Genomic DNA, 72,089 nt, shown 5'->3' with positions numbered 1-72,089 from the left:
CTTTCCTCCTTCACCTAACAGCTCTCTCATACCTTCCTCGCACTTGTCCATTGATATTCGTTACACCCAGTTCAGTCCCCCCCCCCCTCTCTTTCTCTCTCTCCATTCTTTTTTTTTTCCCCCTCCCAGATAGATCCCCGCCTTCCTATGTACCCATTTCCCTCACATCCCTCATCCCTCTCCTCCACACATCTTCCAGTTCTTACACATGCCCCATTACCTTCCCACCACCTCTCTGTCGCCCCCCTCTCCATCTCTTTCTACTACACAGTCCCATAATCCTGGTACACTGCCCCCCCACCACTCCCAGAACAAGATCCTGGGTATAATCATCTACCCTCTGACCCAACCTCTCCTTGGCTGTTACTTAGTTGCGTGACAAAATGGTTGAGATAAGAGAGGAGAGCAGTGGAGAAAAAGGAAAACAACAGGGGGGGGGGAGAGCAAAAAGTTGGAGGGAACAAGGAGAGATGAGAAACGAACGAAAGGAGTGTAAGGGAAGACGAAAGGTGGAGAGGAATGCCTACAGATATGAGAGAAAAGAGAAGTGTTTAGGGTGAGAAGAGAGGGGTGTGAGTGAGAGGAGAGGGGTGTGGGTGAAAGGAGCGTGAGGTGTGGGAGAGGAGAAGGGTGTGAGTGAAAGGAGAGGGGTGTTGGTGAGAGAAGAATGGCGTGGGGGAGAGGAGAGGGGTGGCGCTGGGTTAAAGGAGAGTTGGGTGTGAGAGATGAGAATGATGTATTGAAGTTGAGTGGTGAGAGGGAAAACGATGGGGTAAGTGTCTGATCATAAATACGATTAAGGATATTAGCGGCGAAAGTGGAACGACTAATTGGATTATTGGAGGGATGTTTGTACTGTACCAGTGGACTACTGATCTAAGCCTAATGCATCCCCTATACTCCCCACCCCTTCCTATGCCTCAAAGGGAGCTCACGTCTCAGGATAAATAAGAGCACAGTGTTAATGACGCAGGGATAAGACAAATTTCAAAAATTTAAAGGAGGCAATGAGAAGGAGGAACATTGGCAGAGAGTGAATCTCCCTCACAGTTATATATTACCAGTTTACACTGTACCTTTTTCATCATTTTTCTACCTCCTCTTTCGTCCTAGTGCCGCCTGTATTTAGAATCTCACTTTTACTGAAAACACATCACATGAAATACGGGGAAAATGTATCGAGATTAAAATAAGTTATAATAGTTTGGCACTGACAGGACTTTAAAACTGAACTTTACATACACGAGTATACTGCATATAAAAGAGTCTAACCATGAGTGTGGTTACAGCCACCAAGCATATAGACACTTAATCTTATTATATTATATTATGTTAAACAAACACACATGTGAGGAAGTATGTGTCAGGTGGAGAGGTCTGTTGGTCATTGTCACGAATTGGTGCGAGCGTGTTTATAAGTTCGTGACATTTTTGTTTCAGTGTGAAAACCGCGAATTCTAGTGGAACTCTCACTGAGTATCACTCAGTTCAACCGTCCTAGCCTTCACTCGATTGAGACAGTTTTCAGAACATTTTTCACTGTTTCATAAGTGATCATCCTTACACGCGACATTAGCGCCTTCGCTGAGTGATTAATTGTGGGCGTGTATCGTTCACTTTCTTTCCGTTGACCGTTGAAGCAAGTAGGGCCATCCCTCAACCCCTTTCATAATTCGAAGTCAGTCAGGATTGGGTCGTCGTGAGAGAAGGTTCGTGCCCAGCATGGAGCAGCGCCGCCACAGTGAGTCCCTGAAATCTCCACCTAGACGGTGAATCAGCGAAGAGGTTTAGCGTGTTTGCAGCGCCCGTCCTACATATCGGTGCCCAGTCATTTGTGCTTAGCCCCCTCTCCTGACCAGTATTTCATTCCGTTTTTCCTAGGTTTAAGTTTAGCTTTTGAGTGAGCGAGTGAGTGTATTCTCCTTGTTATTTTGAATTCATTTTGAGACTTATGTAACGTAAATTTATTTCATTGTAGTTAATAAATTTTACAGTTCTTTTCCTTTCAGCTTAATGTATAGTTAAACTCGTTTTTATTTCTCCACATTAAGCTTATTCTAGTTGCCGCTCCTAGTTTGCACAGACTCTTTACATTATTCATAACTAGTACTTAGGCCAGTCCTCTTGTATTAAGCTTAAATCTGTTGTGCCAGCCAGGAGTTAATGCACCGGCAAGAACCTGTTTATCACTATTAGTATTAGTTATTGATTGTCAGGGGTGGAGTCACTTTCTCGAGAGGCTAACAGTACTACAAACAGCACTCGTGAGTAATTAGTCTTTGCTGTGTACTGTTGAGAAAGTTTATAAGTTCTCATCCTTAGAGAATTGGCGAAGTAAGCCGGCATAAAGTACTGCTTGATTTCACAAGTCAATTTTTGTATCTGTTTTCAAGCAAAACATAACCTTTATTTAATTTTTAAATTCACAAAACCCCGTGACATCTGGCGACCTCATTCTAGGATATTAACTCCTAGCTCAAAAGTTATTAACGAGATAACACTCACTCACTCATACTTAGGTATTTATCATTAAAGTTTATAGGCACTTTCTTACTGGTGATTACTAATTCATTTCTATAAATTTTACGTAATAGTTTTCATAGTCAGTTGTTTTTTAAATTTTCTTTCTTTACCAATTTACCTAGATAAACCTGGTCACCAACCTGTGCCTATATTCTTTACTCTTGATTATTGGCATTTCTCTGCAAAATAGCAGTCAGTACTTAGTCTTTAGTTCACTCAGACTGAGTTAGTATCATGTCTACCAGCGTCTATGTACAGGGAGCTAAAGATATGGGGCTTAGCAACCTCGAAAAAGTCAAAGACTACGTCCTCTCTTGGTTTAGTTATGAGCAGCAATGTGAGAATGATGCTCATGAAGAGCATAGAATCCAACGCGAACACGAGTGAGAACAACGGGAATATGAGCAAAAACAATGCGAACTCATGTTAGAACAGCGCAAAAGAGAATGCAAACATGAGCGAGAACAGCGCGAGAAACGCGAGAGAGAACATCAACACGAGCAAAAATAACGCAAACTCGAGTTAGAACAACGTGAGAGAGAACGTCAACTCGAGGTAGAACAACGTGAGAGAGAAAATGAATATGAGCGAGAACAATGAGAGAGAGAGCGAGAACACGAACGTGCCGAGCGTGAGGCACTTGAAAAACATGAACTTGAGATGCTGAGGCTCAAGCAAGACTCCTTGGCCTCAGACACATTTGGTGCAACTAACCCAAGCTCCACGAGTGCTCTCCCTGCACATGTTCTGGCGACCCCACATATCAAGCTTCCTCCATACAAGGAAGGTGAGCTAATTGAGCCATTCATGGCTCGTTTTGAAGACACGGCTCAGCTGTACCAGCTGGATGAGGCAGCTAAGTGGCTTCAGTTTCTTAGCCAGTTTGAGGGCCCTGCCCTCAATATTCTCCACAGAATTCGTGGAGACAATCTCACGTATGAGATGATGAAGGCCGCACTCATCAAAGCATGCGGTCTCACAGTTGACGACGCCAGGAGTCAGTTTATGAGGGCGTGTTTACAAGAAAAAGAGACTGCCGTTCAGTTTCTTGATCAGCTTACTGCTTACTTAGATGAGTGGATGGAGAAAGATGAAAATCCTTCCACGCATGAGGGGATAATCGACCTTATGCTGTGCATGCAGGTAGAAAAGTCGTGGCCTGCTGAACTTATGGCTCAGCTTAAAATCTGCCAGGTAAGGGATGCCAGCCAAATGGTGAACAAGGCTGATGCATTCTTCACTGCTTACGGGTATCAAACTCGTAAGCAGCACACCCGGAACAGGAAAGCTGACAAATCTGGGAAACCGTCTCAGACTGAACCCCAGCAACAAGACCATTCCCAGAATAATGGCCAAGGTCGAAAACCGCAGAAGGACCAGAGGCAAAATACCCAGAAACCTGCGTGGAAGCGGTACAACAAATACCCTAACCAGTAGGAGTATCAGCCAGCAATCAAAGATCGGGACTATCCTTTTCTGCAACAGCTCAAGTGAATCGGAGGCAGGAGGTGAACGCAGCCTTCGTTCCTCAACAGCAGCATGGTGGTGTTGTCCCTAGCAGTACAGGTACTTCTCCACAGTTCACTAGTCCCACAGCGACAGTGAACACTCCGTCACAGATGGTCAATGATCCATCACCCCAGACAGTGAGTACGACCCCTCAGATATCTAATTCTCAGGGCACCATGTTTGCTGCATCATTTATTCAGTAGCCTCATCAATGACTGGCTGCTTCCTCCACAGGCCCTCCCACAGGTGACAGTGCCTTCCTTGTTCAGCCAGGGTTTGTGGGAGACAATCCTGTGAAGGTCCTGAGACACAACTGTTCCTCAGGTTGCTCTGTCAGGCAGAGTCTAGTTCGGCGTGAGGAGTACACAGGTCGACAGATCCAAGCTAACCTTATTGATGGATCAGTGAGATTGTTCCCTGAGGCACGTATCCAGGTGGCATCTCCATTTTACACTGGTACAACAGTCGCAGTTGTCATGCCAGAACCCTTATTTGACCTTATCATAGGCAATATTCCAGGTGCCAAGTATGGTTGCACCACAGATGATGCTACTCAGACTTCGGCTGCAGTAACACGAGCCATGGCTGAGGCTCGAAGTTGTGTCACCCTTGTGACCATTGCATCGCCGCAAGATCTGATGTGTAGCCAATTTGTTGTTCAAGAACAACATTCTGACCAGACACTTCCTGCCGTGCGGAAGAAACAAAAGGGTAGAGTGATTAAGTATTCACGGGGAGGTCAAGCCAAGTTCCTTCGTAAACAAGGATGGCTGTACCGTGAGTAACGAACACCCTAGGGTGAGGTTCGACTGCAGTTTTCCATTCCCGCTAAGTATCGCCAAGCAGTGTTAGAATGGGGTCATCATTCAGCCTCAGGAGGTCACATGGGCAAAAGGAAAACCCAGGGCCGTATCCGTGCTGACTTTTTCTGGCCAGGAATGGGACCGGAAATAGATAGTTTTGTGCGTTCCTGCAATGTGTGTCAACGTACCACTAAACAGGGGCATGTCCTTCCTGCGCCGTTTGAATCCACACCCATAATTTCAGAGTCAGTTGAGAGACAGGGCAGTGATAATGTGGATACAGACCTGATGTCTAGCCCATTGGCCCCACAGGACACATCATGTCCAGGGCCTGTACATACATATGTACCGTAGATTAAGTAGAAGTTCAAGACCCCCGTTAGGACAATCCGAGGCTGTGTATGAATTACCTTGTGGAACATCTCGAACTGTGGGCATCTCTGAGGATTCCTGGAGAATGCACATTATCCACAAGAGTGTTCACACCCATGGTGGGTGTTAAAATATGACCTGCCCGAGATTGCGTAGGGATTCTCAGCTTGCCGTTGTTAATTGTAAGTGTAGTGTTAGGTTAACCAGTAAACTGCTTGTTCTGAGAGATTTGAGCAATTCAAGAACTGGCACGTTTCCTGGTTAATAATGTAGGCTACCCAGTAAATTACAAGGGTCCTGAAAGATTTGAGCAATCCAAAGACTACGTTTCCTGGTTAATAATAAACATAAGTACTGATTGGTAGGCAGAGAGAGAGAGAAATACACTTTTGATATTCCACCTTGATTCCTTTCGCAGGTGCAGCTGGCGGGTGCAGCATTGTCGTGCAAATCAGCTGATTGTCCTGGATGCATGCTGCCGCCTCTTCTCTTCTGCCTCGTCGTCATTATTTGCTATTCTATTACATAATTTTACACGTAGGCACAGTTACACCACAACTGTCACACCTACACCGTGTATTACATACGTCACGCTACATAACAATTAGTTGTTGATTTAAATGTAACGAACTTTTCACTCAATTTGACCTGAGTACAGGATTTTTCACCATCGTCTCAGAGTTTTTTCCTCAAGCTTGCTTCTATTAATGTAAATACGAGGTTTTTATGCTCATGGGCGACTGTGATTTTCTCCTGTAGCAGGGTAGTACACACACCACAGTGTGAATCTTGTGTGACTGAGTTAGGATTTATATGTATGTATATCAAATTTTTTTTTTCTGAAGAAAAAAATTTGATTTTGATGGGGCGTGATGTCACGAATTGGTGCGAGCGTGTTTATAAGTTCGTGACATTTTTTTTCCAGTGTGAAAACCGCGAATTCTGGTGGAACTCTCACTGAGTATCACTCAGATCAACTGTCCTAGCTTTCACTTGATTGGGACGGTTTTCAGAACATTTTTCACTGTTTCATAAGTGACCATCCTTGCACGCGACATTAGCACCTTCGCTGAGTGATTTATTGTGGGCGTGTATCGCTCACTTTCTTTCCGTTGACCGTTGAAGTAAGTACGGCCATCCCTCACCCCTTTCATAATTCGAAGTCAGTCAGGATTGGATCATCGTGAAAGCAGGTTCGTGCCCAGCATGGAGCAGCGCCGCCACAGCGAGTTCCTGAAATCTCGACCAAGACAGTGAATCAGCGAAGAGGTTTAGCGTGTTTGCAGCATCCGTCCTACGTATCGACCTCAGTCATTCCTCTTAGCCCCCTCTACTGACCAGTATTTCTTTTCGTTTTTCCTAGGTTTAAGTATAGCTTTTCAGTGAGCGAGTGAGTGTATTCTCCTTGTTATTTTGAATTCATTTTGAGACATGTAACGTAAATTTATTTCATTATAATTAATAAATTTTACACTTCTTTACCTTTGAGCTTAACCCATCACGTCCCGAGGTTTTCCGCACCTCCGACATCCCCAAATCCCGAGGTATTTTCGAGAAAATTTTTTTTTGGCTAAAACCTCCACTTTTGGTGAGAAACATCAAAAATTCATGGTGAAATTGCTCACCTGAGGTTTAAAATACTTGATCCAGGTAGGAGTTCCTCCTTACCTGACTGGGTTTTCTAACAGGCTGGCACCAAAGAAAACGAGTTCTATGGGAGGGTAACTGTTTCACACAACTCATAAACGGTATTTATTTATTTACTTGGTACGTATTTATATGTAGTATGAGAGTATATTGGTTTTCAAGCAGTAATATTGGCATTATAAGCATTGTTTCACTCACTAACTAATCACCATACCTGACCTTCTTTTGCCACATTACCTGATCATTATTTCTGACTGTTTCTTCTTATAATGCTATGTAAAATTTGTCCTCCACATTGTCATCGATTGGGGAATCACTCTGGCCCTGAATGTCTTTACTGGCCAGGTCACTGGTAACAGGTGAATTGCCGAGACAATGGCATGAGGAGGGGAGGGGGGAGGTTATGCAGTGTAAGGCATTGTCCCTGCTTGGCATCTTGTAGAGGAATAGAGGAAGGTGTCCCGTGTATACGTACGAAAAATCACGCACGAAAATTGAAAATTGTGCAAATTAGGGACCTTGCAATTGCACGACGTACCAGTACGTCGCCAGGACTGGCAAATGCTAAATGTTGCAACGTACTCGTGTTTTATTTCTCCACATTAACCCGCCCCGTCCCGACCACTTTTTGACCACTGGTACCCCCCAATCCCGACCATTTTTCGACCCTTTTTTTTTTTTTGCTAAAACTTTCGCTTTTGGTGAGAAACATCGAAAATTCATAGAGAAATCGCTCACCTGAGGTTTAAAATACTCATTACAGGTAGGAGAGCCTCCTTACCTTACTGGGTTTTCTATCAGGGTGGCACCAAAGAAAACGAGTTCTATGGGAGGATAACTATTTCACACCACTCATAAACGGTATTTATTTATTTATTGTTACGAATTTATATGTAGTACAAGACCTTTTTTTGCCACATTACCTGATCATCATTTCTAACTGTTTCTTCCTCTAATGCTATGTAAAGTTTGTCCTCCACATTGTCATTGATTGGGGAATCACTCTGGCCCTGAATTTTGTACCGTGGCATGACATGGCTATACTGGCCAGGTCACTGATAACAGGTGAATTGCTGAGACAATGGCATGCAGGGGGGGGAGGAGATCATGCTGGGTAAGGCATTGTCTCTGCCTGGCATCTTGTTGAGGAAGGTGTCACGTGTATACGTACCAAAAATGACTCGCGAAAATTGAAAATTGTGGAAATTATGAACCTTGCAATTGCAGGACGTTGAAGTACGTCCCCGGGATTAGCTGTGACAAAACGTGAGGACGTGGAAGTACGTCCCCGGGACGCAGCGGGTTAAGCTTATTCTAGTTGCCGCTCCTAGTTTGCACAGACGCTTTACATTATTCATAACTGGTACTTAGGCCAGTCCTTTTGTATTAAACTTAAATCCATTGTGCCAGCCAGGAGTTAATGCACCAGCAGAACCTGTTTATTACTATTAGTATTAGTTATTGATTGTCAGGGGTGAAGCCACTTTCTCGAGAGGCTAACAGTACTACAAACAGCACTCATGAGTAATTAGTCTCTGCTGTGTACTGTTGAGAAAGTTTATAAGTTCTCATCCTTAGAGAATCGTCGAAGTAAGCCGGTATAAAGTAAAACGTACTGCTTGATTTCACAAGTCAATTTTTGTCTCTATTTTCAAGCAAAACATATAACCTTTATTTAATTTTTAAATTCACAAAACCCCGTGACAGTCGTAGATACGGAAGGTTTGTAAGCTTTGTTCTAAAATGCATATTCCCTCGTCCTTCGTCACATTTTTTGCGTAATCTCGTGGTTTCTGTTTCGTGTAATACTCAACTCTTTGTGATTGCTTAAAACTTAATACAAGTTTCTAGGTCCCGTATAATACGTTGCCCTTTGATCTAATTTCCACACAAATATGGGAACGTATTTGGTGGTGAGGGGCGATGGAATGGATGTCTCAGGTGTAGATGACCTGCCCATATCGTACATTTTTCCTATACTTTACCTTCTGTTCTTGAGAGTCGTCATTGCCATGTGTGTAAGATGGATCATAGTCAGGTACCGCTATAATCCCCATTTAATGCTCTCTCTCTCTCTCTCTCTCTCTCTCTCTTTTTGTAGGCTAGGGTTTTCCTTTATTTTTGCTCTATTTCCTTAATGGCCAATTTTCCCTTATTTCCAGTGTCATCATGGTGCATTTCACATTGCTTTCCTCGTTAATTAACTTCTTCAAACAAAGACATTGCTTTATTTGATCCTCGCGTTTTCCAGCCGTTCTTATTCTTCTTATATGATTTTTGGAACTGGAATGGTTAGTTGGAGTCTTCATTAACCCTTTCCTACGATATCAGTATGGAAATGTATTGTCCATAGAGGGATCATGTGTGCAGCAATCTCCAGCTTCCATATGGATAAAAACACTAACTGACTCCAACCAATTAGGGTGCCTTAACTTGTTAGACCACCAGGCGTCGCTACGTTATATGGTCACCGTCGGACGTAATAAATGGTTTCTTAGTTTATAGGAAATTATTTGGTATGTCACCCAGCGCAGAGTCAACGCCAGGCAGTAACATCCAGTGATTGGATGGTGGGCGCCCCCACCTAACACACGCCTATGCTCCCGGATGTGTGGTGTGAGAAGGTGGTATGGTGTGGTGTGAGAGGGTTGTATGGTGTGCTGTGAAATGGTGGTATTTTGTGGTGTAAGAAGGTGGTGATATGCTATGGAGTGCTGTGAGACGGTAGTGTGATGACAGAAGGTTGTATGGTGTGGTGTGATGTGAGAAGGTGGCATGGTGTGGTAATGCAAGTGATGTTAGCGGTATATGTGGTAGTGTTAGTGATGGTAGTGGTAGATTTAGTGTCAGTGATGATAGTGGTAGATGTGGGAGTGTTAGTGACGATAGTGGTAGATGTGGTAGTGTTAGTGATGATAGTGGTAGATGTGGTAGTGTTAGTGATGATAGTGGTAGATGTGGTAGTGTTAGTGATCATAGTGGTAGATGTGGTAGGTTAGTGATGATAGTGGTACATGTGATAGTGTTACTGATGATAAAGGTACTGCAGATGTAGTAGTGTTAGTGATGATCGTGGTAGATGTGGTAGTATTAGTGATGGTAGAGGTAGCTGTGGTAGTGTTGGTGATGATGCTGGCAGATGAGGTAGTGTTGCAGATGATAAAGAGAGATGTGGTAGTGTTAGTGATGATGGCGGTAGATGCTGATGTGTTAGTAATGATAGTGGTGGTATGGTTGTGTTGCTGATATAGGTGACGGTCGTGATAGCGATTACAGATATTTATATAAAAGATTGGAAACTTATCATCTGTAATGTTTACCGGTATCAATCGTTCATTTAATCCTTTTTGTGTTTAAAGAAAGTACATTATGAAACGTTTGAAATAAATACTACTCCAGCTTCTCATCATGGGAATGCTTGTTACGTTATTAAGTACTGATCACTTTTTTAATCGTCTACTATAGGCAGCAAAAGTCCTGATATCACTGTTTTTACATCCATGGACGCTGGAAATCAGCTCCTTGAATCCGAAGCAAACGTCACTGATAACAGGGATCGGTGGTCAAAAAACGATCGTCAATGCATTATTCCATTATTTTAACTAGGCTCAGAATTTCGTCTTTTTTGCAGGTTTTTCCCCATACCTCAGTGGCAGAGCAAAACACTACTTCGGCTGGTTCGTTACAGACACCATATTCCAATGAAATTATGGGAATTATACCCCAAGTTATATGGAACAAAGCACATTTGTTGCGGATTTTCAAAGTTCATGGAGAAGGAATCAGGAGAGGCGACAGGAATGTTTTTGCTTATGATACGTCCACTTGTTCTTGACAACGACGACGATAAATTGTAACTATTATATTCTTTCCACCGCCGGGCAATTTTATTCAGCTTGGAAGTGACCATTTGTCACGTTACGCATGATAGGTTTCCATTAACCGTCTCACGACGTTTGATATCTTAACTATTTTCTTCTCGCTATCGCCAGATAAGTTATTCAGATTTATGGTGCTTTAACGTAAGTTGGGGAGCTCACGGAGTGACAAGCCATATGGTTCATTGTATACTAGGAAACTGTTTATTCTGCCGAATGATAACCTTATTAACAAAAGGTACCTGGTGGTCTAGTGGATTAAGATAGTCCAACAATATCAGACCCCCAGGGGTTTACTTCTATGGAGTGGTTGGGGTTTATTGCTCAGATAATGCCATTCGGTCATCCTCGCCATAAATATCGGAACTGGGTAGCCTAATTCCGGGCCCATTCACTACTGAAAAGGACTGGATGGTGAATGCATGGAGGGATGGAGTGCTTTCTCGTCGTTTGGGTGAATACAGTTTCCATTAACCTGCAAACATTTAACAGAAATCTCGGCTATTTCTCTCTTGCTATCTCAGTACGATATTATTCAGCCAAGGAATGACTCCGCTTCTCATTACGGATAAAACTCGGGGTAGTACGCGTAACCTGAAATGGCGAAGTGGGATGCAGACCTTAAATTATTTTATAATTATTATTGAAATATCTGACGATGATGGACATTCTTTGGCCTTTCCATATGGTTGCTAACTGCATTCTGTTGTATGGGATGCAGGCTGACCATACGTTACAACCACTGGCCTTGCATAAATGACCGTCAAAATGTAGGGGTTTACATTCCATTTCCTGATTTGAGGTTTAAGCATACGGCCTTTAGTCCCCATTAACTGTTTTGTTCTGGCCACCACCTCCGGATTTTATTCAGCTTTGGAGCCTCCTCTCGTCAAAAGGTTAATTCATAGACGAAGTGAAGCTATTCCTAAGATTAATGTAATAACTGAGTGATAGAAAGGATAACCTACTTAAGATTTCTCATTTTATCGGAGTGTATGTATAATTCTTCAAGGTATACACACACTGTACAGTACACTGAACAGTCACATGTATGCATTAGACATATACAGTACTTCAACCAGCACATAGGTATGCATACAGCCATGAATAATGACCTCTCTCTCTCTCTCTCTCTCTCTCTCTCTCTCTCTTCTTAGTCTTGGTATCTTTCTTTTTCTCAGTTTTTCATATTTCTTCGTATTCATCTACTTGATCATTTCTCCCTGTTCGTTTACTACATCCCCACTCTCTTCTCTTGCACACACACACACACACACACACACACACACACACACACACACACACACACTATTAATATTAGTGTGTGTGTGTGTGTGTGTGTGTGTGTGTGTGTGTGTGTGTGTGTGTGCACGCGCGCTTAGCGAATAAGTGTGGTGTAGCTGCTTAAATGTACTGGCTGGTGCTGATAACTTCCTCTTGTCAAATCTGCAAAGTCAGGAAAGGAATACTGTGAAGACTGTTTTATGTGCACACATCCGAGAATTACTTAACTTAACGTGATGACATTGGTTAAACGGAAGCTCGCTTACCTCTCTCTCTTAATAAAATTTGGAGAGGAAGAGAGACCCCAGGAGTGAAGCACAGCTCTCTTCCAATGAAGTATCCTGTCATTGTAAAGAGTCTTTAAAAATAACCCTAATTCCTAATGGTAAATCTATGGGCTTACATCTCACATTTTGGTGGCAGCGAGGTCAACGACACACTTTCCTTACAGTCTGTCTGAAATTTAATACAGAATCTGTCTACCATCTACTATCAAGACTGCCTGATGTTTAATACAGAAGTTGTCTACCGTCTACCGTACTATGAAGTCTGTCAACCATAAACCACAGTAACTGTCTGCCATCTGTCACCAAGTCTGTCTGTCACTTAGCCTGTCTGCTACCAAGCCTGTCTGTCACCAGGACTGTCTCTCATCGCAACCACGACTCCGTTGATTATCAAACCCCAGCGACCCGGTGACCTGCAACTCTCCCTTTCTCACCCTCTGCCTCAGGCCAGCATTTATCGAGACTGCAAAGTCATGTCACTCAGCCAGTGAGACGTACGTGACTGACGGAAGTTGAGCCGAGGAATTGGCAACCTCATGGCAGAGGATAGGGTGGCACAGAGAAGATTCGTTTGTGGTCACCCCTACCTTGATTAAGGGATTGGCTATTCATAGAGAAATTGACAGGTAAACGTATGGACAGACGACAGCCTAACAAAGAAACAACTTAGTTAGTTAGTTAGTTAGTGAGAGAGAGAGAGAGAGAGAGAGAGAGAGAGAGAGAGAGAGAGAGAGAGAGAGAGAGGCGGGGGAAGGAGGGAGGAAACAGAAGACAGAGACTAAGACTTATCGTAGGGCCATAATTATTGAAACACATTTTAAGAATTTAAAAATGAGACATATACAGAGAAATAGACTGGAGATAGGATGGGTGAATGCCATAATATATATTTTAAAATGTAGTCAACAGTAATGCCTTCACAATAACATACAAAGAAAAATACAGTATCCTTTAACAAACCTGTTGCAGTCATAGAAAGATACTTCTGTGAATAAATAATGTTGGAAGCAATACTGAAGTGTCGTTAGTATTATACCCCATGTTTTTTACTGTTACTTTTTCTCTCCTCTTTCCCTAGTCTCCCATTTTTCAGTCTCTACTGTTTTTCTGTCTTTTTCCTTACTTTCCTCTTTCTTGTTCTCTTGTTTTCTGTTTTTGTCTTTTCTGCTGTCTGTTTTCTGTCTTTTTGTTTATCTCTGTTTCATTCTCTTCTCCCACTCCATAGCGTGCACAAGGACTGAGACAAGGCGTATCATTTCACCAGGGGTAAAGAAGGACACAGGAAGTTTCAAGAGAAAACCAGTATTATTTCCAGACGGATTAGGGCCACCCAAGGTATTATTTGTATTTGCTGGGAGCCTCAAGGTTTCATAGTCACCTGCTGTAGAATGGGAAAGTACACATACATTATCTTTCTCAGTGCTTTCATTCTTGCACTATTCATTCATTATCACCATTTGCTGTCTCTGTTTCTCCCTTTCTTTTAGTTCTCTGTGCCTTCTTTATCGATCTGTTCATTATCCCAGTTTGTTATATCCGGTGTTTCTCCCTGCCTTTTAGTTTTACCATCCACTCACTCTAATCTTCATCGTACCACCACAGCCTCCCAGTTGGCCTATTGTATATAAAACTCCATAACTCTGCCACTAATTTCCCCTGACTGCGATTACTCTGAATTTTAATTGTAAGTTACCTCTCCCACCGCATCCCTTCCCCCAGCGACCTCCTCACTCTTCTTTTCTTTACATATTATCATTCCTTCATCCACGATCTCCTACTCTTCCTTTAATCTCCTTACTCCCATCTCTAGCCTGTATGTTTCCTCGCCTCCCCTCCTTCTCCTCCTTCCCAGTCTCCCTATTCCTTCCTGTTCAGTCTTTGTTCTGCTTGGTCGTATCATGAGTGTCCTGCATGTAGTGCCCTGTATCTAGTGTGTCTTGTATCCAATGTGTCCTGCACCTAGTGTGTCCGGCATCAACTGTAGTGTGCTCTGCATGTATTGTGTCTTGCATCTCATGTGTCCTGGATCTAGTGTCGTGCATTTAGTGTGTCCTGCATCTAATGTGTCCGGCAACAAGTGTGTTCTGCAACAAGTGTGTCCTGCAACTAATGTGTCCTGCATCTAATTTGTCCTTCACCTACAGTGTTCTGGATCTAGTTTACACTGAATCTAGTGTGTCCCTCACCTAGTGTGTCCTGCATCTAGACTATCTTGCATCTTGTGTGTCCTACATCTAGTGTGCTCTGCGTCTTGCGTATCCTGCAGCTAGTGTGTCCTGCATTTAGTGTTTCCTGCATCTAATGTGCCCTACATGTAGTGTAGCCTGGATCTGGTGTGTCCTGCATCCAGTGTGTCTTGCATCTAGTGTGTCCTGCATCTTGTATGTCCTGCATCTTGTATGTCCTTCATCTGGTGCGTCCTTCTTCTAGTGTGTCCTTTATCTAATGTCCTTCATCTGATGTATCCTGCATCTAGAGAATCCTGTATCTAGTGTGCCTTGCATTTTGTGTCCTGCAGCTAGTGTGTCCTGCATCTAGTGTGCCCTGCATCTTGTGTCTCCTGCTTCTAGCGTGTCCCGCATTTGCAATTTCATTCTCCTATTTCAAAATTTAACATCTGTCGGCTTTACAATCAGTCAAGGTATTTAAAGATTCCTCAGTATGAAAAGAGTGAGAGTGGCCAGTCTCTGAAAGTGGAAGTAGTCGAAATGGGTCATCTGCAGACAAACTAGATGACAATGGTTAGTGTGTGTGTGTGTGTGTGTGTGTGTGTGTGTGTGTGTGTGTAATTCACCGGGTCGGTCAGACTAATTTGATGATCATGATCGTCAGCTTTTACCCTCCCGGAAGGGAGCTGAGAGCTCATATAGTCCGATCTAAGGGCAAGGCTGTGACCTTCACACATGCACACACCCGTCCCCTTGCTCTAGGGGGACAGTAACCACCCACTTCGTAAGTGAAACTTTTCGCAACCTGAGCGGGGCGCGAACTCCCGTCTACCAGATGGCAAGCGAGAACGCTACCACTGTGTGTGTGTGTGGAAAGGTTAACAAAAAAATAAATAAATAAATAAAACGCTCAAATGTAATTGTAAATGCCCTTAGCATCCTGACAACTTTTATTCCTGTCACCTTCTCTTAACACCCAGGACTTACTCCCTTAAGGGATGGCCACAAGTAAATCGTCTCAATGTCTTCCCGTCCTCAACCAATTGGTTGCCCTCCCTCCAACTCACCCCCCCTCCCTTTCTTTAAATCTCACATTTCCATCCATCCATCCCATCCTAGATCTACCCCTACCCCAACCACTTCCATCTCACTCATAAACACTCCTCTTGTCAGTCTCTCGTTCTCCATCCGTCCACATGATCATGTCACAAAAGACTTTGTAGGTCCTTGTATTGGAGTTTTGTAGATTAGTTATACATATATTAGACTTGTGGACGAGCGGTTGTTATACTTGAGTAGTTTTGTAGGTAGATCATCTTGGTTCCCATTTGTCATGCAATGACAGGAGAGGTAAAGGATAGTATGGTACTGTTTTTATTTGTCTTGGAAATATTAACAAAGTCTCTCACACACGAGTGAAATTAAGTAAAGTCCCTCTAGCTACCTCCCTGTCTCTCCTCTCTCTCTCTCTCTCTCTCTCTCTCTCTCTCTCTCCTCTCGCCCATGTTGCTAGGCTCCTTCTCCCTACTACCTGTCAGTTCTATGGCCTATCTCCTTCTGAGCTCTGCTTCCTAAATTCTGGTGTAGCAGAGGTCGTGTCACGTGTGTTACACTGTGGTTGGAGAGTTCTAGAAACCTGTGTGTGAGTATGAGTGTATGTGTATGTATGGTCACGAGGCGCTGTTGTGTGCCTATAAAGCATTCCTTGAGTTAAAAGTGTGTAAGGATGTTTAGCATTGCTCGATTCTCGCAGACACAATATCTTCTCATCATCTGACTTGCTGCTTCTCTCTGTCTGTCTCTCTATCTATCTATATATCTATTTATCTATTATGATTTGTATTGTAATATGCAGTCCTAACAATCAAACCATCTTAGTATTTCGCTTAACGCCTTCAATCACAACCACATCAACACCACAACGCTCCTTTTACTTTCTCAATTACTTGTCTGTCTCTCCGTGCAACTACAAATGCTCCTCTCAGATAACTTATTTCCAGTATTATTTCAGTAAAATAAAAGTTATCGGGCTGAAGAAGCTTGCCCCGGCCAGGTATAAAGAACAAGGAAAACAGCTATTTCATAGCCTATTACATTTATGGGTAGATAACCATCCTACACTTCTTGTGATAGCATATGATGGAAAACCTCGATTAAACACTCCGCAATTATAGCAGAATTCGAGTAGCAGTCCTACGCCTTAACCTCTCGGCATCTCGACCTTAAACTAGAATTTATTGCGTGTTTGCACCTTATTCTTAAGAGTATATAATCACTTGCACTAAAGGAAAATTACTGTATTTAATGGAAGGCAGTGAGCTGCAGAATATATTATTCCAGCTGAAAGTAAAATCCTGAAGCACAGTAGCCATTCACATATAATTCATCGATCTAAGAGAGGAAATTAAGATGGGAATGTATAATAACGAATACCAGTGTAAATCACTGCTGCCACCGAGGCATGTTTAATCTACCGGTTCCTGGAAAATAAATGTTAGACCAACCCCGCCGGTAAGGCATCAGGGAGATGGAGTGAGGGAGAGCACCAGGTAGGAAACAAATGGAGGTGCAGGAATGTAGTTTATCTGGCTTGTCGGAAAGGCTGGCAGTTTTCCCATCTTCATTTTTTATTCCACCCTGTAATGGTCACTGTTTCTTTGTTCGTTCGTTCAGCTTACAGTCACATAGCTCAATATATCTGATGATAAATGTTGCTGACTATGATTCGGCTGTTGTCCCTTGCCAACATCCAGGAACCTCTGAAGTGAACAAAATACAAATTACATTTTTAAATTTTTCTGGAATGTGCTAGTTTCTCCCGTGAATAATGATGTGTGGGTAGTATACACTTTTATTCTAAAGATCTATTGATTGACTCTGCTTGACTCACCACCGTCTGATGGGTGGCCTTGACAAAATGTTCTTCAGGCATTTATGCTCTTACTCAGTAACGACCCCTCTTTCCACAACACAACCTACCGTACGCAGTCTCGTACCTTATCACTCCCCGTTAAAGGAATACAAAGGAGAAAAAGGAAAGTAAACAGCAACAGACCTATTGCTTCTTTCGAGGCAGTTGGTTAAGGGTAGGATACTACTACCGAAACTATACCGTGTCTCTGAGTCAAGGACAGGAAGGCAATAAGACTCTTACTTGTTCTCTGTGTCCCTCTCATTCCCCTCTCAACCACCTCACTGTCATACACTCTTGTACACTCATATCCACTTCACATCCTTGGCGACGTATGGAATGGCTGATCAACTGGAAACAAATTATTTTAACTGTTCACTAGGAAGATGTCAAACTGTCCCACTCCCTATCGTCGCAGCTGTCTTCGTGCTCTCAAACTGGGTCCTTATCACAGAACCATTCTGCGGGCGATATTCATGTAGATAAAAAAGTATGTAATATCGTTTGTCTCATTGATGTCATTTCGGTGCATTCATCGAGCCTTGTGTATCAGTGTAGCCACAGCGCCCGACCACCCAGCCCAGTGCTGGTGCTTAGGGAGTGTGTCAGTGTAGCCACAGCGCTCGACCACCCACCTCAGTGCTGGTGCTGAGGAAGTGTGTCAGTGTAGCCAAAGCGTCCTGCCACACACTCCATCGCTGGTGCTGAGGGAGTGTATGCTGTAGGGGCGCCGTCTAGAACAATAGTACAAACAAGGACAGAGAGATTGGTGAATAAGCGGTGACGAATGATACGGGAGAGAAGAGGTGTGGCAGATGCAGAAGGAATATCTGAAGGCGAGGTGGTGGGGTTAGGAACAGGAAGAAGTAGAGGAGGACAAAACAAATGAGTGGTTGATCAGGCAAGATGGGAAAATTTACAAATTATGGAGGAAACATGGTGAGGGATGAGGATCAGAGCTTGAGGGAAGAAGAGGTGAGACAATCATGGGCATACCATAAGCTGGAGGGAAAGAATAGAAAACAATGGGAGTCGTGGCGTAAGAAAACTTAGAGAAAATTAACCTAGAAGAAAAAGGCAGATGACATGAGTCAGGGGATAGAAGGAAGAGTGATACACAGGAAGGTAGGGGTATAACTGACAAGTGGTAGAGGGAGAAGAGGATACCATAACACGCAGAAGATATTAAGAAGAATAAACAGTACTGGGACAATGAAAGATGAATGATGAAAGAGGTGGGAGGTTGAGGAAGTAGAGGGGGTAAAAAGGCTTAGGATAAGGACGTGCGTTTGAGTAAAGAAAAAAGAATGAGATAACGAGATAAAAAAAAAAGAGGAAAAAACAAGTTTCAAATGTAGAACACCAGATATGTACTGTACAAGAAATAAAAAGTTGAAATAGCATGAGGGAGAATGACAGAGAACAGACTCAAGGGCGATGTGGATTTTAGCGTAAAAATATACAAGAAAACCAAGATGAAAGAATGAAAGACCAAGGAAGTGTTGGATAAGATGAAGAAGTAAGGGAGGCGGGAACGGTAGATCAGGAGGAAGGAGTCGAACAAAGATCTAGATATGAAAAGACAGAACTAGAAACAGGTCAAAGAGGGTACCTGATAAAAAACGGGCTAGGATTCAGCACGAAAAAAATAATACGAGCAAATGTATGGATGAAGACAATTTGACTAGAGAGAGAGAGAGAGAGAGAGAGAGAGACTGTGAATTAACCGAAGGAGATATAGGAAAAGGATATTGGAAAGGAGTGAATATACTGTGATATTCAATAGGATGGGAACTCCTGGGATTGAGGAATACAAAATGAGGGAAGGGGTGAGAGAGGCAGAAGCTGGGCGGACGGATGAACCGATAACACAGAATGATGAGGGAGGGAAGGAGCTGAGAGGATGTGGGAAGAAACAGGTCAAGGAAAAAAACGAGATCACGCATTGCACTCACTGTATATTACAGTACACTGTTCTGATTGCATAGATTTTGCTTTATTACTTTTGTGGGAAGTGTGAGTAATGGAAACATAAACGTGTAAGTAGCAACAGTAGTCTGTCCAGAGGACGGAGGTTAAAAATACAATTGTCTGTTCAGGCTAAAAATTTGTTAGCAACTTCTCAGTATCATGAGGGCAGGATAGTGGAAAGAACGAGAAGTGTGTGTGTGTGTGTGTGTGTGTGTGTGTGTGTGTGTGTGTGTGTGTGTGTGTGTGTGTGTGTGTGTGTGTGTGTGTGTGTGTGTGTGCGGAGTTGACGAATTAAATTTCTTGATTCCTTTCACGTCTAGTATGATGCATCATTTAACAGTCGACAAACCTGGTCATGTAGTTAACCGGTCATGAACTGACCTTTACTCTCTTTACTGAGTGTCAGTAAAAAAAAAAAAAAATAAAGACCTTTAGAAAAAATCTGTGAACATTAACACAAGTATTCCTCCCAAGGATCATTTAGTGTACTTAAATGTTGGATGTGGATATGGGTTGAGTACACATGTATGACATATGACACACACACACACACACACACACACACACACACACACACACACACACACACACACACACACACACACACACACACACACACACACACATACACACACACACACGCACACACACACACACACACACACACACACACAAAGCAGGGCAGTAAGGGAGCTAGATGCAACAGGGCTCAAGCATCATCACTAAGGTCTTCTTTTTGTCTCATTATTATTCGAAAAAGGAAAAAAAGGTGGACCAAGGATTAGTACGAAGGATGGTGTCAGGAACTACATGCCTGAGGGTGAACTATGATGCAATGAATGACTGCATGCGTATCAGAAAACCATCTTGAACTTAATGATTGTCAGTTAAGTAAAATAACGTTAAGAAAATATTTTCCTGCAGAACCAATAGAAAATGTCAGCTTTAACAGACAACAGTAATTTTGTACATGCTGGAAGATGAAGTGGAACACGGTGGACTGGAAATTCATCTGTATAAGAGGAACAAATAAGTACACAATGGGTCACTGAGACGAGCTGGACTTTCAACGACTCAACTAAAAGGAAAGGAAAAGATGGGAATATTCCAGCACCAATTCTCACCTTCCCCTCACATCTAGTCTTTGATCATATTTCGCTTGAGGAAATCGTTATCACAGATGAAATGTGGGAAGAACAACAGAAGAGACCTGCAAGTAATTGAGAAGAAGAATGGAACTGAAGGAGGAGAAAAAACAGACCTCTGGTTAAGCTGAAGTATGATATTGAGGAACGTACAGTACATCCTTGTGCTTGTTGGTCTGAGGATGGCTTGGAATGGAACCAGTAGGTCAGACTGATATGCTGGGATGTAAGATTCATAACTGGGACAGGAAGGGATAATGGAACGGTGATCTAGTATATATACAGATCTGTAGATAAACAAAAAATATTATCAATAGAGGGACGGAATGAAAGATAAGGAATTAGGACAAGATTAAATGTAAGAGTCATTGCTGGAATGTGAAACAAACTCTTTCACTGACCAGAAGTAAGATGAACCAATCAGCAGTTAAAAAGCACTTAATACGCTCTCCTGAATTACTATATAATGAAAATTAACACAAAGACCTCCAAGAAAAGCAATTATTATCCACGAAATGCCCTATGAGAGATTATACTCTTCCTTTGTTCTGTCAGCAAGTGAAATCTCTCTCTCTCTCTCTCTCTCTCTCTCTCTCTCGCTCTCTCTCTCGCCACATCAGTTACGTGCGTCTCACCGCCTTCACCTCTTCCTCTTGACTGTTATTGCCTCTCACATTTTCGGACAGATGACCTCTACGGGGACGACCGAGGGTAAGTGAAAAAGAGCAGAACAAAACGAGCCAGTAATGTGTGTGTGTGTGTGTGTGTGTGTGTGTGTGTGTGTGTGTGTGTGAGAGAGAGAGAGAGAGAGAGAGAGACTTTATTTTTTTAGGACAACGGACTACATATTCAAACTTTTCAATATTTTTCACCGAACCCATCTACTCGTATCTTGATTCATGTTCCTCCTCTCTGATTGTTCCTATACTTCCTCCTTCCCTATGCTGATTACTTCCCCTTTCCCCTCCTGTCATTGCTCCCCTCCCCCTCCCCTCCACCCCCGCCACCGCCACCATACCTCCCCCATAGTCTTCTCCCCGTCCCCAGATCTTTATTTTACTGCACTTATAACATTTACCTCGCCTCCTTTCGGTAGCATTACCATCAGTCGCTCTCTCTCTCTCTCTCTCTCTCTCTCTCTCTCTCTCTCTCTCTGATACTATGCTCAGTACAAACTGAAGACATTTATCATCCAAATGACAAACTTTCATTTGACTTAATATATGAAATTCTTGTATCTTGCCACCTTCGTCCCCAGCACAGCCTTAAGTGCCTCATATCTTCACGTTAAATCCTTCACATCCTAAGCCTGGAGAGGAGGTTTTAAGTTCTATCTATTTAAGGAACACATTTTAATTTTAACCTCTATTTCACGTAGCTGGTCTTTAATATTTATTAAAACATAATATGCAAATAACACCTACAAATCAGGTAACCATACAACAAGACTCGTGCAGAGACAACCAGATAAGAGAAGAAACTTTACAGTCCTACAGAATTTATATATGTATTTGAGACGCCACAGCCACATACTGCCAGGTGAGGGGCATCCTGTAACGTATGCTGAGGTGCTCACACATGTATTACTGCTGGGCTATTGACGTAAATGCCGGTGGAATATTCGATGTATTACTGTTGTATGGGTATAAGCTTTACCCTGAATGAGCAACAATAGTGTATGATCAGCTTTTTAAACGACACGTAAAGTGCTCATTTCTCAACTCTGTTCTCAGTGTACCCGTATTAGGATGGACAAAGGAAAAATGTCTGTGTTTTTCCTCACTGATGGACCCATACCCCCCCCCCCACACACAAACCCATACGCGCGGGCGGGGTGGGGGGGTGGAGCAAGCAGGCTCTGGCAAACTAAGGGAAAAGACATTATGTAAATGGAGGGGCACGTTGGGGAAGACACCTTGGAGTTTCGGGTTGGAGTGAAAGCGTGAAAGGCGATCAACTCAGATTTCGCTGCTCTTGCGTCATCATTATCTAATACATATTCCAGTGATTCTTACTGTTTTATCCCTGATGTGCCACAACAGAGAAAATGGGTGTTAATGTTCATATGGTGCCATCTGATGCTACTGAATAAAATTACGATTTATTTTATGCAAGAATTTGTCAAAGGCTAGAAGCTCGAATATTGTTCCCTCCAATAAAAAACATAAACAAGAAAATACAAAGCTAAATTGTTAGAAATGTTTTTAGCAAGGTGCCAGAAGTAGTAGGAAGAATTCGAGTTAGAGAGCTTGGAGCATTTAATACAAATGAAATTATTTTTAGCAGAGCAAACAATACACGTGGCACGACTCAGGGCAGAAACATAAAAGAGATAAGATTCAGGGGTAGACTGACTCCGGTACCTTTTGACGGCCCTCTCCTTGTTGTGGACGGCATTAGAACAAGCGTGATTGAACTTTTTTTTTTTTTTTTTTTTGAGTTAGTCACAGGAAAGGAGAAAGGAATATATGCTTCCACGCCCGACAAGATAACCTCTGAAATGAACAAGGCACACTCAGATGGCTCTTGGCCACGGACGCAATAATCATTCCAGCGAAAATCAAATCAGTGCTGCCTGAGGGCTTCCCTATCAGCAGCACCAAAGTGCCAAAGGCACCGCCTCTTAGGAGGTCCACAGGCCTTAATGAAACGATTGGACAGGTTAAGGTGATAAAGTTGTGATCAGAGGAGTCCCATTGAGAGAGAGGATTAACAGAATAAGCAGAAGGATTATTTGTAAGGAATTGGTTCGATGTGTTGGAACGGGTAGGGTGTTGTACAAACTGCTCTAGGCCATCAGGGATAGAAAAGATGTAGGCTTGTTTACCAGGTGGATCAGTGAACGGAGTGTGTGGAGGAACCGTCTGAACCGGGTATTAATTAATGAACACGCAGATATATTAAAAACGGGACTTCAAAGATGTGTGTGTGTGTGTGTGTGTGTGTGTGTGTAATTCACCGGGTGGGTCAGGATCACTTGATGGTCGTGATCATCAGCTTTTACCCTCCCAGAAGGGAGCTGAGAGCTCATATAGTCCGATCTAAGGGCAAGGCTGTGACCTTCACACACCCACACACCCGTCCCCTCACTCAAGGGGGACAGTAACCACCCACTTCGTCAGTGAAACTTTTCGCAGCCTGAGCGAGGCGCGAACTCCCGTCCACCAGTTGGCAAGCGAGAGCGTTACCACTGCACCAGTGTGTGTGTGTGTGTGTGTGTGTGTGTGTGTGTGTAATTACCCAATACAGGGAACACGGTTGTTTTGATCAAAAATCAAATAATTTCAATCACGTTATTCAAATCGATTTTAATGAGGGTGTGAAAATCATGATTTAAATCAAAATGGATTTTTAAACAAATACAGTAAAAAGGAAGAAGATAGAGAATGTGATCGATGTGTATTGTACAGATGCATCAAGTCTGCATGTCCTGTACCCGTCTAGTACCGATCCTGTATCAAGTCATGCACTAGTGAACAACTGCCTTCTGTCACAAGGCAAATACAGTATTCAAAAGTTACACAGGAAGGAAGGATCTTTTGTTGACAATAACAATAAATGCAGTTATGTTTAATGTTGGCATATGAGCTCATCTCTTCTTTGAATACACAGTAACATGATTCAGCCTAATAATTATGATCCATATTTGACAGTATGAAAGACAGGTTGACAACTTTCACCAGTATCTGACACACAGTGCTGCAGCAGCCTTAGCTCGTATCTCTGACTGGGGTAAAAATAATATGGTTGTTTTTAATGCATCAAAGACTCAGTTCTTACACCTGTCAACCCGTCAAAATCTTCCACAGGTATAGCCACTAATGTTTAATAATATTCAGCTTAATCCTGCATCATCCTTGAACATGCTTGGGGTTTCATTTACTCGGGACTTATCTTGGAAAGATCATATTACATCTCTTGTAAAATCTCCTTCCAAGAGATTGGGTGTGCTAAGCCGACTCCGTTCTTTCTTTACCCCTGCACAATTGTTGACTCTATACAGGGGTTTTATCCGCCCCTGTGTGGAGTACAACTCTCATGTGTGGGGAGGCTCCCCACACACAGCTCTTCTCAATAGCGTGGAGTCAAAGGCTTTTCGTCTCATTAACTCTCCTCCTTTTACTGACTCCCTTCAACCTCTGTCGGTTCGCCGCACTGTTGCATCTTTATCTCTTTTCTATCGCTACTTTAATGGTCACTGCTCCTCTGAACTGTCTGCATGCATTCCTCCACCTCTACGACGGGCGCGTAGCACCCGTCTAGCAGCAAACTCTCATCCTTTTTCTGTCCAACTCTCTAATGCAAGAGTTTACCGTTACTCCCAGTCCTTCATTTATGCAACAGGAAAACTCTGGAACTGTCTCCCTCTGTCTGTATTTCCTGCTGCCTATGATCTCCAGTCTTTCAAACGCAGTGTGTCCAGGCATCTCGAAATGAATGGATCTTGAATTTGGCTCTCTCTTGTATTTTGTTTTTCTCTTGGAGGGAACTCTTATTGCGGGTTCATGGCCTTTGGTTCCTTCTTCCTCGCATAAAAAAAAAAAAAAAGTATGAAAGAGAGGTTGACAACTTTCACCAGTGTCTGACACATAGTGATGCAGCAGCATGAGTAACCTCCCCCATGCTGGCCTCTGGTGCATTTGCTTACTCCCACTTCCCATTCACATTATTATTTTGTAAGTCTGTATGTTTGTTTATTTGAACTTTGATGTGTAATCATGCCTAATGGGCGCACTGCAGCAAATGGGAGGAAAAGACCCAATATGGTACACTTTTGTTGGGATTCCCAAAATTTATACCAAAACATGGTTTACTTAAAATTGGCAAAGGTTCAGTACAAGAAAATGTCTTCATAAAAGTGAAAAAAAATATTTATATCATAAAAATCCGATTTAGATTTTAAAAAATTGATTTTTATTTCATTTTAATCAGGGATTGTTTCCAACCCTGACAGAGAGAGAGTTTGCTCGTAGTACCCCGTCAGCCATATATTGGTCATATTTACATGTGTACATGTAAATTTACATGTATACATTTATATTTACATGTATGCCTTGTGCATTTACAAAATCCTTAAGAACTGTTCCAGTCATCAATGACTACTTTTAATGCAACATAATATTATTTTTATTTTTTTCCACAACTTTCAGTGATGTGCTCTTGTTTTTCCACTGGCGGGAAGCATGTCTACTGTCTTTAAATTTATACTCCTTAGTGTACTTGAAGATATACATAAAATCTCCTCTATTTCTTCTTTCATGCAGTGCAGTTTGGGCGGTTTAAGAGTCTTTAGCAGTGCCTCGTATCCCATTTCCGCCAGACACGGCACCCATCGTATTATACATGTGTAACTGTTTTCTGTTTTGCTGACTGTTTAGTAAAGTGAGACTTCCACACAGCTACAGCATACTGGAGAGACAGTCTAAGTAACTGGGTGTTCAAGACTACACACAAGTACTTAAACTCTCTCACAAATTCAAGTCTCTTTCCATTAACCATAATATCACATTGGGAATCACATTCTATCTATCTATTGCCAGACACCTCAATCCCGTTCGGGGTGGCCACAAACAAATCGCCTCAACGTCGCCCTGTCCCCCACCACTTCACTGCCCCGCTCCCAACTCACACACCCCTCTCTCATATACCTCTCCATTCCATCCCTCCATCTCATCCTCGACCTCCCCTCCCTCTCCTCCCCTCCACCTCACTCACATACACTCTCTTCGTCAGTCTTTCACCCTTCATCCTCTCCACATGGCCAAACCACCTAAGTGAGTTACTTCTAACGCTTCCTATCACATCCACATCCACACCACAATGCTCCTTTATATCCTCATTTGTCAGCCTGTCTCTCCATGTGACTCCACAGGCTCCTCTTAAATAACTCATATCCACTGCTCTCACTCTTGACTTATGTCCTTCCAACAACGTCCAAGCTTCACTTCCATACGTTAGAGTTGGTATCACAATACTGTCATGTAGTAACTTTTTCACTTCCATGCTCACTTCCCTGTTTCTAATCACTGCTTTCAAGGAACCAGCAACCTTTCTTCCCTGCTGTACTCTTTCAAGCACTTCACCCTCCAAACCTCCATCTTTACTCATCACACTACCAGAGTACTTAAACGTACTCACATTTTCCAATTCCTCACCATCCAACCTCGCTGTACATTCACTGACTTCACCTCTCTCAAAGACCATCACTTTGCTCTTCCCTACATTCACCTTTAGATTCCGTTTCTTACGCACTCGCCCAAACTCATCTACCAAGCCTTGCAGATCCCCTTCTTCTTCACTCAACAACACAGTATCATCTGCAAACAACAGTACAGGGAGTTTCCAAACACTACCCTCTCTCACCAGGGCCACTCCAACATCCACTACCCTACCTTGTACCTCTTTTATTACCCCATCCATGTACAGATTGAACAACCATGGATGTCACAAAAATGACTTTGTAGTTACTTGTAGAGAAGTTATATATTAGACTTGTGGACGAGCGGTTGTTATACTTGAGTTGTTCGTAAGTAGATAATCTTGGTTCCCATTTGTCATGCAATGACAGGAGAGGTAAAGAATAGTATGGGACTATTTTTATTTGTCTTGGAAATATTAACAAAATCCCTCACACACGAGTGAAGTATAAGTAGAGTCCCGCTAGCTACCTCCCTGTCTCGCTCTCTCTCTCTCTCTTCCAAGTTGCTAAGACTTTCTCCCTACTACCTGCCGATTCTATGGCCTCTCTCCTTCTGCTTCTGCTTCCTAAATTCTGGTGTAGCAGGGGTCGTGTCACGTGTGTTACACTGTGGTTGGAAAGTTCTAGAAGCCTGTGTGTGAGTACGTGTGTATGTGTGTGTATGGTCACGAGGCGCTGTTGTGTGCCTATAAAGCATTCCTTGAGTTAAGAGTGTGTAAGCATGTTTAGCATTGCTCGATTCTCGCAGACACAATACCTTCTCATCATCTGACTTCCTGCTTCTATCTGTCTCTCTATCTATCTATTTATCTCTTTATCTATTATGATTTGTAATTATAATATGGACTCATAACATATAGACATGACACATCCCTGTTTCAACCCAACCTTCAAAGAGAAAAATTCACTTAGTTCACCATGCACACGCACTGCAACCTTAGCACTGTCATACATACTCTTCACAGCATTCAACAACTTCCCATCTACTCCATATATTCTTAATACTTTCCACAATCCTTGTCTGTCCACCCTGTCATATGCTTTCTCCAAATCTATGAAAGCCGCATACAACTTCTTTCCCTTCTTTAGAAACTTTTCCACTAAAGATCTAAGAATGAATATCTGATCTACACACCCTCTTCCCTTCCTAAAGCCTCCCTGTTCTTCTCCAACTAATTCCTACGTTATTTCCTTAACTCTGTCAATAAGTATCCTACCATACACTTTTCCTATTATACCAAGAAGACAAATGCCCCTGATTACCACACACTTCTTTTTCCCCTTTTCCTTTGTACAGGGGAATAATTATACCTGACTTCCAATCCTCCGGAACTCTACCTTAATCCCAGGCCAATCTGCACATCTTCCACATCCATTCTACTGCTATCTCTCCCCCATGCTTCAGCATTTCACCACACACTCCATCAATTCCTGGGGCTTTCCCCAATTTAACTTTTTTCATTGCTTCCACAACTTCTATCCTACTGATTTCTTCCTGTCTTTTCACCTCCTTCCTTCTCCCAGCCATTCCCCAGCAACTTATACTCGCATCACTTCCATCCTCTATGTTCAACATGTTCAACAGTTCCTTAAAGTATTCTCTCCATCTGCTCACTTTTTCTCCCTGCGCCACTAGTAATCTACCATTTTTATCTTTCACTCCCCTGCTAACTTCACTTCCACCCTGTCTTACTCTGTTCACCTCTTTCCAGAACATTTTCTTACAGTCCCTCCACTTTACACTCAAATTCCTTCCAAATTCCTCATCCACTCTCTTCTTACTCTCTCTTACTAATCTTTTCACCTCTCTCTTTCTTTCTACATATAACTCTCTCTTCCGCCTCTCAACTTCTTCCACGCCCCTATTTCTCATCCATTCATTGTATGCTTTCTTCTTTTGTGCCACAGCCTGTATCACCTCTTCATTCCACAACGCTATTCCTTACACCCCCCTCCGTCTTCTCTTCATCCCACACACCACATCACACGCTGCACATATTTCTTCTGTGAATATCCTGCACGCATATTCCACGTCCCCCATCTGCTCCAATTCATATTTGCCCAATCGTTCCTCCACTTCTCTCTTATATTTTGCCTTTTTCTCATCCTCTTGTAACCTTTCCACTTTCCTTGCAAATACTCCTTCTTCCCGTCCTTCCCTTCTTCTATTTCTCCATCTTATTTGGATCTTGATTCTGGCCACAACCAAGTAGTGGTCAGAAAGTCCACTCCCCCAACCTCTATAAGCTCTTGCATCCATTACACATCTTTGCATCCTTTCATCCACACACACATAATCAATCATTGCCTTCCTTTCATTCAGTTCGCCACCCACCCTTCTCATCACTCGCCATGTATACCTGTGGATCATTTTATGCCTGAAGAGGGTACACGATATCACCAACCCACTCCCAGCACAAATGTCCACTAACGTACTGCCATTCTCATCTATCTCAGCAAGCACACCCCACTCACCAACATTCTCTCCGAATAATTCACCATAATATCACACTGGAAATCACATTCTCTCCTAACAAGCATCACTTTACTCTTTTCTACATTTGCCTTCAAGGGACTGCGCTCACAGACGTCTACAAAATTCTGCACTAGCCTACCAAGCTCTTCTCTGGTACTTGAAAGCAGCACTGCGTGATCTGCATACATCAGGATTGAGATAATCCATCCTTCAGCATTCATTACCAACGCAATCCGGATCTCCATTTCTCATGTTTTACCTCTTTCATATATATATATATATATATATATATATATATATATATATATATATATATATATATATATATATATATATATATATATCACCATCAACCGTTTGAGTATCCACTGCAGGACCAGCATATCCCGACCGAAGTAGGGACCAGACAGCCAATGTATCTCTACCAAGTGGCTTAGGCTATCTGGTAGTGACCATATCAATCAATCAATCAGTCATTTCCTGTGGCACCCCACGGGATGCATAGGGTCTCAATGAACTCTCTCCACCAATATTTGTCTCTTGCCATCTCCTTCAGGTCCCACCAACACTCCTCTCCTGCTTCTTTTTTCATTGTCCTCAACCAGGTTTCCCTCGGCCTACCTCTACCTCTTCTTCCTCTAGCAATCCACTCTGGCACATCCTGTATTAAACAACCTTCTTTTCTGTATATGTATCCCAGCCACTTCCAGCGAGACAGTCTCACATATTCATTAACTGGTTCCACTCTCGTAATATCCCTTACTCTTTCATTTGTAACTCTGTCTTGCCACTTTACCCCAAGAATCCTTCTCAGTATTTTATTCTCAAATCCTAATACTTTCTGATCTGTTGCAATTGTACTGTACCATGACTCATGCCCGTAAATTAAAATGGGTCTAACCATGGACTTGGGATATATATATATATATATATATATATATATATATATATATATATATATATATATATATATATATATATATATATATATATATATATATATATATATATATAACTCCCATTGGATCCCAGAGCTGCTGGGCGAAGCATTGTGCTACGAGGGTACTAAGCGTACCGCCCTCTGCCTATCGGCTTATAGTCACGAAGCTCATAGGTTCCTACCTGGGGGTTCCCTACTTTATCAAGATTTGAAACTTTCCAGTTCTGTCAAATACTCTGGACGTTGGGCTCCAATGGGATATATATATATATATATATATATATATATATATATATATATATATATATATGGAGCCTCTGTGGTACAGTTGTAGAGTGTGCGTTTCATACACAGGTGAGCCAGGGTTCGCGCCCCGCCAGGGTAATATACTTTGGGAGTGTTCACCCGGCCACGTACTGCATTCACGGACACAAGGGGTACTGTGGTTGAACCAGTGTCGCTTACTGTAAAGTACTCTTGCACCCAGTCGGCTTGCACGGGCCGATTACACTTGGTTCACAGACTACACACACATCCAAAGCCACTCCAACACTACAATTACACTTACAAGCATTTCTCACCCTACATACCATCTCGACTAGACAGCCTAAGCCACTTGATAGAGATACATTGGCTGTATCGTCCCGACTTCGGTCGGGATAAGCCGGTCCTGCAGTGGATACTCAAACGGCTGATGATATATATATATATATTGTTACATAGCCTATGATTTCATCATCCTTTGTGTAATTTTAACGCACAGTATGCTGCATGTTTGATCACGAGCGTGTTCTGCCTCAGTTCCCCCCTTCTACCGTTATAGTAGAGTAAGTCGTCCTTTCTGTTGTTCAGAGCGGGATTGTCAACTCTTTGTCCCCATGGCTTCATTTGCGAGTCCTTCTTACAAGTTGTATCAAGCTCTGCCGGCCCCTATATAATGAGCTCAGTCTCTGCATCATTGCCACTTAGATCTACTCCTCATTTTGTTCACATCTCTGTCCTCCCCTGTACAGTTATTGTTGTGAGTGCTCCGGAAGTCTCCAACCATCTAGCAGCTGTGTAATTTGAGTATAACTGTTATTGCATTTTTTCCTTGTACTGTATAGCATCAGATTAATTTGTAGGCCTAGTGAAGTTTTTGTAATTCATGTAGAGATCTTTATGTCCATCATCATTAATAATATTTTGTATCTGTAATAATTTATCTTGCATTAACTGAGCATTACCCAGTGTATTTTCATTTTATCAGGACTGACTTAGATAAATTTACTCTTGCTAATTTCGTGTTAATAGAGGCTACTTGCAGTTAACCATATATTTAATTGTTTTTTGCCATTACATTATCCTTATGAGTCCTGAATGTTTTGTTGTTAGTTTGAGCATTAAACTTTAACTTGTAATTTTACCTAACTCTTTTGTTTTGAACCTGGAACTTTACGGGACAGTAGTGATTTTTAGTATTCTCATTTAAAGTGTACATTATCTTTCGCTGTTCCGTAACATAAATTTGGCGACCTCATATCAGGATATTCAGGATATTATCATAAGGATATTGCTTGATATTTTGTGACTGTTACTTATTCATGATGTCTACTATTACTACACTTGATGAAGCCAAAGATTTTTTGTCAAATGTGCAAACAGTGTGTGATGTAGAAAACAGAACAAAGAATGAACTTAAGCTTGTTGCTCAACAATTGGGAATTGCTGTTCGCTCTCATCATTCTAAAGATCAAATTGTTGACATGATTAATGAAAGCTTGTTTAATGTAACTCCTCCAAATGAGCAAACGCAGATTGAATTAGCTAAGTTACAGCTAGCCCTGCAGGAGGCTCGTGTGAAGGAAGCTGAATTTCAAGCACGTGCTAAGGAGGCTGATGTTAAGGAGCCTGAGTTTCACGCACAAGTTGAACTTGCTAGGATTCAGGCAAACCATGAGTATCGCATGAAACAAGGTGGAACTGGGTCATCTAGCTCTGATGATTTTGATGTGGCTAAAAATGTTAAACTTGTCCCTCCTTTTAATGAATCTGATTTAACCAAGTATTTTCAGTTGTTTGAGAGGGTAGCTACAGGTTTTAATTGGCCCCAAAAGTATTGGCCAGTACTCCTTCAAACTGTTCTCACCGGTAAAGCTCAAGTAACTTATGCATCTTTGCCTCAGGATCAATCTGATAATTATGATGTAGTTAAGAGCTTGATTCTTAAGACCTATGAGCTTGTTCCTGAAGCTTATAGAGTAAAATTTAGGACAACTTACAAGCAAGATAAGCAATCCCATGTTGAGTATGCAAAAATCAAAGAAGATCTGTTAGAGCAGTGGTTAAATTCTAAGAATGTGGATTCTGATTTTGGTAAATTTAAGCAGATGATTTTGCTGGAGGACTTCAAGAGGTGTATTAGTAAAGATGTAAGCCTATATCTTGATGAGAAAAGAATAGATAATTTGTCTGATGCTGCAGTTTTAGCTGATGAATATGTTCTCACTCACAAGAGATATTCTAGAGAAAAAGGGAAAGCTGAGAGTAAGTACGTTGCCTCTACTCAGAGTACAGGTAACAGGAAAGAGAATAAGGATGATGTTTCACAGGAAGTAAATACCAGCTTCACCTCTAGATTTCAGAAAAGTAAATGTACTTATTGTAGTAAGCTTGGTCATACTACGGAGAGATGTTTCAGGAGACAGCGTGATGTGAACAAAAAGGAGTCTTTAAATATTCAGTCAATTGGTCTAGTGTCCACTCTTGAGAGTTCCCAGAATTCTTTAACTGAGTTAACTGAACCTGCTTTGAGGGGTAACTTAAATTCTCATGATGGAGCTCCTCTTTTGAGCAGTAACGTGGGTGACACTCTCAAGAGTTAATGTGCTAATTTCCTGTCTGATGGTTTTGTCAGTCCTCTGGACAGTAATGACAGGAAATCAGTTCAAATATATCGTGATACAGGTGCTTGCCAATCCCTTATGCTGACCAGTGTTCTAGGCTCTAATGTTAATTCCTCTCATGAAACTGTAATCTTACAAGGTGTAGGGAATAATTACTTCTCTGTCCCTCTATGCAGAGTAAATTTAGAGTCTGGTTTTGTTAATGGTTCCGTTATGGTTGGGTTGGTTGAGACACTCCCAATGTCAGGTGTAACTTTCTTACTTGGAAATGATATTGGTGGAAGTCAAGTGTGTCCAGCTCCTCAGTTGTCTAGTGAGCCAGTGGCTGCGACTCAGGATTGTGATGTCCCTGATGTGTTTCCTGCATGTGCTGTCACTAGGGCTAAGTCTAAAGTTACTGGTGATTTAGAGGATAATGATGATGATGATGTTATCCTAGCTGACACTTTTCTTGCCAACTTGGACCACTCACCAGATGAGGCAGTACCCCGTAGTGTTGATAATTTGTCTCGTCAAGAGTTGGTTGAGTTGCAGGTTGCTGACCCTGAGTTGACAGGTCTAGCTAACTCTGCTTACAGTGAAGAAGAGTCAACCGGTGCTTCTACTTGTTATTATGTAAAGTCAGGAGTACTTATGAGGAAGTGGAGACCCCCAGCAGCATCAGCCGACTGTGAATGGGAGGTTGTACATCAAGTTGTTATCCCTCGTGTTTGTAGGCAGGATATCATTAGAGTGGCTCATGATTCCAGTTTGGCAGGACACCTTGGAGTGAGGAAGACTGTGGCACGCATTTTGAAACACTTCTACTGGCCAGGTGTATTCAGGGATGTTTCCTGGTATTGTAAGTCTTGTCACACCTGTCAAGTTGTGGGGAAGTGTAATCAGACCGAAAAGGTTGCACCTCTAGTTCCCATTCCTCCTTTTGAGGCGCCTTTCACCCGTGTGTTGGTGGATATTGTGGGCCCTCTTCCTAAGACTTCTTCAGGATTTTCTTATGTGTTGACCATGATTGATATGGCTACTCGTTATCCTGAAGCCATTCCACTTAGAAATATCTCAGCAAAGAACGTGGTTAAGGAAATGCTAGGGTTCTTCACAAAGTTTGGTCTGCCCAAGGAGGTACAGTCAGACCGGGGAAGTAATTTCATGTCGAATGTTTTCAAGCAGTCTTTGAAAGAGTTGGGCATCACCCAGATCACGTCTTCAGCTTACCATCCCCAGACCCAAGGAGCGTTGGAGAGATATCATCAAACACTCAAATCGATGCTCAAGAAATACTGTTTGGAACATCAGAAAGACTGGGATAAAGGTCTTCCATTCGTTGTGTTTGCCGCAAGAGAATCTCCAAATGAATCACTGGGCTTCTCACCTTTTGAACTACTGTTTGGCCATGAAGTAAGAGGACCCCTTAAGCTACTCAAGGAATGCTGGCTGTCGGAGGAAGATGACTTCAACCTGCTGGAGTATGTGATGAAGTTCAAAGAACGGCTGTCCACTGCTTTACAACTGGTGAGAGAGAATTTAGGAGCTGCTCAGGAGAAGATGAAGACTTGGTATGATAAGAAGTCCAGGTTACGCCACTTTCAGCCAGGAGATCAGGTTTTGATTCTGCTACCGGTTCATGGGCAACCTCTTCAAGCCAAGTTTAGTGGTCCTTATTTCGTGGAGAAGAAACTCAGTGATGTCAACTATGTCATCGCCACACTAGATCGTAGAAAGAACAAGCAACTTTGTCACATCAACATGCTAAAGTTATATCACAGGCGGGACGAAAATAATCCAGTCTGCACTGTAGCTGTTCCACCCAAGTCTGCAAGTGAAGCTCTCCCATGCAGTATGAGCCTGAGTGATAGTTTGGGGAAGAATCCTGATATCATGAATGATCTCCAGACTAAGCTTTCTCATCTACCTCCCGAGGAAAGGCAGGAGTTTTCGGCATTACTGCAGGAGTACCCGCAAGTGTTCCGTGCCACTCCAGGAAGAACTACTGTGTTGATGCATGATGTCGATGTTGGAGACGCAAAGCCAATTAAACTGCCTCCTTACCGTGTGAACCCAGTGAAAGTTCCTCTCATCCAGAAGGAGCTTGGCTACCTGTTGGACCACAAGATGATTGAGCCCTGCCAGAGCGAGTGGAGTTCTCCTGTCACTCTAGTCCCTAAGCCAGGTGGGTCACAGCGGCTTTGCATCGACTACAGACATGTTAATCAGATAACTAAAACAGACACTTACCCTCTCCCTCGTGTGGAAGATTGCATAGACAAGATCGGAAAGGCTAGGTACATAAGTAAGTTTGATTTGTTAAAGGGATACTGGCAAGTACCTATGACTGAACGTGCTAGGGAGATCTCATGTTTTGTAACACTTGGAAAGAAAATGTTATTGCAGATTGCTTATCTAGACTTTAGACAGATTGTTTTAGAGTAATAAGAAATTTCCTTTGTAAATTTCTTTTTCTTTGTGGGGAGGTGTTACATAGCCTATGATTTCATCATCCTTTGTGTAATTTTAACGCACAGTATGCTGCATGTTTGATCACGAGCGTGTTCTGCCTCAGTTCCTCCCTTCTACCGTTATAGTAGAATAAGTCGTCCTTTCTGTTGTTCAGAGCGGAATTGTCAACTCTTTGTCCACATGGCTTCATTTGCGCGTCCTTCTTACAAGTTGTATCAAGCTCTGCCGGCCCCTATATAATGAGCTCAGTCTCTGCATCATTGCCACTTAGATCTACTCCTCATTTTGTTCACATCTCTGTCCTCCCCTGTACAGTTATTGTTGTGAGTGCTCCGGAAGTCTCCAACCATCTAGCAGCTGTGTAATTTGAGTATAACTGTTATTGCATTTTTTCCTTGTACTGTATAGCATAAGATTAATTTGTAGGCCTAGTGAAGTTTTTGTAATTCATGTAGGGATCTTTATGTCCATCATCATTAATAATATTTTGTATCTGTAATAATTTATCTTGCGTTAACTGAGCATTACCCAGTGTATTTTCATTTTATCAGGGCTAACTTAGGTAAATTTACTCTTGCTAATTTCGTATTAATAGGGGCTATTTGCAGTTAACCATATATTTAATTGTTTTTTGCCATTACATTATCCTTATGAGTCCTGAATGTTTTGTTGTTAGTTTGAGCATTAAACTTTAACTTGTAATTTTACCTAACTCTTTTGTTTTGAACCTGGAACCTTACGGGACAGTAGTGATTTTTAGCATTCTCACTTAAAGTGTACATTATCTTTCTCTGTTCCGTAACAATATATATATATATATATATATATATATATATATATATATATATATATATATATATATATATATATATATATATATATATATGACAAACTGCAGCAAACAGGCAAACTGTGAAATCAGTTATTAAATTTACATTAGGTTACTTTATGTTCGGTTAGGATAAGCTGGGATAATCTAGGTTAAATGTAGGTTAGATTAGGCCGGGTCAGCATGGTTATTTTAGGTTTGGTTAATTTAGATAAACGCTTAACACAACTTAGCGTTCTTCTAAAGCCTAACCTAACCTAACCTAACCTAACCTTACTTAACCTAGATTATCCCTGCCTAACCTAAACAAAGTCCCCCCCCCTGTTGTCTGTTAGGTTATTCTTTGCCAAAAATTGCTAGACATTATACAAAATACCTGTGCATTCTATACAATACCCTACTTTCATACAGTGCCAGTCGTATGTATACTCAGGACCGAAAATTCAAAACTCCGTAAGTCTGTAGGCATTTCTGAGGAAAAATTGTTATACAGCATATTTTCAAAGTTCAAAGTCTCCCAAATATGGATCCACTGTATAACACTGAAATAGGGGCCTCAGTTTTTTGTATTTTTTTCATCAAAACAACATGGCCGCCACTGGATATCATAAACCTGATTGGAAGCGAAATAGTCCTTTACTCCATGTACAGTACACTGTGCAGAAAAACATCATAGCGTCAGTTCTAACAAATCTAATGTACTGTTGGCGAATACGGCCAAATTATCTGAAAAAAAAAAAAAAAAAAATATATATATATATATATATATATATATATATATTGTTACGGAACAGAGAAAGATAACGTACACTTTAAGTGAGAATACTAAGAGTCACTACTGTCCTGTAAAGTTCCAGGTTCAAAACAAAAGAGTTAGGTAAAATTACAAGTTAAAGTTTAATGCTCAAACTAACAACAAAACATTCAGGACTCATAAGGATAATGTAATGGCAAAAAACAGGTTAAATATATGGTTAACTCCAATAGCCTCTATTAACACGAAATTAGCAAGAGTAAATTTATCTAAGTCAGCCCTGATAAAATGAGATACCAGATAATACTCAGTGAATGCCAGATAAATTATTACAGATACAAACTATTATCAAAAATGGCTGATAGTAAAACTTTACATAAATTACAAAAAGAACTCACTAGGCCTACAAATCAACACCCTATGCTATACAGTACAAGGAAAAAAATGCAATAACAGTAATACTCAAATTACACACAGCTGCTAGATGTTTGGAGATTTCTTGAGCACTCACAATAATAATAACTGTACAGGGGAGGACAGAGATGTGAACAAAATGAGGAGCAGATCTAAGTGGCAATGATGCAGAGACTGAGCTCATTATATAGGGGCCAGCAGAGCCTGATACAACTTGTAAGAAGGACGCGCAAATGAAGCCATGGGGACAAAGAGCTGAAAATCCCGCAAAGTATAACAGAGAGAACGACTTACTCTACTATAAAGGTAGAAGGGGGGGACTGAGGCAGAACATGCTCGTGATCAAACATGCAGCAACTGTGCGTTAAAATTACACAAAGGATGATGAAATCATAGGCTATGTAACACCTCCCCACAAAGAAAAAAGAAATTTACAAAGGAAATTTCTTATTACTCTAAAACAATCTGTCTAAAGTCTAGATAAGCAATCTGCAATAACATTTTCTTTCCCCTTGACATGTTGTCTGTCTAAGGAAAACTCCTGAAGAAGTAGACTCCATCTTGTCAATCTCTGATTTTTATCTTTAAACTTACTAAGGAATTTCAGTGGGTTATGATCGGTATAAATGACTATGGGGTCAAAACCAGAACACAAATAAAATGAAAAATGCTGTAAACCCAAAATCAAGGCCAAAAGCTCTTTCTCAATAGTGGAGTAGTTCTTTTGAGGTGGAGTGAACTTCTTACTGTAGTAAGATACAGGGTGTTCGATACCCTGATCATCCTCTTGTAGCAAAACAGCGAATGGAAGACCTTTATCCCAGTCTTTCTGATGTTCCAAACAGTATTTCTTGAGCATCGATTTGAGTGTTTGATGATATCTCTCCAACGCTCCTTGGGTCTGGGAATGGTAAGCTGAAGACGTGATCTGGGTGATGCCCAACTCTTTCAGAGACTGCTTGAAAACATTCGACATGAAATTACTTCCCCGGTCTGACTGTACCTCCTTGGGCAGACCAAACTTTGTGAAGAACCCTAGCATTTCCTTAACCACGTTCTTTGCTGAGATGTTTCTAAGTGAAATGGCTTCAGGATAACGAGTAGCCATATCAATCATGGTCAACACATAAGAAAATCCTGAAGAAGTCTTAGGAAGGGGGCCCACAATATCCACCAACACACGGGTGAAAGGCGCCTCAAAAGGGGGAATGGGAACTAGAGGTGCAACCTTTTCAGTCTGATTACACTTTCCCACAACTTGACAGGTGTGACAAGACTTACAATACCAGGAAACATCCCTGAAGATACCTGGCCAGTAGAAGTGTTTCAAAATGCGTGCCACAGTCTTCCTCACTCCAAGGTGTCCTGCCAAACTGGAATCATGAGCCACTCGAATGATATCCTGCCTACAAACACGAGGGATAACAACTTGATGTACAACCTCCCATTCACAGTCGGCTGATGCTGTTGGGGGTCTCCACTTCCTCATAAGTACTCCTCACTTTACATAATAACAAGTAGAAGCACCGGCTGACTCTTCTTCACTGTAAGTAGAGTTAGCTAGACCTTTCAACTCAGGGTTAGCAACCTGCAACTCAACCAACTCTTGACGAGACAAATTATCAACACTACGGGGTACTGCCTCATCTGGTGAGTGGTCCAAATTAGCAAGAAAAGTGTCAGCTAAGATAACATCATCATCATCATTATCCTCTAAATCACCAGTAACTTTAGACTTAGCCCTAGTGACAGCACATGCAGGGAACACATCAGGGACATCACAATCCTGGGACGCAGCCACTGGCTCACTAGACAACTGAGGAGCTGGACACACTTGACTTCCACCAATATCATTTCCAAGTAAGAAAGTTACACCTGACATTGGGAGTGTCTCAACCAACCCAACCATAACGGAACCATTAACAAAACCAGACTCTAAATTCACTCTGCACAGAGGGACAGAGAAGTAATTATTCCCTACACCTTGTAAGATTACAGTTTCATCAGAGGAATTAACATTAGAGCCTAGAACACTGGTCAGAATAAGGGATTGGCAAGCACCTGTGTCACGATATATTTTAACTGATTTCCTGTCATTACTGTCCAGAGGACTGACAAAACCATCAGACAGGAAATTAGCACATGAACTCTTGAGAGTGTCACCCACGTTACTGCTCAAAAGAGGAGCTCCATCATGAGAATTTAAGTTACCCCTCAAAGCAGGTTCAGTTAACTCAGTTAAAGAATTCTGGGAACTCTCAAGAGTGGACACTAGACCAATTGACTGAATATTTAAAGACTCCTTTTTGTTCACATCACGCTGTCTCCTGAAACATCTCTCCGTAGTATGACCAAGCTTACTACAATAAGTACATTTACTTTTCTGAAATCTAGAGGTGAAGCTGGTATTTACTTCCTGTGAAACATCATCCTTATTCTCTTTCCTGTTACCTGTACTCTGAGTAGAGGCAACGTACTTACTCTCAGCTTTCCCTTTTTCTCTAGAATATCTCTTGTGAGTGAGAACATACTCATCAGCTAAAACTGCAGCATCAGACAAATTATCTATTCTTTTCTCATCAAGATATAGGCTTACATCTTTACTAATACACCTCTTGAAGTCCTCCAGCAAAATCATCTGCTTAAATTTACCAAAATCAGAATCCACATTCTTAGAATTTAACCACTGCTCTAACAGATCTTCTTTGATTTTTGCATACTCAACATGGGATTGCTTATCTTGCTTGTAAGTTGTCCTAAATTTTACTCTATAGGCTTCAGGAACAAGCTCATAGGCCTTAAGAATCAAGCTCTTAACTACATCATAATTATCACATTGATCCTGAGGCAAAGATGCATAAGTTACTTGAGCTTTACCAGTGAGAACAGTTTGAAGGAGTACTGGCCAATACTCCTTGGGTCAATTAAAACCTGTAGCTACCCTCTCAAACAACTGAAAATACTTAATTAAATCAGATTCATTAAAAGGAGGGACAAGTTTAACATTTTTAGCCACATCAAAATCATCAGAGCTAGATGATCCAGTTCCACCTTGTTTCATGCGATACTCATGGTCTGCCTGAATCCTAGCAAGTTCAATTTGTGCCTGAGCCTGTACCTGTGCCTCTTGAATACGAGCATTTGCCTCCTTAACATCAGCCTCCTTAGCACGTGCTTGAAATTCAGCTTCCTTCACACGAGCCTCCTGCAGGGCTAGCTGTAACTTAGCTAATTCAATCTGCGTTTGCTCATTTGGAGGAGTTACATTAAACAAGCTTTCATTAATCATGTCAACAATTTGATCTTTAGAATGATGAGAGCGAACAGCAATTCCCAATTGTTGAGCAACGAGCTTAAGTTCATTCTTTGTTCTGTTTTCTATATCACACACTGTTTGCACATTTGACAAAAAATCTTTGGCTTCATCAAGTGTAGTAATAGTAGACATCATGAATATATCACAGTCACAAAATATCAAACAATATCCTTATGATAATATCCTGAATATCCTGATGAGAGGTCGCCAAATTTATGTTACGGAACAGAGAAAGATAACGTACACTTTAAGTGAGAATGCTAAGAGTCACTACTGTCCCGTAAAGTTCCAGGTTCAAAACAAAAGAGTTAAGCAAAATTACAAGTTAAAGTTTAATGCTCAAACTAACAACAAAACATTCAGGACTCATAAGGATAATGTAATGGCAAAAAACAGGTTAAATATATGGTTAACTCCAATAGCCTCTATTAACACGAAATTAGCAAGAGTAAATTTATCTAAGTCAGCCCTAATAAAATGAGATACCAGATAATACTCAGTGAATGCCAGATAAATTATTACAGATACAAACTATTATCAAAAATGGCTGATAGTAAAACTTTACATAAATTACAAAAAGAACTCACTAGGCCTACAAATCAACACCCTATGCTATACAGTACAAGGAAAAAAATGCAATAACAGTAATACTCAAATTACACACAGCTGCTAGATGTTTGGAGATTTCTTGAGCACTCACAATAATAATAACTGTACAGGGGAGGACAGAGATGTGAACAAAATGAGGAGCAGATCTAAGTGGCAATGATGCAGAGACTGAGCTCATTATATAGGGGCTAGCAGAGCCTGATACAACTTGTAAGAAGGACGCGCAAATGAAGCCATGGGGACAAAGAGCTGAAAATCCCGCAAAGTATAACAGAGAGAACGACTTACTCTACTATAACGGTAGAAGGGGGGGACTGAGGCAGAACATGCTCGTGATCAAACATGCAGCAACTGTGCGTTAAAATTACACAAAGGATGATGAAATCATAGGCTATGTAACAATATATATATATATATATATATATATATATATGGCCAAAGTATCTGCAATATACAGTATATATATATATATATATATATATATATATATATATATATATATATATATATATATATATATATATATATGTGTGTGTGTGTGTGTGTGTGTGTGTGTGTGATAGAGACAGACAGACAGACAGTCAGACAGACAGACAGACAGATAGACTGACAGAGGCAGACAGAGAGACAAAGACAGAGAGTAATTTCTTAGGACAACAGACTACATAATCAAACTTTTCAGTATTTTTCACCCTACTCATCTACTCATAGCTTGATTCATGTTCCTCCTCTCTGTTCCTTCACTTCCTCCTCCCCTATGCTGATTACTTCCCCTTCTCCCTCCTGTCATTACTCCCCTCCCCCATCCCTCCACCCCCGCCACCGCCACCATAGATCCTCCACAGTCTTCTCCCCGTCCCCATATCTTTATTTTACTGCACACTTATAACATTTACCTCGCCTCCTTTCCGTAGCATTACCATCAGTCGCTCTCTCTCTCTCTCTTTCTCTGATACTATGCTTAGTACAAACTAAAGACATTTATAATCCAAACGACAGACTTTCATTTGAATTGGTTTATGAAATTCTTGAATCTTGCACCTTCGTCCCCAGCACAGCCTTAAGTGCCTCATATCTTCATGTTAAATCCTCACATCCTAAGCCTGGAGAGGATGTTATAAGTTCCATCAATCTATGCTCCTCATCTTAATTTTCACCTCTATTTCATGGAGCTGATCTTTAATATTTATCAAAAAATAATATGCAAATATCATCTACAAAGCAGGTAACCATACAACAAGATTCGTGCAGAGACAACCTGATAAGAGAAAAAAGTTTACGGTCCGTCAGAATTTATATATGTATTTGAGACGCCACAGCCACATACTGCCAGGTGAGGGGCATCCTGTAACTTACTGTATGCTGAGGTGCTCACCCAGGTATTACTGCTGCTATATTGGCGTCAATGCCTTGCGGCTGGTGGATTATTCGACGCTTTACTTTTGTACTTGTATAAGCTTTACCCTGAGTGAGCAACAACAGTGTATGATCAGCTTTTCAAATGACACGTAAAGTGCTCATTTCCTCAACACTGTTCTCAGTATTCCGGTATGAGCATGGACAAACGAAAAATGTCTTTTTTTTCTTACTTATGGAAACACACACACACACACACACACACACACACACACACACACACACACACACACACACACACACACACAGAACAGAGCGCGGGAGCAAGCAAACTGTGGGAAACTAAGGGAAGAGACATTATGTAAATGGAGAGGCACGTCTGGGAAGACACCTTGGAGTGTCGGGTTGGAGTGAAAGCGTGAAAGACGATCGACCCAGGTTTCGCTGCTGTTGCTTTATCAATGTGTCTAATATTTACTCCAGTGATTCCGTCATACCACTTCTCACCAGATTATCCCTGGCAGGAATAAACTGTAGCACCAGTCAAGCAGGGCAGTACTCCCAAGGTGGACGGAAAGCTGATGATAGGGAGAGCTGGGGCTCCCTTTTCATCAGCCCTCGGGACAAGTTCCTGACCATCCTCCTTTACTGAACTTTTTCAGTGTCTCATTAAAACAGAGAGTAGGCCAGCATGCTCTCCAGTACAAGTTTCTCTAACCGTCAACACCAAACTACATGCACAATGCACACTACACTTCCTTTTCAAAATTAAAAGTAAAATGGTGGCATCAGAAAATCAGGCCTCGGAGTCCCCAGGGGGGGGAACATAAATTCGCTCACCATCAGCCCGTCTCCCAGTAACGATTCAGAGAGATGCCTGGAGCCACTGTCTGACTCACTTCTTCATTTCTGCAACATTCGCGACCTTTCCTCTAACATTCTCTCTGTTGAACACCACCTCTCCTCCGAAAAACCTCACTTTCTTCTTTTGACAGAGACTCAGCTGTCTGAGGCAACCGACAGCAAACCCTTTCCTGTTTCCTCCTACATTCTCTATACTCATTTCAAAGCCAAATGTGGATGTTGTGTATATGTACGCAATTATTTTTCTTGCTCTCATGTTCCTGAACATGATTCTTCTGAATTCTCTACTCACGGGCTTCAGCTTTCCTGTCATTCTCTAACTCAATATATCTGTGCTGTTCCCTTATCCCCTAATAATTCTACTCTAAAAAATTCATCGACTATCTTACTTCTACGATGGAACACATTCTATCCATTTCTCCTTTCTCTGAAATCTCCATTCTTGGAGATTTCAATGTTCACCACCACCTTTGGCTCTCCTCTCCTTTCACGGATCCACCTGGTGAACAAGCCTACATCTTTTCTATCCTTAATGACCTAGAGGAGCTTCTACAGCACCCTACCGGTATCCCTGACCGTCTTGGAGAGAGCTCCAACATACTTGACCTTTTCCTTACAACTAATCCTTCCTCTTACACTGTTAATCTTTCCTCTCCGTTTGGCTTCTCCGATCATAACCTTATTACTTTATTCTGTCCTATTGCTCTGGTATGGCCTGTGAATCCTCCAAAGAAACGTCATCTGTGGCACCTTGGAGCCGCGGATTGGGAGGTCCTCAGGCAGTACCTCTTTGATTTTCCCTGGAATGATTATTGCTTCCATGCCCGGGAGCCATCTGTGTGTGCCTTGCACATTACGCAGGTTATTCTCTCGGGGATGGAAGCATATATTCCTTTCTCATATCCTTTGACTAATGCAAGGAAGCCTTGGTTTAATCACGCTTGTTCTAATGCTGTCCGCAACAAGGAGAGGGCCTATAAAAGGTATCAGAGCCAACCCACCCCTGAATCACATCTTGTTTATGTTTCTGCCCAGAATCGTGCTAAGTTTGTTCTTCGCTCTGCTAAATATATTTTCATCCATTCTAAATGATCTCAACTCTCCAACTGGAATTCTTCCCGCTCCTTCTGGCACCTTGCCAAAAACCATTCTAACAACTTTACCTCATCATCCTTCCCTCCTCTTTTCTACTCTGATGGCTCTGTAGCTATTTCTTCCACTGATAAAGCAGATCTCTTCGCTCAGACGTTCTCCTCAAATTCCACCTTAGACGATTCCAGTGCTGTTCCTCCATCACTTCCCACCTCTGACTTCCTCATGGCTGACATTAAAATTTCTTCAGTTGATGTATTTTCTGCCATCACTGGCCTCAGTACTGACAAGGCATATGGGCCTGATGGAGTCCCTCCTGTTGTTCTCAAGAACTGTGCTTCTGTGCTTACACCCTGCCTAAGCAAACTCTTTCGCCTTTGTCTATCAACTTGTACCTTTCCTTCTTGCTGGAAGTTTGTTCTCATTCAGCCAGTCCCAAAGAAGGGTGACCACTCCCAACCCTCCAACTATCGTCCAATTGCTTTAACGTCATGTATTTCAAAAGTTTTCGAGTAAATTCTCAACAGAAAAATTTTAAGGCATCTTTCCTATCACAACCTTCTTTCTGATCGTCAGTATGGATTCCGTCAGGGACGCTCCACTGGCGATCTTCTCACCTACTTTCAAACTCCTGGTCATCCTCCTTTCGGAACTTTGGCGAAAGCTTTGCCACTGCACTTGACATCTCAAAGGCTTTCGATCGAGTCTGATAAGTATCTTTAATTTCCAAACTGCCCACTTACTGTTTCTATCCTTCTATCTGTGCCTTCATCTCTAGCTTCCTTTCTGGTCATTCTATAGCTGCTGTTGTAGACGACCATCGTTCTTCTAGTTCTATCAACAGTGGTGTTCCTCAGGGCTCTGTCTTATCACCAACTCCCTTCCTTTTATTCATCAATGACCTTCTAAGCTGTATATCTAATCCTATCCACTCGTATGCTGATGATTCCACCCTTCACCTTTACATTCGGTTTCTGCAACGTCCCTCTCAGCAGTTACTTCAACAAACAAGGGATAAGGCTATGACACACTTAATGTTTGCCTTAGCTCGTATCTCTGACAGGGGTAAGAATAATCTTCTTGTTTTTAATGCATCAAAGACTCAGTTTTTACACCTGTCAACCCGTCAAAATCTTCCACAGGAGTACCATCAAAGGTTTAATAATATCCAGCTCAATCCTGCGTCATCCTGGAACATGCTTGGGGTTTCATTCACACAACTTATCTTGGAAAGATCATATTGCATCTCTTGTAAAACCTGCTTCCAAGAGATTAGGCTTGCTAAGCCGACTCCGTGCCTTCTTTACCCCTGCACAGTTGTTAACTTTATACACGGGTTTTATTCGCCCCTGTTTAGAGTACAAGTCTCATGTGTGGGGAGGCTCCCCAGATACAGGTCTTCTCAATTGGGTGGAGTCAAAGGCTATTCGTCTCATTAACTCTCCTCCTCCTACTGGCTCCAATCAACCTCTGTCTCTTCGCTGCACTGTTGCCTCTTTATCTCTTTTCTATCGCTGCTTCAATGGTCACTGCTCCTCTGAACTGTTTACTTGCATCCCTCCACCTCTACGACGTGCGCGTAGCACCCGTCTAGCAACAAACTCTCATCCCTTTTCTGTCCAACTCTCTAATGCAAGAGTCAACCTCCCAGTCCTTCATTTATGCAACAGGTCAACTCTGGAACTGTCTCCCTCCGTCTGTATTTCCTACTTCCTATGATCTCGAGTCTTTCAAACGCAGTGTGTCCAGGAATCTCAAAATGAATGGATCTTGAATTTGGCTCTGTATTTTTTTTTTTTTTTCTTGGAAGGAAAGTTCTGCAGGCCCAGTCTTTGGTTCCTTCTTCCTCGCACATACACACACACACACACACACACACACACATCTTTATGGCAAACTTGAAGTGGACAAAATACTTGTATGCAACATTCATAAACTATGGTGTCTTGGGAAGGGTTGCGGTAGGATTGGAATGATTTGTGCAGCACAGCTGTGATCAGGAGCTGTGATATATGGAGCAGATAGGTCGTTGCTTAGGTGAAGTGGGCGTTAGTAATAGTAGGACTGATTTTCAGCGATTTCATTTTCTTTTCTTTTTTCTTTCTTTCCTTTGTATTCATTCATTTTTTCTTCTTCTTCTTCGTCTTCTTCTTTGGAGGTATGCCAGTCTGTCAACTTTTTACCCTCGGCTCATATGGTGTGCAATGTTATACAGCAAAAGTTAACCTGTTTATTTAGGTACGGCATCCACAAACCGTCATAGGTTAGGCTGGAAGGTGTAAACGTAGTACTTTCATAATCAGTTGGTTATAACTTCGCCATAGGTCTCCTTTTTGTGTGATGTGATAGGAAACCTGCTTAGTGCTAAACAGAAAGTTGAGAGGAGAAACTAGAAGGCACAGAAGTGAAATATAATACTGGAAGAGGAAACAGAAATGACAGAGGTGATGTATAATGTTGGAGGAGAAAAGCAGTACATATAGTAGTATGACGTGAAGATGAAAGTGGAAGGACAGAAAAGACAGAAATCATGGAAACAGTAAAATATCTATCTATATACTGTACCCAGGCTGCTTTCTCCAAGGAAAGGGAGGTAGCCGAGACAGGACAACACACTACCAATTTACTCATCCACTTAGACACATTCATTCGCAAAATGAGTAAAATAAGAAAAAAAAATCCATTAAGGTACGACAGATGAGGAAAGTAAATAGATTACCCAAACAGATGAGTATCTGAAGGGGTTAAATACAACAACTAAGGAAATAAATGCATAGATGATGCAGGCGAGAAGACTGCAGACCCCAAGCTGAGAGATTTCATTGGTCTGACAATGAGGACAGAAAGCTCATATTAATCCAAAGACATAAGGAATGCATATGTAAATAGCGAAGTAGAATGCGCAGCCAAACAACCGACAGACTTACAGGATAAGTAGAAAGATGGAATTAGAACGGAAACACACAAAGAAAAAAAAAACGTTAATAATGTGAGGAAACAAATAAAAAGAATTAAGTGAAGGCAATGATAAAACTACAACGGAAATATAAAGGTTGTCGACAGACGTAGACGAAGTGTTAATTAGATATTGAGAGAGATTGTAGGTGTATCGTAAATATATTATCGTAGATAGCAGAAGCCACCAGTGTTGATAGTGCTGCCCTTGTAGCTATTCGTAGCTCAGGAAGTGGAGATTAACGTGGGCAACTGTTGATAAAATTGTCATAAAGACTTTGTAGTTACTTGTAGAGAAGTATATTTTAGACTTGTTGTCGAGCGGCTTTTATATCTTGTAGTAGTTTCCCCACCAGATGTCATGTAGTGACGGGAGAGGTAAAGAATAGTATGGGACTATTTTTATTTGTCTTGGAAATATTAAACAGGTATAATAGTATAAGTCCTGGGTAGCTACCTCCCTGTCTCGCTATCTCTCTCTCTCTTCCTGTTCTAAGGCTAATCTCCGTCTCGACCTCTCTCTAGGGTCGCTTGTCTCCTTCTAAACTCTCTTTCCTAAAATCTGGTGTAGCAGAGGTGTGTCACGTATGTTCCTCATGGTTACCAGATCTTTCTCACGAGAGGACTGCTGACAGCTAACTGCATCATCTCCTTGCTGGCCGCTGTCGTCAGCTTTCCTCAGTGTTAAGAGTGTGTAAGCATGTTTAGCACTTTTTTTTTTTTTTTTTTTTTTATGCGAGGAAGAAGGAACCAAAGGCCATGAGCCCGCAGTAACAGTTCCCTCCAAGAGAAAAACAAAATACAATAGAGAGCCAAATTCAAGATCCGATCATTTTGAGACGCCTGGACACACTGCGTTTGAAAGACTGGAGATCATAGGCAGGAGGAAATACAGACAGAGGGAGACAGTTCCAGAGCTGACCTGTTGCATGAATGAAAGACTGGGAGTAACGGTTAACTCTTGCATTAGAGAGTTGGACAGAAAAGGGATGAGAGTTTGCTGCCAGACGGGTGCTACGCGCCCGTCGTAGAGGTGGAGGAATGCAAGCAGACAGTTCAGAGGAGCAGTGACCATTAAAGTAGCGATAGAAAAGAGATAAAGATGCAACAGTGCGGCGAAGAGACAGAGGTTGAAGGGAGTCAGTAAGAGGAGGAGAGTTAATGAGACGAAAAGCCTTTGACTCCACCCTATTGAGAAGAGCTGTATGTGGGGAGCCTCCCCACACATGAGAGTTGTACTCCACACAGGGGCGGATAAAACCCCTGTATAGAGTCAACAATTGTGCAGGGGTAAAGAAAGAGCGGAGTCGGCTTAGCACACCCGATCTCTTGGAAGCAGATTTTACAAGAGATGCAATATGATCTTTCCAAGATAAGTCCCGAGTAAATGAAACCCCAAGCATGTTCAAGGATGATGCAGGATTAATCTGAATATTATTAAACATTAGTGGGTATACCTGTGGAAGATTTTGTCGGGTTGATAGGTGTAAGAACTGAGTCTTAGAAGCATTAAAGACAACCATATTATTTTTACCCCAGTCAGAGATATGAGCCAAGTCAGACATTAGGTGTGCCATAGCCTCATCCCTTGTTTCTTGAAGTAACTGTTGAGATGGGCGTTGCGGGAACCGAATGGAAAGGTGAAGGGTGGAGTCACAACACCTTCTCATCATTTGACTTCCTGCTTCTATCTGTCTCTCTATCTATCTATTTATCTATCTATCTATTATGATTTGCAATTATAATATGGAGACCTACCACAAAATTGTGAGGCGTTGGATGCTCTTTATGAGTCGTGCTCTGTCTCACTTTTCCCTCTAGCTTTCCCTCTTGCCTCGTAAATGGAGGTGATGTATAGACAATTTGGGGTTAAGTGGGTTTTATTGAGACAGTGACAGAGTGACGAGACCCACCGCTTTCTGATGCCTTCCTACTCTTTTCTCCTGGCTAAGCTCTCCCATCTCCTTCTCTGAATACCTTTCCAATTTCCCAGCCTATATATACCGACCTGTGTGTGCGTGTGTGTGTGTGTGTGTGTGTGTGTGTGTGTGTGTGTGTGTGTGTGTGTGTGTGTGTGTGTGTGTGTGTGGTATCTTTCCATGGGTAGTTTCCATGACGTCAGATAACTGGCTCTAGTTGGTTATACTGCAGTATCATGAAATTCTTGTATTATCTGAGCTAAAAGGAGATCGTTTTGACATTTGTGGCTCGAGTATACATGCGACTTTCCTTGTACACCAGACATGACTTCTTGTGCAAGCATTTACCCATTGTGCTAGGATATATCAATGCCTATATATTAATGCCTAAATGATGAAATTATTGCCATCCAGTAGCGTTAGAAAGCATAAGGGTCTATGAAGAAGGGGATACAGAAACTGAAACAGATATAAATGTTACAAAGGTTGTAGACAGAAGACACACAAAAAATGAAGGATGAAACAGAACACATAATATGTGAACAATGCTGTAAATGATAGCAGAGAAGACAATAGCTATACATAGAATCAGAAGGCAACCTGGATGAAACATCAACTTAAGAAAGGAAAACAAAACAGAAGCAAAGGGTGAAGTACAAAGATTAAAAATCAAATAAAAATGTCAACAGGATACAACGGAAAAGATTAAAAGTGAAACAGAAATAAGAGGTTAAAGAGAAAGTCAGAAATAACAAGACATCATCAGCGATGCATGACGAAGATAAGGTCCATTAAAGAACGATAAATACAGAAAAGAAACTGGAAGGTAGAGTACAAAAAAGAAACTCCAAAAAACAGAGGAAAACAGAAATTAATGGGAGCAGTGCATAATAGAGTGGGGATTACAATTAGCAAAAAAGTTAATTCATTGACAGTACATGTGTCAGACAGGCACCAAGATTGGCAATAACTTTAAGAAGCTGCGTAGTTGTGATCAGATTGTGGAAAATTATGTTGCTACTGACATGTGCTTACAATGTTGCAGGACAGAACGAAGAGAAAGTTTAGTAGCAAAGCTATTAGTAGAATAAAGAGAGCAATGGATAATATGGTTTAGTACATACGGGATGAAAGTTTGGTAGAGAGAAAGAGAGAGAGAGAGCAATGGATAATATGTTTTAGTTTATACGGGATGAAAGTTTGGGGGGGGGGAGAGAGAGAGAGAGAGAGAGAGAGAGAGTCTGATAATATGTCTGTTACTTTTAGTGCCATCATCAGACCTTACTAAAGAGTGTCTTAGAAGTGTGTGTGTTGCCCTGACTCCACTCAACACACAGCATACAGTTTGGTCATCACCGCTTGAGCCAAATGAAGTACCATCACCCTAATTTTGCACTCTTGATATGAAACGCTATTTTTTCAGCTTAGAAAAGACTTTTGAAACTTAAGGTGTTATATAAAACCTTGAGTAACTCCTTCATTACCAAACAAGTTATCTAACTTGAGTAAATTCATCTGGCAGTTGTAAGAAAGAAAAAAAATCAGTGGCCTGAGAAGAACAAACACCTCGCTCGCTGCCTCGCATGTGAACGAGGCCCCTTATTTCGTGAATGGACGAGAAAACTGGGAATTTCTGTGCCGACCAGGGCGATAATGTAGAGGGAAGTGTCAGGTGAGGAGAGTTGGTGGGTTAATTACCGCTGCTTTTACTTCTCCTCACCTAAAACTATTGCAAATGGATTTTCATTTTTAAGCATATCGACCACCATACCTCACCCCCCCCCAACAAACATGACTCATCCATTCCACTCACACTCACCCCGATCATATTCACATCAATCCATACCCATTGGTGCTTCTCACTCCCACACAGAGGTATTCTCATCTTACCTGTCAACAACTCATTTCAATCTCACCCACAACTACTACATACCACTCCCCTCATTTTGCCCCAAGCCTCCTCTTTGATGATTACTCCTCATGTACACGTACACACCCCTCCCATGCCGAATACACACACACACACACACACACACACACACACACACACACACACACACACACACACGCACAGGACTCCTTACACAGAAAAGGTTTTACTTTACCGAAAAAGTCACCACTGATACGATCCCACATAAATGAAACCAAGTGGTGTATCATGTGTATTTTAGGTACACTACAACTACACGTGCTGGCTGTAAGGAAAGACAAATATCGTAAGGAAGAGGTGATGAGGGGCAATGGAATCACATTACAGGTGAGAGGGGAATGGGATATCAAAGAGAGAGAGAGAAGGTGAGGGTGGAAGGATAATTAGTTGAGAAGCTGCCAGAGGAAAACTGAGTACGAAGGATGCTTGTGCCATCTCCGATATTATTTCTGCTGATTCTGAGTGGATGATTTCCAGAACACTTTTAGCTCTTAGTAAATTAGTCTCCAGTTATGAGATGTGGAGTGCTCTTGGGAGTTTCTGTTGTCTGCATATGACGGAAAAAAATTTACAGTATAAGGTATTATTAGAACAAAATCTGCATTGTCAGTATCTAGTGGTAATAAATCCAGCTGAACTGAGGGAAGTCATGTTAAAGGACTGTATATACCTGTACAGTACTAATACCTTATCTTTTCCCTTTTTTTTCTAGGTTGCTCCTTTGCATATTTCAGAATCGTTCAACAAATACCACTCGTTAGCAATGGAGTAAAATAATAAGTTTTTTAAGGTAGTGTATGCATATTGCCACAAGTGGAAAGGGATGGAATGAAATGGAGAGGAAAATGTATAAAGAATGGTTTGAAACGTGAAACAGGCTTGCATTCCTCACTTGTATTATATTTTGAAATGCGAAATAGGCTTTTGTTCCTCACTTGTATTTTCCATAGACTTACAAAATTCATAACTTTGAGTTCCACCACCACTCCACTATAATGTGTAACGGCTAAAGTAACTGTGCCAGGTGCCGGGTGCATGAGTCCTTGCATGAGTCCACTTTGCATTACGACACCGCTTAATATTAGATGTATTTATTTCTAGTAAAAGAGAGACTGGGCGAGGAAAAGAAAAAAAAAAAAAAAACATAAGTCCGTGGTTCGTGGGCATTATATGGAGCAGGTCAGAGGAAGACAGCTTCCAAATGCTTATTGGCGTGGTCGCACGCGCGCGGGCGCAGGGCTATTCTTTATATCTTCAATTAAGCATAATCTCTGAAAATTCTGGGCGGTAAAGAAAATTATGTGAGCAGAAATGTATAAATCAGGAAGAACAAACAGGCTATGACTGTAAATATGCTTATTGTTTACGGTGATGGTGATGATGACGGAGATGATTCAACTGAAGGTTAGTAAAACCGTGGAAGTAATAGAGATGTTTGGTAGTGGCTGTCGGTGCACGCCTGACTTGAGCTATACGGTCCAGTTCAAGCCTTGCTAATGGAAACAAAGATTTGAGTAGAAATACAAACCACAATAACAATGACAACAACAACCATAGTAACTGATAACATCAATGCAAATACGTCCAAAAATACACCTAATAAAAGTAATAATAATCACAGGAAAAGTTAGGGAACGGGAAAAATAAAATGCCATCCCTGCCTGTCCACCTAGAGTGAATGACCGATATGGAAATGTTAACACTCATGACTTAGCTCAAATGCTGGTCAGTTTCATTATAATTTTTAAGCTCTTTTGATTTTAGAATTATTTAGTGCAACGTTGATTAACATCCCTTTGACACGTGTGTGTGTGTGTGTGTGTGTGTGTGTGTGGGTGGGTGGTGGTGACATATGGTGGTGCTGTGTGGTGATGCTGTTTGGTGGTGTAGGTTTGGTGGTGCAGGCGTGCTGATGCAAACGTAGTCGTGCATGTGTGGTGGTGTTGTGTAGTGATGCAGGTGTGGTGGTGCTGTGAGGTGGTGTAGGTGTGGCCGTGTTATGTGGTGTTGTAGGTGTGGCTATGCTGTGTGGTGGTGTTGTGTGGTTATGCAGGTATGATGATGCTGTGTGATGGTGCTGTGTGGTTGTGTAGGTATGGTGGTGCTGTGTGGTAGTGTTGTGTGGTTGTGCAGGTATGATGATGCTGTGTGGTTGTGTAGGTATGGTGATGCTGTGTGGTGGTGTTATGTGCTTGTGCAGGTATGGTGATGCTGTGTGGTGATACTGTGTGGTGGTGCTGTGTGGCTGTGTAGTATGGTGATGCTGTGTGGTGGTGCTGTGTGGCTGTGTAGTATGGTGATGTTGTGTGATGGTGCTGTGTGGCTGTGTAGTATGGTGATGCTGTGTGGTGGTGCTGTGTTGCTGTGTAGTATGGTGATGCTGTGTGGTGGTGCTGGTGATGCTGTTTTGTGGTGCTGTGTGGCCGTGTAGGTATGGTAATGCTGTATGGTGGTGCTGTATGATTGTGTAGGTATTGTGATGCTGTGTGGTGGTGCTGTGTGATTGTGCAGGTATGGTGATGCTGTGTGGTGGTGCTGTGTGATTCTGTAGGTTCTGTAATGCTGTGTGGTGGGGCTGATGATGCAGTGTGATGATGCATGGTACAGTTATGAGATACTTAGTGGATAATACCACATACCTGTCTTTGCAGCTCACTGACAAAATTTCAACTAAAGACTGAGCGAGTGGGCCCCTGAGTCGATCGTAATGTAGAAGAGACAGACATTGGGTATGTGAATTATTAAGGTGAAAAAGATGCTTACGTGTCACCTGTGGTTGTCTCCCCTCCTTGCCATTTTGTCGTCCACTCGGTCCTACGTTTCTGTTACCCCAGTTTGCATCACTCTTTTGTCAATTGAAGGAGTTCGTTTTAATTTGTTAGCTTCACTCATATCAATCCCCGCTGATTTATTCTCAATCCATTCCTGCATATTTTGGTCTTCGCTTCCTAATGTTTCACTCAACTAACCAATGTTACCCTAGACGTTTTATTCATTGCTTGGATCCCTATCACCTTAGCTATCATTCATACCCCATTTCCTTTCAACATTTCCCCGTTTCTGTTGGTTCTTGATTCGCATTAACTCCTAGGTAGTCTGTCACTCTTGTTTACATGTATTACCGGAGGTTGCCTCACTCTTGACTGTAATTCTATAGTCCTGTTTCCAAATGTTATTGCAATATTTTCCCCAGTTGCATCTTTTTCTCGATATTTTGCGTGTTTGTCACACTGCTACTGCACATTCAGTATTCTTTGGCTGTTTTTCCCTCTGCATACATTGACCTTTCGGCTTGCATATTAGCCTAACTCCCCTCCCTGTCTTTTTCGCATGTAACTTACTGTTTTCAGTTGCTTCCTGTTTCATTGTTCATCCGTTACAGTGTGTCTACATTCTTTGTCCTTGCATGAAATTCCCTGACATACAGTTGCAAGTCTGTCAGATCTACGTTTAATTTTCCAATTTGCTTTTGTACCTTTGTTGCCCACCCTCACCTCTATGACTTGTTGAAGAAACAACGAACATCTTTTATTTATCTTTTATTTCAAGAGGGAAAAAAGTTCCATACTAGGATGTACTTGACGTCTATAAACATTCAACATGTTAACAAATTCTGCCGCCTGGATCCCTTCTGTATCTGTTGTTAGCTTCCAGTGTCCATATACCATAAGTGTCTTGAAATATCGGGTTCTGGAAGCCTCCAGCACCTGGAAAACTCTCTATATTTGGAAACCCACAAATACTGACGATACCAAATCCTTCAGTGCCTGAAAAATCCGAGCTGGAGACATCCTGACATTTAGATAAGCGCGATTTCCATCAGGCAATATCATATCACGCTGCTTAAGGGAAAAAAAAATCAACTGCAGCTATAAATATGGCTCAGCTAAGGATTACCTAAGAGCTTTAGTCAATCAGCCAGCAACACACACACACACACACACACACACACACACACACACACACACACACACACACACACACACACACACACACACACACCTTTCTCTCTCTCTCTCTCTGACACATTGCTATATACCACACACACACACACACACACACACACACACACCTCTCTCTCTCTCTCTCTCTCTCTCTCTGACACATTGCTATATACCACACACACACACACACACACACCTCTCTCTCTCTCTCTCTCTCTCTCTGACACATTGTTACCAGACACCTCCAGATAGGTCACTGTGCCGGCTGATTGGAACGTGGTGTTAGATGAACAGCCGGGTTGGAGGAAGAACCGAGTTAGAGAGAGAGAGAGAGAGAGAGAGAGAGAGAGAGAGAGAGAGAGAGAGAAAATTAATGTTTTTATCCGGTTATATCAAGGTTTAGTGTAAAGGATGATCGTCAGCCTGTTAAGTAAATCTCTCGTTTTTTTAGAACATGTTAAAGTTCAAGGTCAATGGCCGAATTTAAAGTCTGACTTTAAAAAATAGACTTATACACTTTTTATCCAAATTAGACCAAACTTGGGTAAAGGGTGAGGGAAAAGCAAGAATAAAGATATTCAATTTTAAGAGAAATCTGGCATAGTTCAGGGACACAGGGCAAGATCAAATTTCGACCCGTGTGCCTGTGTGTGAGCAAAACAAAACAATTTTCATTCGATTAGAGTCACACTTGGTGGTTGGGTTAAGGATCCTCTATGGAGTTGACCAATATAATGTTTAGAATTTGAGATCAAAGCCCAAGGTCGGATAAGAAGGTCAATTTAAACAATTTTTATCTGGTTTCGACCAAATGTTGTGAAACGATTGAGGCTAATGCATGATTTTAAGGTTGCGGATTTGAGAACACCCACTTAATGATAAAAGTCACAGGGAAAGGCCACCTTAAACATTTTTTTATTTATTTATTTAAATTAAGCCAAACTTGGTGGAATGGCTTAGGTTCAGGGAAGAAAGAGGGGGGGGGACATTTCTTGAGAAAAATAAATCAAACATTACTGTCAAGTCTACTCGTCTGTCAGAGTGTGAACAAAATAACTGAAATGGAGTTTAGATGAGGCTTAATGGAAGTGTTGCGCATCAGCCACCAAATACGAGTAGACTTGTTTTGAAGATCAGAAAGTCAAAGATCAGCGTCACATGACAATGTCTACTTAACGGTTTTTATCCGATTTAGAATATACCTTGTGGAAGTGCTGATTTCAAAAAGGGGGATATAGCCATTATATTCTGAGAACAGTCAGTCAAAGGTGAAGGCCACAGGGAAAGGTCACTGATCAGGCCAGAGCCAACTCAAACAGTTTTGTTTTGATTTGAACAAAACTTCGTGGAATGTTGAGGATTACCCTTGAATTAGGCTAAGTAACTCAATTTTGAGTGAAACCGACCAAAGATGAAGGTCAGAAGACAAAAATATTCAGCATTTAGATGGTGAGCACGGACATTGCACTCTGTTTGTGTTCCGCCTTGTTTTGTTTTATATTTACCACTTAATCTTTTCCAGGTGATCTAGCTATCAAGAACTGATAAATGAGATGAGAAAAAAGAGGAAGGAAAAACAAAAGGAAGTACTGTAGTTTTCATTATTATACATGCTCTTCTTTATAGCACACGTTCATACTTTTCTGGCTTAGTAAGTTTTTCGGGGACAATGAAAAAACTAGCAACTCTTGCATTAATTTTTTTTTTATCGAACACTTAGTGCAATCACAGTTAATCGTTCTTTCCCACGAACCCAACAATACACGCAGCATATGGCGCCACACTTTCACTTGACCCCAACTTCCGATAAAGCCCATTGTTCATACTGATTACATGATAAAGCAGTCTCATTTAAGCCAGCTGTGATGGTGTTATCAGGATTGTCTTTTTGGCATTAATGGAAGGTCAGTTGAGTTATCAAATGTGAATGTTTTTGAAATGTCGTCCACTAATCTATTACTGAACTATCAGTCTCCCTCCTAATATTTATTACCGATTACAGTGAGAGAGTAATCATAACAATATGAAATGGAAGCATTAAGTTTAGGTGAGGAAGTGTGGTCAGGGACTGGAATCGTCGTAGTAAAGGAAATGTATTCGAAGCAAGATGGAATGCAACAAGAGGGATATCGCTCAGAGATTGCACCATTAATTCCTCGTCCTGCAGTTTCAACTTTGCCCCATGACCTTAGCCTGTATACATTTTTTTTTTTCACAGAACTGAAGGACTTCATCATTATCAAACCCTCCGCCCTTCTACTAAAGGTGGTATAAATTGTACTAAAACTGAGCCGCCCTTGCCCTTTTCTTCAAGACTGAGCTCCTCCATCTGTTCTCTGCCTTCAGCAGTTCCACCGGTTTTGATCGAAATCGGACAAAAACTGAGTTATACTGTTCTCTCTCTCTCTCTCTCTCTCTCTCTCTCTCTCTCTCTCTCTCTCTCTCTCTCACACACACACACACACACACACACACACACACACATACAAAGTCTCAGTGTTACAGTACATGAGTGTAGTGGTGTGCTGGCAAGTGCTGGGATGATTCTTAAGACCTCTAAATGAAACAACACCAATTACACAACGGTTTGCATTCTTTGATCAGTTCACAGATGTATTGAATCTCTAACAACTGTCATTTTATATTAGTCATCTATGATCCACCTCCTCATTTCTCATTCGTGTTCATTCTAGACTCATACACCCGGCTTACGGAGTAATTGTGCGGCTGCTGGTGTGATACAGGACTCGTCTTAATTAATCCCAGGACAGACGAGGCACTCTGCCACCACCACCACCGCCGGTGCACAACTTCTCCAGTCCAATCCACACTGCAAATCATAATTCTGCATTTAATATGGAGTGTTATGGCGGAGTCTTTATTGGTATCTTTATTAGGTTACGTCTCTGACGACGAGTAACAGTACTGGTGTCAACACTTGATTCATTATGGTAAGACTAGTGTCATGAGGTGAATGCAACGCCGGGATTAGAACAGGTACAATAATGTATTAAATAGATGCGGGGTAATATAGGGACTCCATAAAGTTAGAGAACCAAATGAGACTCGGCTAGAGTGAAACTTCTTATGTGTGAAAATTCTTATGGTGTGACTGACTGACTTGGCTGCTCATTGAGATGCTTTCTCATATAAAAATCATATTTTCATAATAATTTTGCTTGGTGCTTGTGTAAGTAAAAATATATATGATATAGACTCACTGAAACAGAGAATCAGGAAGGCAGAGACTGCTACAGAAACAAAGGTAAACACAGAGTATAGATGCAGTGACAGAGGTCGTAGAGGTTATCATTCAGTAGTGTCTCGGCTGGCAGCCTCACTCACACGCTATTAACCTTGAGGGACCTCTCATGAATACATATCAGGATCTGGGTTGCGTGTTCACTGTGTGGAAATGTCTCTCTCTCTCTCTCTCTCTCTCTCTCTCTCTCTCTTTCTAAATATGGATCCAGTTGGTAAAATTATGCCCGTGGGAGAAAATGGGTCATATTGGGGAGTAGATGGTTCCCCCTAGGGAGAAAGTAGATCCACTGGTGAAATAGATCTATAAAGAAAATAGGTCCAGTTAGAGAAAATAGATCCATAGGAAATTAGGTTCAAGGTAAAACTGGTTCATTAGGGAAACAGAGCATGTGGGAAAAGAGGACCAAGGGAAAAACAAGTCTACAGGGAGCAACGGTCCCGGGAAAAATAGGTTCTATGGGAATATCAAATCAGTGACAGAATAGGTCTACAGGGAAAAGACGCCCATGAGAAAATTGGTCAACAGAGAGAACATCCAAAAGGGCAGAGTAGATCCATGGGGGAAAATAGGCTCATGAGAAAAATACTTCAATGAAGGAAAATTGGTTCATATGGCAACAGGTCCCTGGGGAAAATAGGAAAGTGAGCATTGACCCCTAGAGGGTATAGTTGGACACTGGTTGATGTGCTACAGTATTACCTTTCACAGGTAGTTTTTCCTCTCCTCATTCTTTTGTTCTTTCACTTACCTTATATCCTATTTATTTACATTTTATTTCACCAACGCTCCCAGAAGACAGTTGTGGTTGTTAATAAATAGTCATCAGATATGTTTCCTTCATATTCTACTGCCATATTTATTTGACCTCTACATTATAGTGTGGCGACCTACTGTGTTCTTGAGATGGTGAAGTGCATCGTTATGATACTCAAATAACATAACTGCGAACCAATGCAATGGACAGTAATTACTGTCGTGCGCCCACTGTACTAGGAGAGAGAGTCCATATTTCTTTTGAAACCCTCCTTAATCCCGTAAGGGGTGGCCAAACAAATCACTTTCGCATCGCCGTCCTCTGCCATGTGGCTGCCATATTTACAACTTATGCCTCCCTCCCATGAGTTGCATTATGTGAGCAAAAAACCCCAGCCACTCTGGAGACATAAACTGTTATTTTTATCACCTACCAAGAAAATGTTTCCTTCTTTTGACTCAAAGTCTTCCTCAGGAGTATCCTTTACTATTCAATATACAGCTCAGTCCTTCATTATATCCCAATATACTTAGTGTTTCTCTGTCTGTCTGTCTGTCTGTCTCTCAGGACGTATTATAGAGGCATCACATTACCTCATCTGCATTATCCATTTTAAGATTTTGGGTATGCTAAGTTGACGCCATGCCTTCTTTACCCCTCAGCAGCTTCAGGTTTCTAGAAGGGACTCCTTCTCCCCTGTGTGAAGTTAAGCCGTAATGTGGACGGGGAGGGGAGTGGAAGGGAGGCTTCCCACAAACAACAACAGGGAGCAGAGATTCTTCATCTCATCACCTCCCCTCGTCTTACTCCCTTCAGTCTGTGTCTGTTTCACTGTTGCATTTTTCTCTTTCCATCATATTATTACAGTAGCTGCTTGCTTGCATCGTCCTACAACACGGCTGGCGTGTAACCCCCATCTGCCACTGGACTCTCGCCTTAACTGCCCAGCTCTCTAATGCCGAGGTAATTGATGCTCGCAGCCTTTGACCTATAACACTGTTTCATTTTGAAAATAAATGATTGTAAATAGCATCTTCCTTTGTTCCAATCCAAAGCTGTAAATTGTGTAAGCATTATGCATCAGTCCACAAGAGGGGAGACCCAGGACCGGATTAACCCTGCTGTGGCCTGGTAGGCAACGCAGAAGGTTGGCCTGCAACATATAGATCTCTTTCCGTTATTTCCAGTGAAATTTTGGCATGACCTATAATGGTCTTTTTTGATGGCCTGATGGATGATGGCACTTATTTGGACTCCCAAAGCGTATATTTATTCCGGGAAGTCTGGATGGCCTGTGACGAGCCGGCCGTGGCCTGGTAGGCAGTTGCCCACTATGCCTATACAGTACCTGATAATCTAACCCTGGGGAGACCGGGGCATGTCGGCTACGGGGGCAAGTTGACACAGTCGAAATAATTCAGATATTAAAAGCTAGATGTCGATGATATTCACACCATCTGATCACCACGTGCTTCCTCAATTACCAACAGGCTGGCGTATTGAAAGGCTGCTCGAACGGTGATTTATGGGAAAAAGTTTAATTTTATTGCCAGTAAGTACATTTTCTTTCTCTTAAATATTTTGCTGTTTCATATATTAGGTTATAAAGGACTAAATATCCATTTAACAATATTTTGACAAAGGATTTAAGAATCATTTATCACTGTAACAGAAAGGTTTCTTGTTATATCCTTAACAAACTTTTTTTATGAAGTGTTATGACTTGGACAAGTTGGCACAATAGAACTGGCACATGTAGGCACAGTGCCAACATGCCCCGCTTTGTGTTACAAAAAAAAAAAACAAAAAAAAAAAAAACATTATTTTGCTTTTAAAAAAATTTCATTGGAGTACATACTTTAAATTTCTAGTTTTCAGACATGCATAGAATATACAAACAGAAATCTGAGAGCTTCAACCTCCCACCCCCTGATGTGATGCTGAGGGCTGTCAAAATTGTGAAGTGTGAACACAAGTCAGTTCGAGGAGTTGCAAGGGATTGAGGCATTCCGTTTCGAACACGACACGATACTGCAAGAAGATAACTGATGAGAGGCTAAAATGTGAAGATAGTGCTACTCTTACAGTAGGCTATGTTGCACGCAGACAAGTCCTATCAGAAGAACAGGAAAAGGGGCTCTCTACATATCTTAAACATGCACCAGATATATATTATGGATTAACTGTGAAAGAAGTGAGAAAGTTAGCTTACCAGTATCCTTAAAGTGCAAATAATAATGTTCCTCCTTCTTGGAAAGAAAATGAGATGGCGGGTCCTGACTGGTTTTCTGTTTGTTCCTGAAGAAATAAAGACCTGTCCATAAGATCTCCAGAAGCCACAGGTCAAGAGCAACAAGTTTCAACAAGACAAATGTAGCTATGTTTTTTGATAACCTGCAGTTATCTGTATTCAGTTGGCTTGCATGGTGTATGAATGCGTGTCTGATTCATTTAATTGTGCATGCCGTTGACAGTACTCCCTGTACTTGTTTTATAAACAATTCGTCAGACCATACTTTCATGGAAAAAAACATGATATAATAATTGCGATAGGAAAATAGTCAATGTGTGGAGAATTTCTACTGTGATCATTGGATATCTGGTAGTGCTCATTTTCATTCATATTTTTCCTTCAGTGAGCCACCGTCCACTTGGTGGATATGACTGTAAGTCAACGTATTTCACTCCCCCCCCCCACTATATATATATATATATATATATATATATATATATATATATATATATATCACAACCATAGTGTATACTTTTATTAAGTATATTCCTTTGGTTTGGTGCAGAGACAAAGCAGGAAGGCGTCAGTGCTTACCTGGATCAGACAGATCTGGATTTCTTCCAAATATGTGAGTCACAAAGGAAACCATCGATCTTCTCCTTGATATTGTCCAGGAACAGTATAAACCTGTATTCCATGGAGAGACTCCACTTGCTGCAGCAAAAAAGTCTTCAACTATATTTGTGGTACTTAGGTAACACAGTCACATACTGAGAAATTGCAGAACTGTTTGGGCTGACAGAGTGTGCTATGCATAATTGTGTTCAAATTGTTTTAAAAATTCATTGCAGTCCTGGACACAGATACATTAAGTGGCCAACTGGGGTTGCCTTAAAGAAAGATGAGGGAAAAGTCAAAGATTCTGCAGGGTTTCCAGGAATCGTTGGAGCATTGGATGGGTGCCATGTAGAGATAAAAGAACCCGATGATGGCCAGTCTGATTACCTTGACCGAACAAACAAACACAGTGTAAACCTTATGGCAGTATGCGACAGTGAGAAATTCTTTACCTTCATTGATGGTTTTCCTGGCTCTGCTCATGACAGCCGAGTTTTCAAGAATACCAAACTCATCCAGTTTATGACATACTCGCCCTTAACTGTTTTCCCTTCAAATCACTACCACATTATTGGGGATTCTGCTTTTCAACGGTCCACATACCTTCTGATCCCTTTCAGAGATACAGGAAACTTAAATGATTTGGAAAGAAATTTTAACAGAAAATTGTCACAAATTAAATATGCAATTGATAATGCTATTGGCTTGCTTAAATGCCGGTTCAGGGGTCTGAAATACATTAATGCAGATATCCAAAGAATTCCCCTTGCTGCATACTCCATAACATTACCTTACAAAACTCTGTAGAGGAAACCCTTCTTCTAAATGAAGGCTCTGTTGGGGTTGAACAAAATTCATCTGCCTGATGTTAGTGGCATTGAGACACGTCTTTTTATTGCTAGTATTTTGTAGTGTGAGCATAGTTTGTGGAGAGGAGAATCAAGAGTTACATGTTAAGACAGACTGAAACAATATGGTATTGTTATGAATGTAATGGAACGTCTTAAGAAGATTGGTTCGAGGTTGTATGACCCTGTGGAAATATTGGAAAATGAAAAACAGACTAGGAGAATGTGAGTGAGGTGGAAGGGGAGACAGGAGGGGAAGACCAAGTATGTCATGGATGAAGGGATTGTGGATACAGTGATGAGAGAAAGGGAGCTGTGTGCTGGGTGGAGGGTAGCTAAATGGCAGAGGACAGGGCGACAGATTTTTTTGTGGCCACCCTTTTTGAGAATAAGGCGTCAGTCTATAGAAAGGCAGATAACCAACTCTGCCCAATAGAACCTTATGTGAAATATGGTCCCAGAATAAGTTTATAAAATAATTATTACATGTACATTGAAACGTATAACATACGTTTTATCAGGATATAGTAATGTCATCATTAACTGAATTCATTGTGGTTTGTAAAGTGCAAAGATGTTTAGAACCATGGCTTGAGTAAAAAAAAATACTATGGTTATTGTGGAATTGAGGCTTATTCCTCATGTAGAAATCCAAATTGCCGCAGCAAGGCAGGCTGCAGCAATAACTACAGTGGCAAGGAGGGCAACGACGGTGTTGATGATAGTGATGACGACTTACACCCGGCATTCAGTGGGAATACAACACAGACGGCTGACTTACCCACCGTCAGACCACATCCACGCCAACCACAACAACCAGCCCATGAAGATTGTCATATTGTTCCAACTTCAACAAGGGTATCGGAAAACACTTCGCGACAAGTACAGATATCTGCGACATCTTTAAAAACTAGAAGCCGCGGAATAGTGAATAATGAAAAATGAAAAGTGAAGAGTGAATAATGACAAGAGGAGTGCCAAGGCACACAGCTACCCTCATCGCTAGGTAGTGTTTACACTCATTGGAATTTCTGTGTGCCAGAAGGGACAGCCAGATAAGGCTTATTAGGGTCTATATGTTTTATGTGTGGGAACGAGATAAGAGAATAGTGACTCAGAACCAAAGGGTAACCGGGTTTAGTGTGAGTTAATGTTATACAGTGGACATTATTTCAAAATGTTGTGGACTAGACCCGACTGAGGCTGACGAGAGAAGTGAACGAAGGATATGAAGAGTACATGCCCATTTCCGTCCCCTGTACTTTTTCTGAGGGAGAGACAGAAGGTTGGAAGTCAGTCGTGTCTGAGAGGGGGAGCGTCTAAGAGAACTGTGGGAAGACCTGTGATAGCATAGGCTCACCTGAGCACCCTACCACGACGATGAGACAAGTGATGTCTTGGTACTCTACGGTAACAGTGAGTAAACATCTTTGTTAGAGAATACAGAGAGAAAGTGGAACTAAAAGCGTGAAGGAGAAAAAGTAGAAACGTGAAATATACTGAGTAATATATTGGAAGCATACTGCAGAGCCGTGGTAGGGTATAACAGGACGGGCCAGGGAAAGAGTATGATTGTTAAAGTAACTTATTTGCTCAATGATGAAATGGAAAATTACCTAAGGAAGATGTGTCTTTATTAAGGAAAAATATTGAGCTAGTGCAGATAGTTGTGTTAAAGTGTATCTGTAATAATTAAGAGTAGTAAGATAGTTATTGGTACATTGGATAAAATATAGTGTTAATCCTGTAATGTTGTAATGAAGTGACACTTTGATAAAGTGATGCTATAATGAAGTGATATTATAGTAATGTTATAGTGACAGTGATTTCATACTGATATGATCTTATACTAGAGTGATGTTCTTGGTATTATTCAAGTGTTAATATGTAATGTGTGTCAAACCTTTGGTAACAGAGAGAGGTTCTTCTCCAACTAATTTCTCTGTTATTTCCTTAACTCTGCCAATAAGTATCTTACCATATACTTCTCCTATTATACTAAAAAGACAACTACCCCTATGATTACCAAACATTTCTTTTTCCCCTTTTCATTTGTACAGGGAAATATTCATATCTGACTTCCAATCCTCCGGTACCCTACCTTCCTCCCAGGCCAATCTGCACATCTTCCATATCCACTCCACTACTATCTCTCCCCTGTGCTCCAGTATTTCACCACACATCATCAATTCCTGGGGCTTACTTTTATCACCGTGAATCGAATCATTTTGCTAATGGTCCGGCAGCTTCCCAGTCAGCAACGTAGACCACTCAGTCACAAAATTAATATGGGCTTCAACTGAACTACGTTCTTCACATGTTAATAAGCATGAAAACTCAGCTGTATATTATGGAAGAACGCCTGAAAGGAAATATGAACTGGAAGGTCCTCGTGCATCTCATACTTACAGATCTCACATTGACCCTCTCGACTTCCTGTTCCCCGAAAAAAGGAAGGTGTACTGCAAGGAACGGAAAACTTCAACCTGCAGCCCAACGAGTTTGTCTGATGAACGTCGGACAAAAATAACAACAAACAAACAATAGCTCAGTCCGTTGCAGCATTATCATTTAATATTTTGAAGACAAGAAAATCAACAGCAACAACAAACAACACATCTGATCATACCATGGTATTATTTTGAAGAAGTTATGAAAATCTGTAGGTTTTAAGGTTATTGAATTAAGGGGAATAGATGATCACACTGTTTGAAATCACCTCCCTTCTTGGGCACACAATAAGTGCTGAACAGGGAGGGTAAGGAGGGAGGTTGGGAGAGCGAGGGAGTGGCGAGAGGGTGGATTGGAGACAACGTGAGGTGGAGGTAACGTGTGTGGCAAGGAGGAGAGGAAGCAAGGAGCAGAAGGGAAGGAGAAAAAGGGGTTAGAATGAATACCGTAAAGGAGAGGGGGGAGGGGCTGTTGACTGAAAGGAGGGAGATAGAGGAAGAAGGAAGAAAATGGATTAACTAAATACTTTGAACTCCTCTCCACCCGAATGATATCAGGTATTCTTTTAGCATGTGCAAAAATTTTATTGACTCTAATACACCAGATTGTATGAAATGGTACGTTTCTCTATAATTTCTAATTATTTATATCACCTTGATCGTTCATTAATAACGAAAATGAACTTGAGCAAATGGAAGACGCCTGGCTGGGGAGGGAAAGGGAAGTAGAAGAGAAGGGAAGGGAAATGGGAGAAGGGTGTGGGAAGGAGAGAGGAATGCTGCTGTTGAAGAAGAGAGGGGTTGGGAGAATGTTAGATAAGCGCAAATAGAAAGTGTGGTACGAGTGTGTAGTGGTGCGGAGAGGTAAAACAGGGTAAATCTTTACACAATCTCCACATACCAAGTTGCGTACTGCCGTCATCTGAATAGGGAACCTTAAGTAAATGTGCAGTTGTATACATTTCGCTTCATCATCATCATCATCACAGTGCCTGTGTAATAAAGGAGGTTGGCAGAAACCGTGTAGGAGGAAACTTCAGAAAAAATAAGCTAACAGCATAATAGCCAAGAAATACTCCACACTTCCATCATGTACAAACTGTTATTTAGAACACTATAGGGGCTCTAGAAACACGGGATAAACAATGAGACAGGTTGATTTATACAATACCTTCAGCCACAGGAAGGGGCGGGGCGGGCGAGGCTGTACACTATATCATACGGTATAGGGTAAGAGACCAACACATCAGGGGTAATGATAGAGTGAAAGGGAAAGCTCATTGCCTTTTAAATGTAAGAACATCTCGATAAACCAGGCTGTCCGTCAGTTACTCACGAACGATTTTCTTATAACAGGATAAAAAGGTGAAAGGCGCTGATGCTTAGGCGTCTGCTGCAACAGTTCGTGTTTCTGTACTTGTCCTTTATAGAAGAGAAGGAACTGCAGCTTGAAAACTCCAAAGTCCATCCTCTTAAAGAAAGGTAAATCCATAAGAAGAAAATGAGAGAGAGAGAGAGAGAGAGAGAGAGAGAGAGAGAGAGAGAGAGAGAGAGAGAGAGAGAGAGAAATGGGACAGCCAAGGTGTGAAATGGGGAAAGTGAGACGGGTCAGGGATTATTATAAGCCGTAAATGGAAGAGTTACCTCAGTGATAAAGTTGGAATGGGAAAGCTTAGAGAGCTGAGAGCGGTCGTTCTCCCTTCCCCCTTCCTCTGTCTCCTGAGTTCCGCCTAAGGTAAATGTTTGTGCCAGTCCGGGAACACCACAGTAACGTTTTGTGCTGGCGTGCTTGGCCAACAACTAGAAAACGTTACAGAGGGGTAGAGTGTCACTGCCAGAGGGAGCTGGATGATGAGGACAGGGGCCGTGAGGGGTTGAGGAAGGGAATATTATTGATCTAAGTTTGTGATCAAGTCAGCAAGAGACGCAGATCACTTATACAGAGAATATTAAAGCATTTAAAATAAAGATAAATGGAAAAAGGACATATAGGATCCTGTATGTAGGATGGGAAGATAACAGGTCAGTTGGCCCATTTTGAGGATATCTGCTGGGATAGCCTTCATATATAGAAAGACAGATAATCAGCCATTGCAAGTCCACCGCTGAACAAAGGCCTTCCCTAACCATCTTCACGAATTCCTTCACCGAGCCAATCTCTGCCACATTTTACCCGCAAACTCCTCTGTCTCATTTCTCTATCTCCTGTCTGCTCTTTGTCTGCTACGCTTACAATTTCTTGGAGTCCAGTCAGTCAGCCTCTTGCTCCGTCGGTTATCCCCTATTCGTGCTACATGACCTGCCCACATCGATTTCTCTTCTTTTATAGCTTCTATAATGTCTTTGACTTTAGTTTTCTCTCTCACCCAAGTTGATCTTTTCCTGTTTCGTAATGATATTTCCAACACTGACATTTTCATTGCTCTTTGTAAACTGATTAGTTGAATTTCCAACGATTTTGTAAAAATCCAGGTCTCACAACCGTACGTCATGGCTGGGATTATGTATGCATTATATACTTTTCGTTTCATACATACTGGCATGCTACTTTCTTGACATCCTTATGTTTACCTACAGCCTTCCATTCCGCTGTAATGCGTCCTTTTATTTCGCTATCATGGTCTTTCGTTAGTTTTAGTGTTATCCCCGAGTAATTTAACTCCTCGACTTCTTCAAGAATTTCTCCATTTATTCTGATGATACTCTTTGGTGTATTTGGATTAAACATTAGTTTTACTTCGGTTCATCTTCAGCCCTACTTTGAGACTTTCTATTTAGGTCATTTGACAGGAGTAGACTGTAGCACCAGTCGAGCAGGGCAGTACTCCCGAGGTGGATGGAAAGCTGATGACAGGGAGTGCTGGAGCTCCCGTTTCATCAGCCCTCAGGACTAGTTCCTGACCATCCTCCTTTGCTGAACTTTTTCAGTGTCTCAGTTACACAGAGAGTAGGTCACCATGCTCTCCAGTACAAAAATTCTCTAACTATCTACACCAAACTACATGCACAGTACACACTACACTTCCTATTCAAAATTCACTAAAATGGCATCTCATCACCAAGTCTCGGAGTCCCCGGGGGTGGGGGACCATAAATGCCCCCACCATCCGCTCCTCTCCCGGTGACGACTCGAGGTGCCTGGAACCACTGTCTGACTCTCTTCTTCATTTCTGCAACATTCGCGGCCTTTCCTCTAACTTTTGCTCTGTTGAGCACCACCTCTCCTCCTCTAAACCTCACCTTCTTTTTCTAACCGAGACTCAGCTGTCTGAGGCAACTGACAGCAAACCCTTTTCTGTATCCTCCTACTATCTCTATACTCATTTCAAAGCCAAAGGTGGCTGTTGTGTATATATACGCAACAACTTATCTTGCTCTCATGTTCCTGAACTCGATTCTTCTGAATTCTCTACACTCTGGCTTCGGCTTTCCTGTCATTCTCTGACTAAATATATCTGTGCTGTTTACTTATCCCCTAATTCTACTATCAAAAATTCTTCGACTATCTTACTCCTACGATGGAACACATTCTATCCATTTCTCCTTTCTCTGAAATCTCCATTCTAGAAGATTTCAATGTTCACCACCACCTATGGCTCTCCTTTCCTTACACTGATCCATCTGGTGAACAAGCCTACATCTTTTCTATCCTTAATGACCTAGAGCATCTTGTACAGCACCCTACCTGTATCCCTGACCGCCTTGGAGAGAGCTCCAACATACTTGACCTCTTCCTCACAACTAATCCTTCTGCTTACTCTGTTAATCTTTTCTCTCCGTTGGGCTCCTCCGATCACAACCTTATTACCTTAACCTGTCCTATCACTCCGGTACAGCCTGTGGACCCTCCAGGGAAACGTCGTCTGTGGCATTTTGGAGCCGCGGACTGGGAGGCCCTCAGGCAGTACTTCTTTGATTTTCCCTGGAATGATTATTGCTTCCATGGCCATCAGCCATCTGAATGTGCCTTGCGCATTACGGAGGTTATTCTCTCGGGCATAGAAGCATACATTCCTTTCTCATATCCTTTGACTAACGCAGAAAGCCTTGGTTTAATCACGCTTGTTCTAATGCTGTCCACAACAAGGAGAGGGCCTACAAAATGTACCGGAGCCAACCCACCCCTGAATCACATCATCTTTACGTTTCTGCCCGGAATCGTGCTAAGTCTGTTCTTCGCTCTACTAAAAAGAATTTCATCCATACTAAATGCTCTCAACTCTCCAACTCGAATTCTTCCCGCTCCTTCTGGCACCTTGCCAAAAATCTTTCTAACAACTTTACCACATCATCCTTCCCTCCTCTTTACTACTCTGATGGTTCTGTAGCTATTTCTTCTACTGGTAAAGTAGATCTCTTCGCACAGACTTTCTCCTCCACTTCCACATTAGACGATTCCGTTGCTCTTCCTCCATCACTTCCCCCCTCTGACTTCCTCATGGCTGACATTAAAATTTCTTCAGCTGATGTATTTTCTGCCATCACTGGCCTCAGTACTAACAAGGCATATGGGCCTGATGGGGTCCCTCCTGTTGTTCTCAAGAACTGTGCTACTGTGCTTACTCCCTGCCTAGGCAAACTCTTTCACCTTTGTCTGTCAACTTGTACCTTTCCTTCTTGCTGGAAGTTTGCTCTCATTCAGCCAGTCCCAAAGAAGGGTGACCACTCCCAACCCTCCAGCTATCGTCCAATTGCTTTAACGTCCTGTATTTCAATAGTTTTCAAGTCAATTCTCAATAGAAAAATTTTAAGGCATCTTTCCTATCACAACCTTCTTTCCGATTGCCAGTACGGGTTCCGTCAGGGACGCTCCACTGGCGATCATCTCACCTACCTTTCAGACTCCTGGTCATCCTCCTTTCGGGACTTTGGCGAAAGCTTTGCCATTGCATTTGACATCTCAAAGGCTCTCGATCGAGTCTGACATAAATCTTTAATTTCCAAACTGCCCTCCTACGGTTTCTATCTTTCTATCTGTGCCTTCATCGCTAGCTTCCTCTCTGGTCGTTCTATAGCCACTGTTGTAGACGGCCATCGTTCTTCTCCTAGATCTGTCAACAGTGGTGTTCCTCAGGGCTCTGTCCTATCACCAACTCTCTTCCTTTTATTCATCAATGATCTTCTAAGCTGTACATCTAACCCTATCCACTCATACGCTGATGACTCCACCCTTCACCTTTCCATTCGGTTCCCGCAACGCCCATCTCAACAGTTACTTCAATAAACAGGGGATGAGGCTATGGCACACCTAATGTCTGACTTAGCGTAAAAATAATCTGGTTGTTTTTAATGCATCTAAGACTCAGTTCTTACACCTATCAACCCAACAAAATCTTCCACAGGTATACCCACTAATGTTTAATAATATTCAGCTTAATCCTCCACCATCTTTGAACATGCTTGGGGTTACATGTACTCTGGACTTATCTTGGAAAGATCATATTTCATCTCTTGTAAAATCTTCTTCCAAGAGATTGGGTGTGCTAAACCGACTCCGCTCTTTCTTTACCCCTGCACAATTGTTGACTCTATACAGGGGTTTTATCCGCCCCTGTGTGGAGTACAACTCTCATGTGTGGGGAGGCTTCCCACATACAGCTCTTCTCAATAGGGTGGAGTCAAAGGCTTTTCGTCTCATTAACTCTCCTCCTCTTACTGACTCTCTTCAACCTCTGTCTCTTCGCCGCCCTGTTGCATCTTTATCTCTTTTCTATCACTACTTTAATGGTCACTGCTCCTCTGAACTGTCTGCTTGCATTCCTCCACCCCTATGACGGGTGCGTAGCACCTGTCTGGCAACAAACTCTCGTCCCTTTTCTGTCCAGCTTTCTAATGCAAGAGTTAACCGTTACTCCCAGTCTTTCATTTATGCAACAGGTCAACTCTGGAACTGTCTTCCTCTGTCTGTATTTCCTGCTGCCTATGATCTTCAGTCTTTCAAACGCAGTGTGTCCAGGCATCTCAAAATGATCGGATCTTGAATTTGGCTCTCTATTGTATTTTGTTTTTCTCTTGGAGGGAACTGTTACTGCGGGCTCATGGCCTTTGGTTCCTTCTTCCTCGCATAAAAAATAAATAACATTTCTTGCAATGCCTGTGCTGTTTCTGAGATTAGAACAATGTCATCTGCAAATCTTAAATGGTTTAGGTTTTCTCCATCTATGTTTCCTCCTTTGTTCTTCCAGTCTAGCCTTCTGAAAATATTTGCTAGGCATCCTGTTAATAATTTTAGTGAAATTTTATCTCCCTGACACACACCTTTCTCAATCTCAGTTTCTTCCGAGTCTTTATGTATTTTAACTGTAGCAGTTTTCTCTTTATTTATGCTTTCGAGAAGTTTTATAATGTCCTCATTTACTCCTCATTCCCGCAATGATTTTATAATTGTTATTTGCTCCACTGAGTTGAAAGCCTTTTCATAATCAACAAAACCTAAAAACAGTGGTCTATTATATTCTGCAGTTTTGTCAGTTAGCTAAGTCACTGT

The sequence above is a fragment of the Coenobita brevimanus genome, chromosome 6 (genome assembly GCF_032717465.1).
Source record: "Coenobita brevimanus isolate Jiangsu-jjx chromosome 6, ASM3271746v2, whole genome shotgun sequence".
Taxonomy (NCBI): domain Eukaryota; kingdom Metazoa; phylum Arthropoda; class Malacostraca; order Decapoda; family Coenobitidae; genus Coenobita; species Coenobita brevimanus.
Note: the sequence above shows the minus strand (reverse complement) of the source record.